At 39.6% G+C, this 72089-nt stretch overlaps 3 protein-coding genes across 3 annotated transcripts; all 3 read left to right on the forward strand.

Moving 5' to 3' along the window:
• The first annotated feature begins 3911 nt into the window (after nt 1-3911).
• Nucleotides 3912-12270, forward strand: LOC142662482 (nicotinamide N-methyltransferase-like). The gene is made up of 3 exons (XM_075840690.1): nt 3912-4065; nt 8945-9152; nt 11847-12270. Exons 1-3 carry the CDS (start codon nt 3912-3914, stop codon nt 12268-12270), a joined length of 786 nt encoding a protein of 261 aa, XP_075696805.1.
• A 17595-nt stretch (nt 12271-29865) lies between these two features.
• LOC142662483 (nicotinamide N-methyltransferase-like) lies at nt 29866-43160 on the forward strand. Its single transcript, XM_075840691.1, has 3 exons — nt 29866-30019; nt 40715-40919; nt 42737-43160. Exons 1-3 carry the CDS (start codon nt 29866-29868, stop codon nt 43158-43160), a joined length of 783 nt encoding a protein of 260 aa, XP_075696806.1.
• Nucleotides 43161-50193: 7033 nt separating this feature from the next.
• LOC142661772 (nicotinamide N-methyltransferase-like) lies at nt 50194-55324 on the forward strand. Its single transcript, XM_075839348.1, has 3 exons — nt 50194-50344; nt 53219-53426; nt 54901-55324. The coding sequence occupies exons 1-3, from the start codon at nt 50194-50196 to the stop codon at nt 55322-55324; spliced, it is 783 nt and encodes a 260-aa protein (XP_075695463.1).
• The last annotated feature ends 16765 nt before the right edge of the window (nt 55325-72089 follow it).

The raw sequence follows: 72089 nt of genomic DNA on the forward strand, positions 1-72089 counted from the left end.
TAAAAAAGTAAAAGTGAAAAACGGAAATAAAAGTACACATGAATGGTATCGCCACGACCATAATGACCCAAACAATAAAGTTAACCTGATATATATATATATATACTGGCTCAATTGACTACAACGAGTGTAAGTCAGACCAGAGCAGGTAAAAGAAATCGGGTAAAATCAGAGTTTTTACTGCTTAAACGGCACAAAATAGGCAGTCCAACGTTTAGTCGGTAGCAACACTCTCTCTCAGTCAATATGCAATCGACAATCCACGATCCAGTGTGGGTGTAGATGGTTCTTCTTATTCCTGTAGTTCCACAGAACTGTTTGCGGTCTCCCGACGTGAACACTCCTGGCAGAAAAAGAGCCTTTGTCTCTAGTATAAAACAAAGAAATATAGTGCAATACTCTTCAAAACTGTTTGCTCCACGCTGGTTTTATTCCATACAGTACATACAAAATTAAATAATGTAAAAGCACATCAGAAAATCGCTAAAATGATAGAGGCATAAGCGGCATGCCAAACACTCTCGCCAGACCCAGGGTTTCATCGTTCCGGCTTCCTCTGGGGAATAATAAAGTTAACCTTTAATTTAAACCGTAAGGTGAACACTGTAAAAAGTTGCTATTTTTTTTCTATTGCCCCCCCAAAAAAGTAATAATAGAAGTTAATCAATAAGTCCCATGTTCTCCTGAAAAGTACCAATGAAAACTACGTCTCGTCCTGCAAGAAAAAAAGCCCACATTTCACTAAATTGACGGAAAAATAAAAAAGTTACGGATCTTGGAATGCCACAATGCAAAAACAAAAAAATTCATTTCAAAAGTGTTTTTATTGTGCAAAAGTAGTAAAACATAAAAAAATCGATACATATCTGGTATCGTACTGACCCATAGAATAAAGGTCACATGTTATTTACGCTGCACGGTAAATGGCGTAAATTTAAAATGATGGTGGAATTGCTGTTTTTTTTCTATTCCATCCCCAAAAAAACTTAATAAAAGGTAATCCAAAAATTATATGTACCCCAAAATGGTGCCATTAAAAAATACAAATAATCCCGCAAAAAAAATAATCATACAGATATGTCGATACAAAAATAAAAAAGTTACAGATCATTAAATGCGACAATGGAAAAAGAAAAAAAATCTCTTGGTCATTAAGGCCTAAAATAGGCAGGTCAGTAAGGGGTTAAATAATACCTATCTTCTTCCGAGATCATCTTTGCTATATAAGGCTGCTAATGCTTAAAAAAATAAATAATAATAATTGTTCACCCAATGTACACTCTACTTCACATTTTTGTAAGTACATGAGTTTCCTGAGTGACTCCCGCAGCAGACCCAGATCCGGTGGTTGTGTGTAGATACATTATTTTAATAGAGTTCTTTCTGCCGTCATCAGCACTATATGAACTATGACCTGAGATAATACTGATGCTGGAGTTACTGAGGAAATCTCATGAAAGAGATAAAGACTTGGGTTCTCTTTTATTCTACTTGCTGTAATTTAATAAAAAAGAGATCATATGGTAAATCGAAAGAATTGTATACTTTGTGTATAAGACGATACACGACCTCTCTCCAGCATTCTGAGACTACCATCTTCCTCATGCTAGAATATCCTGTAATAAATTTAGAAAGTATTTACTCCACTGACAGCTCTGGATCCAGAACCTCCCTCCATTGTTTCTTCTGATGGGAGGATATTTGATGTATTTCCAGACCGCCGTAATAAATGATGTATTATCGAAATAGACAGTTGTGGAGCGATAGATAAAGATTATTAAAGCTGATGAATAAAAAGCCTTTTTCTCTTTCAAAACCAAGTTATTTAGATATGTAACTACCTGCATGTGAATAAAGTACTCTATATATGGGACATCATACATGTTCTGTTTCTGTGAAAAAGAAATAACCTTGTCCCTATAGCAGTGATATACATAACTGTAATATAACTTTAAATCCTTCTAAATCCCATACTGTCAGTACATTTAAAAGGTATTTTCTGTGATAGAAGCAGATATTGTGTTAATAGTCCCCATCAATAGCTCCATGTGACAGGAACAAACAAGTACCGATCAACGATGTTTCATTGATCGGCGCTCGCTGCATCGGCCGATTATCGGCCGCTGTAAAAGGGCCTTAAGACGCAGAAAGGTAAAATGAATAGGCAAAATTTATTAGTAACGCTTATCATGACATTTCTCATACTTAGGTATCATGCATATGGCTCTGTTTTCTACGACAGCGTAATAGGGCTTCTATAGAGGTGCATGGGTCCTCTACTGTAGCCCTGTTTCATATGGAGGTATACAGAGTTCTTATATGGAGGTATTATACGGAGGTGTAAGGAAGCATTGCTTCTAGGGGAGAATGTCTGCGTTCATTTCACACAGGAGCTATACGGCTATATACTAGGGAATGTTACAGCCTCTGTGTACTGCCGTACAAACCCTTAATCCTGCTCTTAAAAAATTCAATAGAATATTATTTTTTCACGTTCTGTATTTTCCTGGGGGCATTGGTTTGTAAAAAAAAGTGTCTGGGGGATCGGCAGCTTTGTCTGGCTGGAACAAAGCTTAATCCTCTATGACTATATTAGTAAATGGTTTTGAGGCCGTTTTAAAATTTATTACAGAACACATTTTTTTCTTTATGTAAATAATAGGGATTATTATTTTATATACCAATGTTATGTTTATTACAGTTTTATATTACATTAGGAATGTATAGATCTTACTAATTTGAGTTTTAAGCGCTGACTATGTAATTATACTAAATATCTATTTTATTCCTTGGAGTGGTGGCCACGTCAGTGCAGCTAAAAAATTATTCTTAAAGATGTGGTTCTCTTTGGACTATCCCTACTTCTTACATGGGTCCCTTCACCCATGATGATAAAAAAAACCTGATCCAATGAAGAGTTATGACATTTACTTTCATAGTGTGGTGCCACCAGGTTTTTAAAGTGTATAGCAATGTGTAGGCCTACCTAATGAGCTGCGTACTGGTGAACAGGCATGATCAGTCACTCTCCCCACTCTCCCCTCAACCAGGTCTCAACCTATAGAAATAGCTTTCTGCCCAGCTTGTGAGGGCAGGAGCAGAGAGTCTACAGTAGTATGACATTATAGCTTAGGAGAATTCTTCTTCTTTTCCGCTTGTTAGGACTGTAAAGCTCTACATCCTGACAGCAGGTATAAACCCTGTACAAGTCTTTATTTTATTACCTTATTATGTTTTCATTGGTTTCTAAGGGAGTGCATACTGTGGATGTCACACACTATATATCTACTCTACTCTGCATCCCATGTTACCTATCAGCAGGGAAAGTAAGAAGGGGCTATATTGTCAGGGGTAAGAGGGGGAGAGAGACTCCCCTCCCCCAGCAACACAGATTAATAGCAACACCAAGAGGGACACAGAGAAAAAAAATATGAGAAAGGCATTTATTTTATGCTAGAAAAATTTAAATACCTTTAAAACAGCTATTAACAGCATTTCTTTAATTTTGGTATGAAAATGATTAGTTGGAGAACCCCTTTTAAGAAATCCTTAATAAGGTATTGGAAAATGAGTTTTATAAACTGGATAACTCCCTTTAAACCACTATTTCTTGGTTGAGTATAAAAAATTTTCTGCTAAGCCATTACACACTGACAAATCGGCAAGTTTCTGTTTTCTCTTTGTCTTATTTTTACTTTAACAAAATAGATAATGTTTATTTAAATAAATTATTTCATTCTTGATGTGAATTTATTAAAACACAAGTTCCCATGACCGGCTCATGAATATAATAAGTCATCATGTGATAATTTATTCTTAGTAACACACTTTGTAAATATAATCCTGGTAATTATATGAAGACCTTGTGCCCCGGTCTAGAGGTGGTCACCCCGTCTGTGATACAAGAGTAGATGATGGATTCCAGTCCCCATAAGCTCTATCATGTACATGGCTTTGATTCCAGACAATTTCTGGAGGATTACTTTTCAGGTGATTCTGATATGGGCTTTGGAGATGACGTCTTGAAATTTCCTATTGAGAATCTTAGAGAAGTTTTCACAGTGGGTATGTATCCTGATTTTATTACTCCTAAGTTACATTGACGTGTATATTATTTTATATTTAACTGGTTTAAAAAAATTACATACTCCTATCACAAAATACAGGCAGGATGACCAGTATAATACAAAATACAACATCTTTATTAGATATAAATTAAAATACAGATGGAGAATCTCTTTGGTCTATATTCTGTCTTGCCTTTGTGCCTGTCTAGTCTAATTGTTTCCCCTAAGGGTATGTTCACACGGCGGGGGTCCGTAACGGCTGAAATTACGGGGATGTTTCAGCCTGAAAACATCCCCGTAATTTCAGCCGTACCGGCATGTGCAGGCGCTTGAACGCCGCGTCAATTACGGCCGTAATTAGCGCTGCTATTCATTGGAGTCAATGAATAGCGGCTCCAATTACGGCCAAAGAAGTGACAGGTCACTTCTTTGACGCGGGCGTCTATTTACGCGCCGTCATTTGACAGCGGCGTGTAAATATACGCCTCGTGTGAACAGACAAACGTCTGCCCATTGCTTTCAATGGGCAGATGTTTGTCAGCGCTATTGAGGCGCTATTTTCGGGCGTAATTCGGGGCAAAAACGCCCGAATTACGTCCGTAAATAGGCCGTGTGAACATACCCTAACTCGACACTTGTCAGTATAGGACTGCAGTGTTTATTGGTCAGGAACCTGCACTTTGCTGTATTAACCCATTCATTTCTTTCTATAGGAGGTTTTTATTATTTACGTGTGGGGGTCCTTGTATCATGGGTTTGTCGTTCCATTTTATATTCTGTATTTTATTTTGTATCTAATAAAGATGTTGTATTTTGCATTATACTGGTCATCCTGCTGATAGGAGTATTTGATTTGATTTGTTTAACCCCTTCCCGACATTTGACGTATCCATACGCCAAAGTCGGGTAGGGGAAGTATGGAGTGGGCTCATGCAGTGAGCTCGCTCCATACGATGCTAGTGTCAGCTGTATGCTACAGTCAACACTTCAGAGTAACTAGCGGCATGACGCTCGAGCGTGATCCCGCTAGTTTAACTCGTTAAATGCTGTTTAATACCGACTGCAGCATTTAAATCGTCAGAAAGAGGGGTGCGACCCCCTCTAACAGCTCATCGCGCCCACCCGCAACACAATCGCGTGGGAGGGGGGGGCGATGGTTGTTATGGCTGCCTGGGGGTCTAATGAAGGCCCCCAGGTCTGCCATCTTTGCACACCTATTAAGCCTTGCCTCCGGCAGGGCTTGATATGTGCCTGTCAGAATCACGATATACTGCAATACATTAGTATTGCAGTATATCGTGCAAGCGGTCTAATGATCGCTGGTTGAAGTCCCCTAGGGAGACTAATAAAAAAAGTAAAATTTAGTTAAATAAAGTTTTTTTTTCGTGTAAAAAAAAAAGACGAAAATGTAAAGTTCAAAAAACCCCCCTTTTCCCATTTTCCCCCTAGAGCATAGTAAAAAAAAATAATAAATAAATATAATTGGTATTGCCGCGTCTGTAAAAGTCTCAACTATTATAATATATCATTATTTAACCCGTACGGTGAACGCCGTAAAAAAAAAAAATTGTAAACGCCAGAATGTCTATTTTTGGTCACCTAATCGCCCACAAAAATGAAATAAAAAGTGATCAAACCGTCACATGCACACCAAAATAGTCTTATTAAAACCACAGCTTATCACGCAAAAAATAAACCCTCATACCACGTAATCGACGGAAAAATAAAAAACTTATGGCTCTCGGAATTTGGCGACGCAAAATAAATTTTCTTTTTTACACTTAGGTTTTTACATGTAAAATATAGAAGAAACTATATATATTTGGTATCGCTGTAATCGTATTAACCCACAGAATAACGTTAACATGTTGTTTTAATTGCACAGTGAATACCGTAAAAACGGTACGCAAAAAACCATGGAGGAATCGCTGTCTTTTTCATTTTCTACCCCACAAATAATTTTTTCCCGTTTCCTAGTACATTATACGGCAAAATAAATGGTGTTACGAAAAACTACAACTCGTCCCGGAAAAATCCAGCCCTCATAGTACTATATAGACAGAAAAATAAAGACATTATGGCTTTTGAATGTGGGGAGGAACAAACTAAAATTAAAATCTGAAAAAGGGCTGCAGCAGGAAGGGGTTAAGGTGGGATCAATTATTGGTGATTTGTGAGTCCCCTGTTGGAGTAATGGTCTAAAAATATGTAACAACTGAATATAAATTGGTGAGTCAGTACAAATACAGCTATTCCAAATTTTTATATTTTTTTATGATTTAGATCTTTTTCACAATAAAAGCAAGTTTTATGAATAAAGGATAAATATAAATTGTCAAACTTTTTTTTTTTGTGGTGTGGTAGGTCATAGGAGGCGACCACTTGGCCCCAGTCATCTGGAAAATGTCAGGAAGCGAGCAAAACCCTGGTCATTGAATGTGATGAAAAAAATAAGAATCTCAGGGTTTAGTAGCATCATTGCTTTCAACTCTGTATTCTCCAAAACTCTGAAAAACTTTTTGGGGATGATGGCGGACAATGAAATGACAAATACGTACTTAACCAATGAAGGACCAGACTATTTTCGTCTTTGAGGACCAAGCTACATATTTAGTTTTTTCATTGCCTCATTTCAAGAGACATAACTTTTTATTTTTCGGCGACTTTACGGTATGATGTTTAATTTATTTTTTTGCGGGAGGACTTTTTAGTTTTTTTGTGCCATTTTTGGGGTGCATCTATTTTATTGAATAACTTTTGTACCATTTCCTGGGGGGGAAAATTGGTTAAAAAGGCAAATTCAACATACATTACAGCAGGGGCCCGGATGTCAATCACTGCAGACCTCCTGCTGTTGATCACATGGGCACAGATCCTGTGTCTGCGCGGTGGCCATGACGTACATGTATGTCATGTTGTCTTTAGTTAAGGCTCTCTATGACATACAAGTGTGTAAAGGTGGCTTAAGGGGTTAAATCTGCTGTTATTTGACGATTTTCACTACTGTAATTTTCTGTCCTCTTCCAACTATGTTTTTTGATCAACTAGAACCTAATCTCTAAATTCTATAGTTCTAGGTTCAGTAAAAAACAAAAAACACTAACAATCATTTTTTGCTTGAGGCACTAATGGCAGAAATAATAATATTTTTTTGGTCATACTTATATCTAGAGGTTGTTGTCATATTGGGATGGAGATATCACTTTGTTTGTCACATCGGTCTGAACATGAATGACAGCTCGGCAGGGTTGTTGATTAGGAGATTCTACACAAGGTCAGGTCCAGTTATGTCACAAGAACTCAAATACTAAAAGAGGAAAAAAGTCATCATAAAATAAATCAAAGAAAAAATTTGGATAGAAACTAACACAGAGGGCGCATCTATGTAATATAGCCAGTAAAAAGTCTAGAAATAAAAAAAATATAGGTGTCCTAAGTGAAGCTGTAGATATAAATCTTCTTTGACACTCAAGGAGCCAAAAAAAGCTCATAAATCCTTAGAAAGTTGACTTTATTTTCACAAAAATGTTTTTTAATGCATCAAGTCTACTATTAGGATTTCTGAGCCTGCTTAAACCCTTAACTGTTTCTCGACCGCTGGCTGTGTATTTACGGCCAGTGGTCAGGGTCCTTAAAACCCATGCCATAGACTATTTACAGCACTATTTAGATTGCTGCCGAGCGATCGGGCAGCTGAATGTCGGGTCTCCGGCAGTCAGTGTCTGCTGGGGACCCTGAGGAGAAGATAGAAGCAGCTTTCGCTGCTTCTGTCTTCTCCGATCACTTTTACACAGCGCTCAATGAGCACTGTGTATATGAATAGAGGCAGCGGGATGCCATTAGTGGCAGACTGCTGCTAGTTCTGACTAGATCCAGCACAGCCCTATTAGTGACAGCTGTGCAGCCCCAGTTACAGTGGGAAAACATGGTGTAAAAGCAAGAAAAAAAATCTGCATTCTGCATGTTTGATTATTTTTTTTTTTATGTCGTTTACTGAGAGGGTTAAACAACACTATATTGTGATAGTTCAGACTTTTACGGACGCGGCGATACCAGTTATGTTAACTTTTAATTTTTTTTAACATTTCTGTAGGGAAAAAATTTGAAAAATATTTTTTGGGAACATTATAAATATCTTTATTTAACTGTTTTTTTACTTTTTTTACTAGTCCCCCGGAGGCAAGGCTTCAAAGGAGTACAAAGATGGCCTTTATTAGGCCTTTATTAGGCCCCCAGGCTGTCATAACAACCACTGCAAATGTCCAATCGTGCCGCGGTGGGGCGTAATGGCGTGTTTGAGGGGGCGCCCCCCTAATTCTAACAATTTAAATGCCGCAGTGACGATTGACCGTGGCATTTAGGTGTTAAACGTGCGGAATCAAAGTGATATGCAATCTGGCCAGGTGGGTCTAGCACCATTTTTTAGTACTGACTACACAGTATTAGTTTATCTTCTTTTCTGATATTTTGGTATTGGAAACCTAATATGTATATGGTTTGCTAGAAGTGATATAGACATATGTCCTTGTTTTTCCTCAAAATCTATGAGGGTTAAAGGCCTCATGAACACGACCGTAGATTTTGTTTTTAATTACGGACCGTAATTACGGACCCATTTATTTTTATGGCTGATGGACAACTTCCCTTATATTAACGGGAAGGTGTCCGGGCCATAATAATGTTCCGTAAAAAAGAGGACATGTCCTATTTTTTTATTTTACGGACCATGCTCCCATACTTTATAAAGGGAGCACGGTCAGCTGATGACTGTCTATAGCCGGCCGTACCAATAATTATGGACCATGATTACAGGCATAGTCGTGTGCATGGGGCCTCACAGATTAGATGTTTTAGTATTCTAATTTTTTTTTCCACAGGTCATATTCATGGAGAGATCTTAATTGACCTCAGTCTTGGTTCCTTCATTCATCATCTATATTCAGCCTGTGAGTTTTTCAAAAACATCATGGTGCTGAAGGTCAGTAACAGATGCATCATGGAGCTGAAGAGATGGGTGGACGAACGTACGGGAGCATTTTATTGGGGCCATACATCAAAACATCTTCAAGAGAAAGAAGAAAACAGGTGATATATTTGTTTAAATTTCAAGAGAAAAACCACTGCCATTGTTGTTGTTGCTCCTGATACAACAAATATAAGGGAAGATGGACAGACCCCCAAAAAGTTTTGTTCTGTTAAACCCTTGATGACATTCAATGCATACTTACATCGTAACCTACAAGGGGAAGTATAGAGCAGGCATGGACTGGGCACGCTTCATGATAAGCGGATGTCAGCTGTATGTTACAGCCGATACTTCACTACAACGAACAGTAACCGCTTAACCCCTTAGATGACGCGATCAATAACAACTGCGACATCTAAGCAGCACCCTCTGTCGTCCCATCGCCCCGCCGTGACACGATTGCCAATGGTGCCAAAGGATGTCATGGCAGCCTTGTGGCCTGATGAAGACCCTCAGATCTTCTATCTTTGTGCTCCTATAAAGGCCTGCCAAAGTTATGATAGCTGGTTCTAAGTCCCCTAGCGGAACTAATAAACAAAGCATAAAACTGTTAAATAAAGTGTTTTTTTTGTACAAAAAAAAATATTGAAAGTTAAAAAAAAAAATGTTTACTATTTTCCCCTAAAAAAAATTAAAAGTCTGAACTATTACAATTTAATTAACCCGCACGGTGAACAGAATCACAGTTTTTTTGGTCACCTCATCTCACACAAGAAAACAAAGTCAAAAGTGATATGTACCCCAATATGGTACCAATAAAAACTACAACTCATACCCCAAAAAAAATAAGCCCTCACAACGCTAAATTGATGAAAAAATATAAATGTTATGGCTTTCAGAATATTTAGACACACAACAAATGTTATTTTTTTTAACAATTAACCCCTTAATGACCGGGCCATTTTGCACGTTAATGACCAAGGATTATTTCTTGTTTTTTCACGCTCGCATTCCAAGAGTCGTAACTTTTTTTTTATTCCGTCGACATAGCCGTATGAGGGCTTGTTTTTTGCGGGACAAGTTGTATTTTGTAATTGTACCATTTTTAGATGCTTATAATATATTGATTACGTTTTATTAACTTTATTTTAGGAGAGAATTGAAAATAAGCAGCTATTCTAGCATTAATTTTCACGTTATAAATTTACGCCGTTTACTATGCAGCGTAAATAACATGTTAACTTTATTCTATGGGTCGGCACGATTACGGGGATACCAAATATGTAAAGGTTTTATATGTTTTTTCTACGTTTGCACAATAAAAAGCCTTTTAGAAAAAAATTAATTGTTTTTGCATCGCCGCATTCCAAGAGCCGTAACGTTTTTATTTTTCCGTCGACGTGGCCGTATGTGGGCTTGATTTTTGCAGGACAATGTGTAGTTTTCATTAGTACTATTTTGGGGTAGATAGGACTTATAGATTAACTTTTATTTTATTTTTTTATGGGGGGAATGGGAGAAAAGAGAGAATTTTGCCGTTGTTTTTTTCGTTTTCTTTGGACGCCATTCATCCGTCAGTTTAATTAATTGTTTCATTTTAATGGTCAAGTTGTTACGATCGCGGGGATACCATATATGTGTATGTGTGATTTGTTTTGACACTTTTACTAAATAAAACCACTTTTTGGGCCAAAAAAGTAGTTTTATTTGACTTTGACTGTAATTTTTTATTTTTTTTTTTCACAAACTTTATTTAACTGATTGTCATTTTTTTTTTAAGTCCCATCAGGACACTTCACTATGCGATCTGGGGTTCTTTGTTAGACCCCCGGCTGTCATGGAAACAGCCGGGGGTCTTTGTTAGACCTGGGGTTCTTTGTTAGACCCCCGGCTGTCATGGAAACCCGACGGCGACCCCCGATTTGTCTGCGGGGGCGCCGATCGGGTAACAGAGGGAGCTCCCTCCCTCTGTCAAACACATTAGATGCCGCTGTCACTATTGACAGCGGCATTTAATGGGTTAAACTGCCGGAATCGGAGCGTGCTTAGATTCCGGCAGTTGCAGCAGCAGCCAGGCTGTGTATAACAGCCGTGCTCCTGCCGCTGATCGCATGGGTACGCTGCCAGTACCCGCGCGATCACAGGACGGATATATCCGTCCTCCTGCGCGAACTAGCAGCTGCTGAGGACGGATATATCCGTCCTTCGGCGTTAAGGAGTTAAACAAGTTTCCTTGTAAAAGTAGTAAAACAAAAAAACCAAAAACGATATCAATTTGGTATCACTGTAATCGTATTGACCCACAGAATAAAGTTAATGTGTTCTTGTTATTACACGGTGAATGTTGTAAAAACAAAACCCTGAAACAATGACGGAATTGCTGCTTTTTTCCAATTTCACCCCACAAAGAATTTTTTTTACAGTTTCCCAGTACATTATATAATACAATGAGTAAAGGCATGAAAAACATAACCCTCATGCGGCTGTATCGATGGAGAAATAAGAAAGTTAATGCTTTTGGAATGTGGGGAGGAAAAAACAAAAACAAAAATTCAAAAAATGTCTAAGATGGCAAAGTCAGATATAAAAATTCTGTTCCCCACTCAGTTTAATATTCTTATCCATAGGGGGCGGTATTATTCAAGTTAATGCTGGAAAGGCACAGTATAATCCTGAAACTTGGTGCATTAGCATTGGATAATTTCAAGCTTTACCTCTAATATTGCAAGTCAAATGTCCAGTGCTAAGTCCTGAACCACCATGTTGATGTTGACTGTGGGACAATCATTTTTATTGTCTTTTCTATTTTCCAGTGACCAGTTTGAGGACAAAGAAGGAAAACTGAGATCAGCCATTCAACATATTGTGAAATACGACCCGGAGAAAGAGAATATGACAGAGCCCCTGGTCTTACCACCAGCCGATTGTGTCATCACTACTTGGCTTCTCGATGCTATCAGCAAAGATCAAGATGATTACATCAGATATCTGAGGAAGTTCTCTAGGTTGCTAAAACCTGGAGGACGCCTCATAATATTTGGTGTTATAGATTCAACATATTTTAAAGTTGGGAAAGAAAAGTTCCATGTTTTCACGTATGATGAGGATTTTCTCAGGAAAGCTGTAGTTGGAGAAGGTTTTATCATTGATGTCTGTAAGGTTAGGAAGAGAACGGCTCTAAGTAACATTAATGACTATAAGTCTATTATATTCATTGTAGCTCGCAAAGAGAAGTAGGTTGAAACGTACGTTTCATGTCATTAGTTCCTTTGCTAAACTTCATAAAATATAATAATCAAAAATAATCTTCCTTAGGCCTCATGCACATGGCCCATAAAATACGAAAAATATGACATGCTCCATAATTCCCGGCACAGTTCTACGTCGCGGACACCTATCCGCGGCCAATAGAACTGAATGGGTCCATAATTGCGGACCGTATCACGGTCCGCAATTACGGAGAGGTTTTACGGTCGTGTGCATGGAGCCTTAGTGTAGTATAGATTAGCATACAAATAATTGTTCAGTGCTTTGTTGGTCCCTGCCTCAGACTGGTTTTTGATAATAGTGACAAGAGCAACCCTGATCATCTGGAACATCAAAGGAGCCTGAAGTCTTGGGATCAGTTGCTTTCTTATTGTTGTTCTGTTTCTGCTTTACACTAATAATTTAATAAAACAAAGCCTATAGCATTAACCGGTGTTTTTTTTAAATTATTAAACACATATTATATTTCATTGTTTTCATTGTTTTAAAGATTAAAAACATATATTTCCATATATGAAAAACAATAATGTAAAAAATCCCATCAGCAAAGACAAAAGTATCTGAGAGAAATGTTGACAATTAAATTACATAATTCACAAAGCCCTATATGTATGTAGATGTTCCATTAAATAATGCCTGTTGTTACCGAATCACTAGTTAATTCCCAGAGTGAAAGTTGATGGAATTGCTAGGTGAACGATTCCCCAAAGGCTGCTGGAGACTGTCTGGAACAAGCATGCAAGTAAATCCGCTACCTAAAATCCATCACAACTCTGATCAGCAGAGTGTAAGGCTACCCCATGGTCTTCACCAGAGCCCGCCGCAAGGCAGGTTGGATTTGGCTGTATAGAACCTAGGTTGCTTTAACTAAATTTGGAGTTGGACAAGAGCAAAATGCAGGCAATACCAGAACAGATAACAAGACAGCCAGAGGGTAAACAGAAAGTCCAAATGACAGAGTTAGAGGATATCAGGAACTGCAGAGGTCAAAACTAACCAGGAGCAGAATGTCCAAATCAGCAAGCAATGCGTAAATCCAGAGACAAGCCGAGGTCCTGATCCAAAAGTTCAAATAGTCAAAGTTACATGGTATTATCAGGAACTTGATCAAACACATGCAAACAAAGAGAATCACAAGCAAAGAAGACAGAACCAAACTAGATTTAACCGCTTCCTGAAATTTTCCGTATGAATGCGTCATGGAAAGCTAGTGCTTCCCGCATTTTGCCGTATCCATACGACAAAAGCATGGCACCGGCTCAGTGCCGTCATCGCCAGATGTCAGCGGTGTATTACTGCTGACATCCGGCTGTAATGGTGGGGACCCAAATTAGCTCCAATCCCCGCCATTAAACCCTTAAAGGAACAGTGTCATCAGAAATTATTTTTTTATATGTTAAAGATGTTAGTGCTTTATTAAAAACTTTTATATTTATTTGTGTGTTTGTGTTTTACTTTTTCTTATTTTTACACTTTTTCTTCCCTATGGGGGCTGCCATTTTTTGTTCCATTTCTGTGTGTGTCGATTAACGACACATACAGACATGGAATACGGCAGCCACAGTCCCATAGGGACTGCGAACGGCTCCCGTCCCATTGACTGCAGTGTACGGCGTCTGTGTGGGAACTGCGCATGCGCCGCTCCCACACAGTCCTATTCGAAATTGGCGCCGTCCGGCGCCATTTTCCTGTGGACCGGAAGTCGCGGCCGGACAGTAATATTACTACTTCCGGTCGCGGCTTCCGGATTTCTGCACTTGCACCAGCGGCAGCAAACGGAGCGGACGGGCCGGAGGGAGCCGCGGCGGCAGGAGCAGGTAAGAGATTTCAATGTATGTTCGTGTTTGTGTGTGTTTACTACTGTATGTAAACCTACTACACTGTGGGTTAGCTCAAAAAATGGCGACACACAGTGTAGGAGGTTACACCGTTCAAACCCCTCGTTTATCCCGGCACTAGCCAGGATAAAGGAGGGGGGGATGCTGAGAGCTCACTAGAGCGAGGGCTTTTAACCCAATGTTGCAATGCTGCAATTTTGGGAACAGCTCCATCTAGTGACCAAAAATGGGTAGTATTATAAATTAGAAATAATTTATAATATTTCCTGGACTCGTGCAAAAAAATAAAAAAAATTTGAACAATGTTTAACCACCCACACACTAAATGTTTAATTTTTTAAAAAAAAACATGTTTTTCTGGCAACACATTCCCTTTAAATACAGCCATCAAACGCCATCACAGCATTAAAGTTGTTTGCAGCTCATCGGCACCCCAGCAATGAAATTGGAGGGGCTCCGGTGGCTGCAATGGCAACCGGATGCCTAATACTGGCCTCCCGGTCTGCCTAGCACAGAATCTTTCCAGACCCTGCCTGGAGGCGGGGTCTAAAAGGCTTCCGTAGCCGACGGCAAGATGGCGCAGGCTCAGAAGCCGAGCCGGTGTCATCAGCAGTCGATGTCAGCTGTATGTTACAGCTGAAATCCACCTGTAATGGCAGGAACCGGAGCTTGCTCCGATCCCTGCCATTAACCCCTTAGATGCAGCGATCAATAGCGATTGCTGCATCTTAGAGGTTGCTAGCCGATCGACAGCCCTGCCATGCAATCAGGGCTGCCGACTGCTGCTATGGCAACAGGAGCCCTAACAATGGCCTCCTGCTCTGCTATTACGAAAGCTGATTAGCTGGGAGGCGAAGCCTAATCGGCTTGCTGTCAGTGAATGACTAACAGATCTAATACATTGCACTAAATAGGTAGTGCAATATATTAGAAAAAAAAAACTGACAGTTGGACCTTCAAGTCCCCTAGCGGGACTTGGCAAGAAGTGGAAAAAACGTATAAAAAAGTGTAAAAAAAAAAAGTTTTAAAACATATATTAAAAGTTTAAAGTAATAAAATAAAACACAGCCGCCCTTTTTCCTTATCAAGTCCTTTATTGAAAAAAATAAGCAAACCATACATATTTGATATCCCCGCGTCCATAACTGCCTGAGCTACAAAAATATGTTATATTATTTAGTCCATGTGGTGACGGCGTAAAAAAACCCGTAAAACTGTTACAGAATTTCTGTATTTTGGTCACTTTGCCCTACAATATTGGAATAAAAAGTGATCAAAAAGTCGCATGTATCCAAAATTGGTACCTACATAAACTATATCTCGTCTTGCAAAAAAAAAACCTTGTACAGCTGCGTCGACGAAAAATGTTAAACTTTATGATTCTCACAACTTGGCGACAGAAAAAATACATACTTTTTACAAAAGTAATTTTATTGTGCAAAAAGTTGTAAAACATAAAAAAGTGCTATAAATTAGGTATTACTGGAATCGCACTGACCCGCAGAATAATGTTAACATGTAGTTTATAACTCGTGGTGAACGCTGTATAAAAACTAAAAAAGTATGCCAGAATTGCAGTTTTTTGGTCAACTTGCCTCCCAAAAGATAGGATAAAAATGTATCAAAAAGGTCGCATTTACACCAAAATGGTATCATTAAAAACTATAGCTCATCCCACAAAAACAGCCCTCATGCCATTACGTCTATGAAAAAATAAAATGAGTTAAGGCTTCCATAAGTCAGGAAATAAAAAATATGCAGGTGTGCCGACCTGAGGGGAACATTTCTTCTGTTTCAGGAGGCAAATTATCAAGGCCCTAAAATTAGGGAACCAGGAAGGGGAGGGCCCAAACATATCTGCTGGAAGCGAGGGTGCCCGTATTATACCAGGACAACACTTTCCCAGTTTAATTCCCCGAACTGCAAAGGTGCCGAGTGTGGACCAAAAGGGGGATAAGGATGGACTTTTATCAGTGTGACACCGGCCTGTGCAGAAAGGATTGCTTCACAGCGTAACACACGCCTATGGATTATTTTATTGTTTTTTACCCCATTATTATAACACGTGACTATGCCTCTTATATACCCAGCCCAGCTTACATATACCCCCACATTATAAACGGAAGCACAAGCGATACTCAAACAAAACTACTACCAAGCAAATCCACGCTCCAAAAGCCAAATGGCAATTCCTCCACTCTGAACCCTACAGTTTGCCCAAACAGCATTTTACTTCCACATATATGGCATCTCCATACCCGGAGAACCCTTTAAACACTTTTTGGGATGTGTGTCTCCAATGGCACAAGCTGGGCATGACATATTTGCCACTGAAATAGCATATCTAGGGAAAAATTAAAATTTTTATTGTGCACCATCCGCAGCGCAATAATTTATGGAAAAGTCCTGTAGGGTGAAAATGCACCCCTTAATAAATTCCTTGAGGGGTGCAGTTTTCAAAATGGGTTACTTTTCAGGGGTTTCTTTTATTATTTAACATCAGAGGCTCTGCAACTGTGTACCAATACTTTGAAAATCGCCAAAGTAGGCCTCAATTTTACATGGTACTCTTTCACTCCTGAGCCCTGTCAAATGTCCAGGCAAAAGATTAGTGCCCCATGTAGGGTCATTCTAAAACTGGGAAACACAGCATAATAATTAGAGGGCTGTCTTGTTATGGTGGCACAAGCTGGGCGCCACATATTGGCATATCTTTGTAAAAAATCAAATTTTCACTCTGCAACATTGAGTGCACACTAATTTCTGCAAAACACCTGCGGGGTTAACAATCTCACTACACCCATAAGTGAATACATTCAGGGGTGTAGTTTCCAAAATGTGGTTACTTCTGGGGGGTTTCCACTGTTTTGGTCCCATAGGGGCTTTGCAAATGCAACATAGCGACCAGAAACCAATCCAGCAAAATCTGTACTCCAAAAGCCAAATGGCGCTCCTTCCCTTCTGAGCCCTACTGTGTGCCCAAACAGCAGTATATGACCACATATGGGGTATTGCCTTACTCTGGAGAAATTGCTTTACAAATGGAGGGGTTATTTTTTTCCTTTATTGTTGAGAAAATTAAAAATTTTGAGCTAAAGCTACGTCTTATTGAAGAAAATGGATTGGTTTTATTTTCACTGCCAAATTCTAATAAATTCTATGAAACACCTGTGAGTTAAAAATGCTGACTACACCCGTAGATGAATTCCTCAAGGGGTGTAGTTTCCTAAATGGAGTCACTTTTTTGGTGTTTTAATTTTTTGTCCCCTCAGGGGCTTTGCAAAAGTGACATGGCCACCGCAAACCATTCCTGCTAAATGTGATGTCCAAAAGCCAAATAGCGCTCTTTCCGTTCTAAGCCCTGCCGTTTGTCCAAACAGCCATTTATGACCACATGTGGGGTATTGTTTGACTTGGGAGAAATTGCTTTACAAATTTTGTGGTGCTTTTTCCCCTTTAGTCCTTGTGGAAATGAAAAAAAATTAGCTAAACCTAAATTTCTTTTAAAAAAAATGTAGATTTTCTGCAAAAAACTTGTGCGGTCAAAATGCTCACTATACCTCTACATAATTTCCTCAAGGGGTGTAGTTTCCAAAATGGGTTCACTTGTGGGGAGTTTCCACTGTTTTGTCCCTTCAGGGGCTTTGCAAATGTGACATGGCCTCCGCAAATCATTCCTCCTAAATTTGAGCACCAAAAGCCAAATGGCGCCCCATCCCTTCTAAGCCCTGCCGTGTGTCCAAACAGACGTTTATTACCACATGTGGGGTATTGTTTTACACGGGAGAAATTGTTTTACAAATGTTCTGGTGCTTTTCCCCTTTAGTTCTTGTGGAAATTTAAAAAAAAAAAATAGCTTAGCCTACATTTTAAAATGTAGATTTTAATTGTTACGGCCTAATTCCAATAATTTCTGCAATAAGCCTGCAGGGTCAAAATCCTCACTATACCCCTAGATAATTTCCTTCAGGTGTGTAGTTTCCCAAATGGGGTCACTTCTGGGGGATTTCCACTGAACTAGCACCGCAAGAGCCCTTCAAACCTGACATGGTGCCTAAAATATATTCTAATAAAAAGAAGGCCCCAAAATCCATTATGTGCTCCTTTGCTTCTGAGGACGGTGCTTCAATACATTAGGTACACAAGTGGGATATTTCCTAAATCTGAAGAACCTGGGCAATAAATATTGAGTTGCATTTCTCTGGTAAATCTTTCTGCGTTACAAAAAAAATAGATAAAAATGTAATTTTTTGCAAAAAGAATTTGGGGTAAATTGCACCTCTACTTTGCTTTAATTCCTGTGAAACGTCTGAAGGGTTAAGAAACTTTCTAAATGCTGTTTTGAATACTTTGAGGGGTGACGTTTTTAAAATTGGATGACTTATTGGGTGTTTCTAATATATAAGGCCCTCAAAGTCACTTCACAACTGAACTGGCCCCTGTAAGAATAGCCTTTTGACATTTTCTTGGAATTGTGAGAAATTGCTGCTAAGGTTTTAAGCCTTGTAACGTCCAAGAAAAATAAAAGGATGTTCAAAAAACAATGCAAACATAAAGTAGACTTATGGGGGATGTTAATTAGCAATGATTTTGTGTGGTATAACTGCCTGTCTTACAAGCAGATACATTTCAATTGAGAAAATGTAATTTTTTGTAATTTTTTGCTAAATTTTGGTGTTTTTCACAATTAAATACTAAATGTATCAAGCAAATTTTGCCAGTAACAAAGTCCAATGTGTCATGAGAAAACATTCTCAGAATAGCTTGGATAGGTAAAAGCATTCCAAAGTTATTACCACATAAATTGAAACACGTCAGATTTGAAAAATGAGGATCTGTCAGGAAGGTCAAAAGTGGCCAAAGAGGGAAGGAGTTAAATACTCCACCCTTCAATTTAATAGGAAGAAAGACAGAGAAAAGGTTCTGGCTCTAAAAACAGATCCGTCCAGAAGCTAGACTAGTAGTCATGGCAATCTTAAAGGGACAGAGGTTTCCTAACAGCTATATTCTTCCGAGATCATCTTCGCTATATAATACCCCTAATGCTTAAAAAAAATATGATATTGATCACCTAATGCCCCTTCAAATTTCTCTAGGTACATGAGCTTTCTTTGACTCCTGCAGCAGGCCCAGATCCGGTGGTTGTGTCTAGATCCATTATTTGAATACAGTTCTTTCTGCCATCATCAACACTATGACTATGACTATCTAGAAAAAAAAAAAACTGGGATGAACACCTATGAAATCGTCATGGTGCTAATAGGGTTGGGATGAGATCCCAGTGTATAGTCTTGATATACACCAGCACTCACAAAAAGATAGATAGATATATTGAAAGATGAATAGATTTATTTTTACAAAGCTGTATATCATATATTACTTCATATATAATAAGGGTTTTTATATGAATGCATGAATGAAGTCACATTAATATAGAAAGTGTGCTGACATATGCACACTAATGAAGACGCTTCACAACGACTGTTCCTGCAATAGGGAGTAATGTATTTGTTGTGAAGCGTCTTCATTAGTGTGCTTATGTCTGCACACTTTTTATATAAGATGTTAGTAAAAGTTATACTTTATTCAAACTCTAGTCCTACCCCAGTGATTTATATAATATATACATGTATCTTTGTGTGAGTGCTGGGGTATATCAAGACTATGACTATGACTATGACCTGAGATAATACTGGTGCTGGAATCACTGGGGAAACCTTATGAAAGAAATAAAGCCTTGGGTCCTCTATTATTCTACTAGCTGTCATTTAATATAAGAGAGATGAGATCTCCTTCCCAGAACCTGTGATACAGATTAGCACATACTAGACTGCATTTCGGACAATCTCTCCTGGGATATATTTTTCTAATGTTAAAAGTATTGTATTCTCTGTACGTAAGACGATACACGACCTCTCTCCACGATCCTGAGACTACCATCTTCCTCATGCTAGAATATCCTGTAATAAATTTATAAGATTTTCCTCCACTGACAGCTCTGGATCCAGAACCTCCCTCCATTGTTTCTTCTGATGGTAGGATATTTGATGTATTTCCAGACCGTTGTAATAAATGATGTATTATAGAAATAGACAGTTGTGGAGCGATAGATAAAGCTTATTAAAGCTGACGGATAACAAGCCTTTTTCTAATTTAAAGCCAAGTTATTGAGATATAAAACTACCTCCATATGAATAAAGTACTCTATATATGGGACATCATACATGTTTTGTATCTGTGAAAAATAAATAATCTTTTCCCTATAGCAGTCATATAACTGTAATATAGATTCAAATTATTCTACATACCATCCTTTTAATATATTTAAAAGGTATTTTCTGTGATAGAAGTGGATATTGTGTTAATAGCAACATCTTATCAAAATAGACTGGGAGATCATGAAGAGAATATAACAAAGCTGCTGGTCTTACCACCAGCCGATTGTGTCATTAGTGCTTGACTCCAGGATGTTATCAGCAAAGATCAAGATGATTACATCAAATATCTGAGAAAGTTCTCTAGGGGAATGTTCAAGAGGTTTTCCCAACAGAGACATTTATGACATATCCACAGGATATTCAAAAAAGTAGTAGGAAAACAGCACACGTCTTCAAATCATCAAAGTGGTTTTATTGTCGAGACATCCACAAACGACAGGCAACGTTTCGACCCATAGTGAGTGAGGGGTCTTTGTCACCCCTCACTCACTATGGGTCGAAACATTGCCTGTCGTTTGTGGATGTCTCGACAATAAAACCACTTTGATGATTTGAAGACGTGTGCTGTTGTCCTACTACTTTTTTGAATTTACATCGTGCCGGAGTGGGTTTGCCTGGCTTGACAGCGTGCACCGCATCATACTCGGGACTAGTGCTGCTTCAAAAATCCCTTTTTTTCTTGATATCCACAGGATATGTCATAAATGTCAGATAGATATGGGTCATACCTATCTCTAGAACTGGGCCCCCTAAACCCTGTTCTACTGCTCTGTATTGTGGCTAAGTCGTGTGACTCCTGACATGAATTATGGAAACAGCGTAGCTCGCTGAGCTATGCTTTTTCCATAAGTCCCATAGAGCTGAATAGTAGTTATGGAAGCAGCGTAGCTCGGTCCGGGTACCAGAGGTGGGAACTGTCACGATCCGTGGGTATGTGGACCCACTGGGCCGCACCGCCGTAGCGGAGTAGCAGCTGGCCAAACAATAGTGTACCAAGTTTTCTACAAAGTCCAAGCACAAGGGCACCTGTAATAGTCCAGACAGTATCAGCGGCTTAGGCACAGATGGAACTTTGACGACAGGTGATGTAAAATGTAAAATGTACCAGGCGTGGCTGATGACACCGGACGTGGTGTATGACAGCAGGCATAGCAGATGGCACAACAAGACTCCAACACTAGAAAGGTCACAGGAACAAACACAGCACGGGATACCGCTAGCAGGGTACAGGAACACTGGGAACAGGATAAGACAAGGGAACCATTTGCAAGACTAAGATGGGAATGCACAAGAAAGCTCAGGCAAGGAGTAAAAGGGCAGGGCCCTTTTTATAGTCCAGGGTAATCTGGGGATAATTCGTTAAATCTATACATGTGCGCGCTGGCCCTTTTAAGGCCAGTAACGAGCTCACGCGTGCACCCTAGTGGTCACTGCAGGGCACGATGGCCACATGTGCTGGTGTCTCCGGGAGACATCGATAGGATGAGAGGGGTCTTTGGTGGCAGATGTCAGCAGGTATGAGAAGGCGGCAATCTGTGACTGCGGACGTTACAGGACCCACATCTATCTGACATTTATGACATATCCTGTGGTCATATGATCCTAGAGTCTGCTCAGGTGGCGCTATCTACAGTGGGGGGGGGGTGCGATGCTATTTACAGTGGGGGTGGCCGGGGATTTCGATGCTGGAGGGAGCTTAGGTGGTACTATCTACAGAGGGTTTTGCGCTGTCTACAGGGGGTTGTGGGTGGCACTATCTACAGTGGGGGTGTATTCTGGGGGTCTCAAAGCCCCAGCCAACATGAGAGTGCAGTGCTGCTCACACTGAAGCAGCACTGCACTTATTAAACCCGTTCCAGGCTGTCAACATTTATACACGTGCTAACTGCACGGGGCATCGAGAGTTAGAACGTATATAGCCGTATGGCAGTCGTGAAGGGGTTAAACACTTACTTCCAGATTGCTCCAAAGATTACAGCTGATCATTGGGGGTCTCAGCGGGGGGATGGGACACTTTGTGATCTGTTTATTTTTTTAAGAAGTTGGGATTATTCCAAGAGAAGAATCCCTTTTGATAAATATACAGCTTGCACATAACTATAAATTAAATAGAATATTATTTTAAGCTGAATTTTAAGTTAAACAATTGGTTATTTGTTGTTACAGCCCCTTTGCTTTTGGAATCTTTCCTTGTACTGATAATAGTGTCAGGGAACTAGTGTGATCATCTGGGACATCATGGGGTATTATGAGACTTCTGGATATTTGCATTATAATAACATTGTGATAAAGATAAACATATAACATATAACTGTGGCTTTCCTTGAGGAGATCATTGTTACTTGCCTGCTCCTTAGCATAGATATTAAGAATCTTGATTATTTAACCTTAGATTCCTCTTGAGTCTAAGACACAGAAAGGTAAAATGAATAGACAAAAAAATATTAGTAACACTTATCGTGACATTTCTCATACTTAGCGATGGCAGTACTATATTATGGCTCTGTTTTGTACGGCACCATTATAGGGCTACCATAGAGGTGCATGGAGCCTTTACTGTAGCCCCGTTTCATATGAGGGTATACAGAGTTTTTATATGGAGGTATTATACAAAGGTTTAAGGATGCATTGCTTCTAGGGGAGAATGTCTGCGTTCGTACGGCAGCACACAAAAGCTATACAGTAATATAATAGGGAACTTTACAGCACCTGTGTACCGCCGTCCAAGCTCTGTGCAGGGGACTCTGTTGGGTGCCTGAGCACTTAATCCTGTTCTTACAAAATTCAATAAAATATTGTTTTTTCTCTTTTTATATTTTCCTGGTTTTGTAAAAGTAGTGGCTGGGGCTTAGGTAGCTTTATCTGGCTGGTAAAATAGCAGAACCTACCTACCTTTATTAATAAATGGTTTTGTGGTAGTTTTAGGGTATGCTCACACGGCCTATTTTCAGACATTTTTTGGGCCGTAAATGGCCCGAAAAATGGTTGAAAATATGGGGGGTGAATGGCTCCAAACATCTGCCCATTGATTTCAATGGGAAAAAATGTTGTTCCGTTCCCACAGGGCGTTTTTTACAAGGTCGTTTTTAAAAACGGTGCGTAAAAATACGCCCCGTAAAAAAGAAGTGCATGTCACTTCTTCAGCCTTTTTTGGAGCCGTTTTTCCTAGTCTTAATAAAAAAAACAGCTCCAAAAACGGCCGTAAAAATCACATCAAAAACGCTCGATGCATAAAAAACGGCTGTAAATCAGAGGCTATTTTCCCTTGAAAACAGCTCCGTATTTTACAGAAGTTTTTAGTCTAGCATGTGAACATACCCTTACAATTTATTACAGGAAAAAAACAATTCTTTATGTAGATAAAAGTGATTATTCCTTTTTATACCATGTTATGTTTATTATGGTTTTATATTACATTAGGAATGTATACAGTAGATCTTACTAATTCGAGGTTTTAGCGCTGACATGTAATTATACTAAATATCTATATTATTCCTTTGAGTGGTGGCCACGTCAGTGCAGCTCAAAAATAATTCTTAAAGATGTTGTTCTCTTTGGACTATTCCTACTTCTTACATGCTTCCCTTAACCCATGATGCTAAAAAAATAAACCCTGATCCAATAAAAGTTATGGCATTTACTTTCATAGTGTAATGTCGCCTGGTATTTAAAGTGTATAGCAATGTGGAGGCCGGCCTAATAAGCCGAGTGCTGGTGGACAAGCATGCTCAGTCACTCTCCCCACATCCAGGTCTCAGCTTATAGAAGTATATTTCTGCCCAGCTTGTCAGGGAAGGAGCAGAGATTCTACAGTAGTATGACATTATAGCTTCGGAGACTCCTTCTCAGCTTGTTAGGGAGGGATTAGAGCCTCTGATTTAGCATGGCAGTATAGAAGAGGAGAGTCCTTCTTCTCAGCTTGTTAGGACTGTAAAGCTCTGCATCCTGAGAGTAGATACACGTGCACATGTCCTCTCAGTCTTTATTCTTTTAATTTCTTATGTTTTCATTTGTTTCTAACGTAGTGCATGCTGTGGATGTCACACACTATATGTTTTTATTACTCTGCATCCCATGCTACCTATCAGCAGGGAAAGTAAGAAGGGACTATATTGTCAGGGGGAAGAGGGGGAGGTAGACTGATTCTGCTCAGAGCCCTTCCCCCTGCAAAACAGATTAACAGCAACACCAAGTGGGACACAGAAAGAGAAACAAAATAGGAGAAAGACATTTATTTTATGCTAGAAACAATGTAAATAACTTTAAAACAGCTATTAACCTCTTCATGACTGAGACAGTTTTGGCCTTGAGGACGAAGCTAATTTTTTCAAATCTGACACGTGTCACTTTATGTGGTAATAACTTTGGAATGCTTTTACCTATCCAATCGATTCTAAGATTGTTTACTCGTGACACATTGTACTTTATGTTATTGGAAAAATTTGGTCGATAAATTTTGTATTTTTTTGTGAAAAACATCAACATTTGGAGAAAATTTGCCAAAATTAGCATTTTTCTAAATTCTAATATATCTGCTTGTAAAACAGAGAGTAATACCACACAATATTAGTTAACATTTCCCATATGTCTACTTTTTGCTTGCATAGTTTTTTGAACATCCTTTTATTTCTCTAGGACGTTACAAGGCTTAGAACTTAAGCAACAATTTCTAACACTTTCAAGAACATTTGAAAAGGCTATATTTTAACGATCAGTTCAGTGGCCCTAGTGTGCTATTGGACTGAAACACAGGTCCCAGAAGCAAAGAATCACCTAGTGGATTTTGGGGTCTCCTTTTGTTAGAATATATTTTAGGCAACTTGTCCGGTTTGAAGAGGTCTTGTGGTGCCAAAACAGTGGAAAGCCCCCAAAAATGACCCTGTTTTAAAAACTACACCCCTCAAGGAATTCATCTAATGGTATATGTAGCATTTTCGCCCCTCAGATTTTTTGCTGAATTTTGTGGAATTAGGACGTGAAAATTAAAATCTACTTTTTTTCTGAAAAAACATAGACATTTTTAATTTTTACAAGGAATAAAGGAGTAAAAGAGCCCAAAATTTGTAAAACAAATTCTCCCGATTATGGCAATACCACATATGTGGTAATAAACTGCTGTTTGGACACATGGCAGGGCTTAGATGGGAAGGAGCGCAAGTGCAAAGACCCTGACATACAGTGGAAATACCCCAAAAGTGACCCCATTTGGAAAACTACACCCCTTGAAGAATCTATCTAGGGATATAGTTGTACATGTACCCCACAGGTATTTTGCAGAATTTATTAGAATTAGGCCGTAAAAAGGAAAATCTCAATTTTTTTCCACAAAAATGTTTCATTTTTTCATTTTCACAAAGGATAAAGGAGGAAAACCACCCTAAAATTTAAACCACATGTGGTCATAAATGTTTTTTTTTTCATTAGAAATTAATTAACCATTTCAGAACTGATCCATTTTTTGCTTTTTAATTTTTGTTTTTCCCTCCCCACATTCCAAGAGCCATAACCTTTTATTTTTTTGTCAATTGTGTGGTGTGTGGCTTATTTTATTGTGGGAGGAGTTGTAATTTATATTGACATTATTTAAAGTACCATATAATGTACTGGGAAACTGAAAATAAAATTCTTTGCAGGTTGAAATTAGAAAAAAGTCCTCCATTGTTTTTTGTGTTTTGTTTTTACGGCTTTCACCGTGTGGTAAAAGCGACAACTTTATTTTTTTCTGAAACTCAATACGATTACAGTGATACCAAATATCTATAGTTTATACCAATTATATAGTTGTTTTTATAATATTTTACCACTTTTACAAAGTAAAAACTATTTGTTAAATTAAAAAATAGTTTTGTTTCACCACATTCCGAGAGCCATAATTTTTTTATTTTTTGGTCGATTGAGTGGTGTGAGGGCTTTATTTTTGCGGTACAAGCTGTAGTTTTTATTGGTGCCATTTTTTGGTACATACAAGTTTTTGATAGCTTTTTATTACTTTTTTAGGGCTAAGGTGATCAAAAAACTGTGAATTTGGTGTTTTAAATTCTTTATTTTTTACGGCGCTCACCGTGTGAGTTAAATAATGGTATATTGTAATAGTTCTGCAATGCCAATTTTGTTTATTTTTTATTTTTGACATTACTTTAGAGGAAAAATGGGAAAATATTTTTTTTTTTGGGCTTTAAATATTAATTTTTTGCACTAATAATAACTTTATTAACTTTTTTTTTTTACACATTTTATTAGTCCTATTAGGGGACTTCAACCAGCAATCATTAGATCACTGGTACAATAAAATGCAATACTAATGTATTGCAGTATATAGTCATTTTTACAGGCTTCTGTAACCGCATGATAACTTGTTCTGTCCGTTAGTCCCGGGTGTATAATATAGTGGTGCGCGAAGGGGTTAACGCGCAGTGGATGGTGCAATGTGAAAATTAAAATTTTCCACTGATATGCCATTCTAGTGCACAATATAATGTGCCCAGTTTGTGCCACTGAAGACAAATACCTCATAAAATGTTAATCGGGTTCTCCCGAGTATGGCAATGCCATATCTGTGGACATAAACTGCTGTTTGGGCACACTGTAGGGCTCAGAAGAGATTGAGCGCAACTTGACTATTGGAGTGCAGATTTTGCTTAGTCGTTGTTTTGTTTGGGGATTTACTGGTATTTCAGTTTATGATGTGGTGGCATATGTAATCTGTGAGGAGTACATTAGGGTATATTTAAGCTGTGCGGAGTACATCAGGATATATGTAAGCTGTGCGGAGTACATCAGGGTATATGCAATCTGTGCGGAGTACATCAGAGTATATGTAAACTGTGCGGAGTACATCAGGGTATATGTAATCTGTGCGGAGTACATCAGGGCATAATAAGAGGGTATAATAATAGGGTAAATAAATAATAATTCATAGATATGTGGCCAGTGTCACACTGATAATGGCGACCGATCTTAACCGCTTTTGGAGCACTGCACATTTTGCGTCGCCGTATTCTGAGAGTCAGAATTTTTTTATTTTTACCCCAATGGAGCTATGTGAGGGCTTATTTATTGCGGGACAATCTGTAGTTTTCATAGGTACCGTATTGGGGTACATGCAACTTTTTGATCACTTTTTATTCCATTTTATAGCAAGCAAAGTGACCAAAAACCATTAAATCTGATAATGTTTTTTATTCTTTTTTTTTTTTTACGGCGCTCACTCTGGGCTATAAATGACACTTTTAATTTATCACAGTCTCTTCCATGTGCTCTGCTGCTGCTAGTTAAAGTACTCGCTCGCTCTCTCCTCTTCCTCCTCCTCCTCCTCACAGTGCGAAGTGCATGTGAGGAGGAGGGTATTTTATTGCTCCCTGTAGGAACGGAATCCCCATCCCCGGCCACAGCTTCGGCAACGCTGTGGCCGGAGATTTGGGATTTCACTAAAGGAGAACTCCCTGACTTCACTGTCCATATATGGACACAGTGACATCAGGAACTTCTGAAGCGGAATCCCCGGCGCTGTGGCTGCTGTTTCTGCTCCAGTAGACGTCCCTGTCTTCATTGTCCATATATGAAGACATTGTAGGGGAACTGTCCCCTACAATGGCATCTATGAGGGGGAGGTGCTATGTAAAAGGGTGCTGTGTGGCATTACCTACAAGGGGCTGTGTGGCATTACCTAGAGGGGACTGTGTGGCATTACCTACAGGGAGCTGTGTGGCATTACCGACAGGAGGCTGTGTGGCATTACCTACAGGGGGGCTGTGTGGCATTATCTACAAGGGGCTGTGTGGCATTACCTACAGGGGGCTGTGTGGCACTACCTACAGGGGGCTATGTTGCACTACCTACAGGGGCTGTAAGGCACTACCTACATGGGCTGTGTGGCACTACCTACAGGGGGGCTGTGTGGCACTACCTACAGGGGGGCTGTGTGGTACTAACTACAAGGGGGCTGTGTGGCACTACCTACAAGGGGGGCTGTGTGGCACTACCTACAGGGGGGATGTGGCAGTATCTACAGAGGGTAGTGTGTGGCATTATCAACAGAGGGAAGTGTGTGTCAAAAAATGTAAAAATTAAATTCATCCGTTTTTAAAACGGACAGGGAAGAAAATGGATCCAAATTCGGCTGTTAAAAACGGAAACACGGCCCAGAAAGGAAACTCTCGGACCCTGTCATGTGAATAGAGCCTTACGGTACTGTGGACAGGGGGAAGAGGAAACAGGGAGCCGCTACAAGACCTGCGCTACGTCTATGGAAGCGCCTCTCACACATGCTATACACCGGACAGCAGCAGAGCTCATCACAGTCTCTGCTGCTGCCGGTTACAATAAAAAGAACTGTGTAGTTTATAGAGGCAGAGAGGTCTTCCTTACATCACGATAGGGGCGTGCACATCTGAGGTCAGGATGGGGCCACCACCCACCCGTACTCACAGGCAGCCGAGTCCGTACACGATACATTCAAATGGTGTTCGGATTTCTGCTAGCAACAGGAGAAATACAAGAAATAAAATGTAGTAAAAAAGTGTCACAGTGGCCAATTAAAACACATATAACACAAAAAGGAGCCCAAATGTATTAATAAATTATATTAAAAAATATATTTACATTACACATGCTGCTAGAAAATGAAAAGTTGATTGAACGTTTAGTTACGCCTTAATATAATTTCTTTACTTTTGGTATGAAAATGATTAATGGGATAACTCCTTCAACTCCAATAATCCCTAAGGCTGGGTTCACACGACCTATTTTCAGACGTAAACGAGGCGTATTATGCCTCGTTTTACGTCTGAAATTAGGGCTACAATACGTCGGCAAACATCTGCCCATTCATTTGAATGGGTTTGCCGACGTACTGTGCAGACGACCTGTCATTTACGCGTCGTCGTTTGACAGCTGTCAAACGACGACGCGTAAAAATACAGCCTCGTCAAAAGAAGTGCAGGGCACTTCTTTGGACGTTTTTGGAGCTGTTTTCTCATAGACTCCAATGAAAACAGCTCCAAAAACGGACGTAAAAAACGCCGCGAAAACGGCCCAAAAAATGCCGGGAAAAACGCGAGTTGCTCAAAAAACGTCTGAAAATCAGGGGCTGTTTTCCCTTGAAAACAGCTCTGTATTTTCAGACGTTTTTGGCTCAGCGTGTGAACATACCCTAATAGGGTATATAAAGATGGGTTTTATATACTGGACCCCTTTTAACCACTATTTCATGGTTAAGCATACACTTTTTTTTTGTGAACCATTACAGACTGATAAATCGGCAAGTTTCTTTTTTTTTCTTTGTCGCATTGTTACTTTAACAATAAAATAGATTTGTTTATTTAAGGATCATTATTTCTCTATGTGAATTTATTATAACACAAGTTCCCATGACTGGATCATGAATATAATAAGTCATCATGTGATAAGTTATTCTTAGTAACACACTTTGTAAATTGAATCCTGGTAATTATATAATGATCTTGTGCCCCGGTCTAGAGGTGGTCACCCCGTCTGTGATAGAAGAGTAGATGATGGATTCCAGTCCCCATAAGCTCTATCATGTACACGGCTTTGATTCCAGACAATTTCTGGAGCATTACTGTTCAGATAAACCCGACATGGGCTTTGGAGATGACATCTTGAAATTTCCCATTGAAAATCTTAGAGAAGTATTATCAGTGGGTATGTATCCTGATTTTATTACTCGTAAGATACATTGACGTGTATAGTATTTTATGTTTAACTGGTTTTAAAAAAAAAATACTCCTATCACAAAATACAGGCAGGATGACCAGTATAATGCAAAATACAACATCTCTATTAGATATAAAATAAAATACTGTGGGGGAACCTCTTTGGTCTGTATTCTGTCCTGCCTTGGGGCCTGTCTAGTCTAATTGTTTTTCCCAACTCGACACTTGTCAGTATAGGACTGCAGCGTTTATTGTTCAGGCACCTGCACTTTGCTGTATTAACCCATTTATTTCTTTCTGTAGGAGGTTTTTAGTATTTACGTGTGGGGAACCTTGTATCATGGGTTTGTAGTTCCATTTTATATTCTGTATTTTATTTTATATCTAATAAAGATGTTGTATTTTGCATTATACTGGTCATCCTGCCTGTATTTTGTGATAGGAGCATTTGATTAGTTATTGAGATTGGATCAATTATTGGGGATTTGTAAGTCCCCTGTTGGAGGAATGGTTTAAAAATTTGTAACAACTGAATATAAATTTGTTTTTCAAATTAAATTTTTTGGGGGGTTGTGGGAGGTCATATAGGGCAACCACACTGCCTTAGTCGACTGGAAAATGACAGGTAACAGAGAAAGTCAATTTTTTGCCTTCATGACCAAACTATAGCTTTTTATTTTTTCATTGCTGCATTCAAGGAGCCATAGCTTTTTTATTTTTTTGTTGACATAGGCATATAAAGGCTTGTATTCTTGCGGGACAAATTGTAGTTGTTTTTGTCAAACTTTTAGGGTACATATAATTAGTTAGTTTATCTTTGTTAATTTTTTTATGGGGAAATCGAGAATAATCTGAAATTCTGTCATGATCAAGATGTCAGAGAAATTTAGTTAAAAAATATACTTATATCACTGCCTGTATGAGCGATTAAAAACTGAATTATTTTTAGGCAATTCAAGACTAAATAAACCTCAATAGCCAGAATACTAAACAGGTGTAAGCAATTTGACTAGAAGGGGGTGTATGTATAAGGTCTCTGTTGTGGAATTGCAATTTGAGTGATTCCCCAAAGGCTGCTGGAGAGTGCCCGGAGAGAGTGTGCACAAAAATCTGCAACCTCGAATCCATCACAACTCTGATCGACAGTGTGTAAGGCGACCCTGAGGTGTCCGCCAGAGCCGACCGCAAGGTGGGATGGACTTTTCCGCTTAGGACCTAGGTTGTCTTAGCAGAGTTCAGCGTTGGATAGGAGGTGCAATGCAGACTAACCTGAGCAGGAAACCAGACAGCCAGGGTTTAAACAGAAAGTCCAAATCAGAAGGCAAGCGGATATCAGGAATAGCAAAGGTCAAAACCGTCCAGGACCAGATAACCCAAAATCAGCAAGCAAAGGTATAACGAGAGACAAGCCGAGGTCAGTTTCCAAAAAGTCCAGAAGTCAGGAGTGCAGGGAATGTAGGAAGCTTGATCAGACACCAGAAGACAGGAAAATTCACAAGCACTGACAGGTGGAGGAGGCTGGGTATAAATACTGATTCTAAACCAGAAGTCAGAAAGACAGACAAAACAGATAGGCTCAAGGTAAAACAGGCACGAAGCCAGAACCATAGTCATGGTATCCGTAAGGGAACAGACATTTTCTTGACAGTACCCCGCCCTTCTACGAGGGGCCACTGGACCCTTAAACCTCGGACTAGGTTTCAAAGGAAACTTTAAATGAACAGCTTTAACGACTGGCATGTACTGAATGGGCAGGACCCCAAGTTTGTTCTTCTGGCCCATTCCCCTTCCAGTGCACCAAGTGCTCTAAAATACCCCTGACCCTACTAGAATCCACAATTCTCTGAACCTAAAACTCCACATCTTCCTTAACCTGAACTGGAGGAGGAGGTTTCCTGAGTGGATTGTGTAAAAACTATTTTTAGGAGAGATTTGTGAAATACATCATGAATCCTAAAAGATGGAGGACGAGCCAGACGAAAAGACACAGGGTTAATTATTTTAACAATTTCATATGCACCAATAAACCTAGGAGCAAACTTGTAAGAAGGCACTTTCAGTCGTAAATTTTTAGTAGAAAGCCACACCTTTTGACCCACACTGAACACAGGACCTACAGTACGTTTAGCATTTTTCTTTTGAATAACTTGGGAGTTCTTCAGGTTCGATTGAACCTAAGCCCAAACTGTGCACAGTTTATTTGATTCAGCTTCCACTTCAGGGTTATCACTAAAAGAGGTTGAAAATGAACCAAAATGAGGATGAAAACCATAATTACAGAAAAACGGCGAGGTATCAAGAGAAACATGGTGGCGATTATTTATCGCAAATTCTGCTAAAGGAAGATATGAGACCCATTCAGCCTGGTTATCAGCAATATAACACCTAAGATATTGCTCCAAGGTTTGGGTAAAACAATCGGTTTGACCATTACTCTCAGGGTGAAATGCAGAAGAGAACGATAACCGTACACCAAGTTTCCAGCAAAAGGCTCTCCAGAAGCTAGCCACAAATTGTAGACCTCTATCAGAGACAATATATACCATGCAGACTAACCAATTGATCAATAAACAATTTAGACAAAGTTTTAGAATTAGGAAGTTGAGGCAATGCGATGAAACGACACATTTTACTGAAACGGTCCACCACAACCCAAATGACAGTTTTCCTTTCTGAGATAGGTAAATCAGTAACAAAATCCATGGACAGGTGAAACCAAAGTTTCTGCGGAACAGGCAACGGCAGCAGTTCACCGATAGGATGAGTTTGAGGAGTCTTAGCGTGAGTGCAGACATCGCAAGCAGAGACATAGAAACTCACATCACGAGACAACGGTGGCCACCAATAGGGCCGCGACACCAACCTTTTGGTACCAGTTATCCCTGGATGGCCCCACAAAACAGAATCATGTAACTCATTGAGCAAACAAAATCTGAACTGGGGAGATACAAAGGACTTCCCAGTAGAAATGGTTTGCGGAGCGAGCTGCTGACATTCTTTTATCTGAGTTGAAAGATCCAATGATATTGCAGAAACCACAATTCCCTTAGATAAAATAGGTTCAGGATGAATTTCGGGGACATGTGAGGAACAGAAGATTCGAGACAATGCATCAGTCCTGATATTTTTAGACCCGGGTCTGTAGGTTACAATGAAGTCAAATTTGGTAAAGAACAAGGCCCACCTAGCATGTCTGGGATTGTGTCTTTTGGCTGATTCTAATAAAGTCAGGTTTTTATGGTCAGTCAGTACAGTAATTTGATGGTTGGCACCCTCTAGAAAGTGGCGCCACTCTTCAAATGCCCACTTAATAGCAAGAAGCTTGCGATTACCTATATCATTGTTTCTTTCAGTGGAAGAAAATTTGTGAGAAAAAATGCACAAGGATGCAAATTAGTCAATACAGAAGACCCTTGATACAACACAGCCCCAACACCTATTTCTGAGGCATCAACCTCAGCAATAAAGGGACTAGAAAGGTGAGGTTGAACAAGTACAAGCGCTTTCATAAAACATTGTTTTAAGGTTTCAAAGGCAGAAACCATGGTAGGTTTCCACTCATCTCCTTTGCGGATACAAACCAAATTGTAGGCCTCGCAAAAATCTAGTTTAGAGAACCACTTGGCTCCTGAGATCTGATTAAACAGGTCCGTCCAAACTTCAGATAGTTAGAAAATGGATCTCTAACACTCCTCTGGCTGTAGAAGCATGGATCCATAATGTAAAAACAATCATAAGATATGAAAAAATAAACAATAATAGTACCTCCTGGAGTAACGCTAAAAATTATTTCTGGGGCCAATGGGAGTAATTCTATTCCTGTGTCATTTATAGTGGTTTTCGAGTATTCTGATTCTTGGGGTGGGTAAGGGTGGGGGGCTTTATTGAGGGGGGGGGGTTTGGTGGCAAGGGTTGAGGGAAAAGCTTTAAAAATAATTTTGTATTATAAAGCATGTATTATAATATTCTGTTTTAAAAGTGATTCTATTCATGTAAGAATTTCACATTGTGTTGAATAAAAATATTTCAAATTAAAAAAACAAACAAAAAAAAACAGATGAGTGGAAGAGGATATTGATTGTTAACAGTAATCTTATTCAATTCACGATAGCCGATAAAGGGTCTTAAATTGCCATAGTTTTTTTCAACAAAGAAAAAACCTGCTTGCACCGGAGAAGTAGACGTACGAATATGACCCTTATGGGGTCTGTCTTACATATAATCTTTCATGGCCTGTCTTTCTGGAAAAGAAAGATTATACACCCGCCACATGGGCAGCTTAGTATTAGGGAGAAGTAAACTCAGGCAATGATGGTGTGTTGCAAGAGATATTAGTAGTAGACAAAGACATGCAAGAATTATAAAATTTAGAATTCCACTTAATCAAATCTGCTTTCACCCGATCAATAACAGGATTATGTGTCTGTTACCATGGGATACACAATATTATTTCAGAGGGCACATTTTCTAAAATAAAGAAAGAGATTTGTTCAGTATGCAAAGTACCCACTTCCAATGTAACAGGCAGAGTAGAGAACTTGACTGACCCCTGAGCAAGAGGAGTATTATCAATAGTAGAAACTTTGACTGGGGTACTCAACTGAACAAGAGTGATAGCTAATTTTTTCGTAACCTGATAATCTAAGAAATCTGCTGCAGAACCACAATCTACAAAATCTTGTCCAGAAACACAAACACTATCAAAACACAAATCAACAGGCAAAAGGACCTTTTTAGAAAATGTGGGAAAAATCTAACTGCCCAGATGGCATTCCCGGGGACAATCTAGGCTCTGCAGTTTTTCCGGAGCTGGACGTTCTGGACGTTAGGAACAGTTCTTGAGTGTATGACCAGCATCCCCGCAATAGAAACACAGCCCCTTGCATTTAGAAAAAGTCTACGTTCCTAAGAAGACTAGTGCAGCCCAACTGCATGGGCTCTTATGCATCACAAGAAGGGCTCTCAGCGCAGGGAAGGGGAACAGCCATAACAGTTTTTCATTTTTGCGCTCACATAGTCATCAGTCCAGACATACTACAAGGGTTATAGTATCCTCTAGAGTAATGGGTGCAGGATAAATTAATTAAGAGATTTTTTTATGTTTTCTGAAAGGCCTCGGTGGAATTGGCAACGGAGCTTAGCATCATTCCACTGAGAAAAAATAGACCATCGTCTGAACTCCAAACAACATGTATGTGCCTTCCGGCATCAACCCCACAAAAATATTATATTTTAATTCAGATATGCAGATAAAACAAAAACAATGATTGGGTAATAACACAATATAAATCCCTCTAGTATGTGGGGACCTCTGTTCTATATAAGGTAATGGCGAGAGTACCATGACATGCCATGTGAGTACACACCAGTGTCGCCAGCACAACGGAAATAGGTAAACTGGTATCAACCCATACTGAGCCCTATACCTAGGTGCCAATCAACAGGAGATTAAAGGAAACAAGTGTATGAGATGTGTTCAATTAAACCAACAGGTTTAGTAGTTTGCATGCGAATAATCCATTGGGCTTCTTTTTGTAAAATCCTCTAGTCCAGGTTACCACCCCTTACCGATGGTCGTATCTGCTCAATACCCTGGAATGTGAGAATAGCTGCATCGCCCTAATGACAATCCCATACGTGATGTGCCACCGGAGTATCCTCCCTCCTTCAAATGTCACCTATATGGTCCCTTATCCTCCTTCTAAACGCTCTGATAGTCTTCCCTACATATTGAAGCCTCATGTTATGATGTAGACGATTCCCCTGGTTTTTTTTCAGTTTATGAAGGATCTATTCTCATACACCTTTCCTGTGATATTGCTAGAGGATTTTTTTGCTGCAAAGAATTTATTTGCAAGCAATACATGACCAATATTTGTACGTCCCCTTCAATCCGTTTGTCAACCATCATGTCTGTACTTGTGTTTCCAGATGGCTGTGCACTACTCTATTTCTGATGTTCCTCTCCCTTCAGTATGTCACAGAGGGCACATCTCGACCATGACCCCCAACATCAGGGTCAGACTTCACAATCCCCCAATATGCCTCTGGAATTATTTTTATTTCCTCATTAGCCGAATCATAGGTCCTTATGATCCGAATTTATGCATCAATATTTTGTTTCTTTGGATTGAACAGTTCAGTTGTATTACAACTAAGGGCATTCTTGTATGCTAACTTAAGGACCCCTCGCGGGTATCCTCTATTTTTCAAATCATCCACCGAGATCACAAAATCCGCGATAGTAGAGCAGTTCCTCCGTGCCCTCAAGTACTGCGCTTTCGGTATCCCTCTTCTCAAAGGCGACGGGTGCCAACTCTTCCAGCAGTGAAGACTATTTGTTGTCGTATTCTTTTTATAGATATCTAGGAACGTCATTCTGTTTTCATTAATCTTAGATGTGAAAAAGAGTCCCATCTCATTCACATTTAGGATAGCCATGAGAGAGAATCAGGACATCATCGATAAAAAACAACCATAAGAGAAACAATGACGTCCATCTCTCTTTTATCGATGACGTACTGATTCTCTGGACAGGATCGAGGGAGGAATTTATCGAATTCGTGGCTATCCTAAATGTGAATGAGATGGGACTCTTTTTCACATCTGAGATTCATGAAAACAGAATGACGTTTGTAGATATCAACGTTTCCAAGACTAAATAAGGATGTATTCAAACTAACATCTATAGAATGAATACGGCAACAAACAGTCTTCTACGGTGGGAGACTTGGCAGCCGATAACTTTGAGACGAGGGATACCGAAAGGGCAGTACTTGAGGACACCGTGGAACTGCTCTACTATCGCAGATTTTGTGATCGTGCCGGATGATTTGAAAAAGAGATTCCACCATAGAGGATACCCGCAAGGGGTCCTTAAGTCAGCATACAAGAATGCCCTTAGTTGTAATAGAACTGAACTGCTCAATCCAAAGAAACTAAATATTAATGAACAAATTCGGATCATAGGTACCTATGATTCGGCTAATGAGTTAATAAAAATAATTCTAGAGGCGTATTGGGTCGATTTTGAAGGCTGATCCTGATTTTATGGTTCTTGTTAGAACTGTGCCCTCTGTGACACAGGGGCGGACATACCATTGCTGCAACCTGTGCAACTGAACAGGAGCCCAGTAGGTTCGGGGGGCCCACTATCACCTTTTTACTGATGGATTGTAAGAGAGTCATAAGAGGGTGATTTATGATAAAATATTGGAGAGCAAGGGGCCCATATACTGTACTTGTACAGGGGCCCTGAGCTGTCTGTGTCCACCCCTGCTGTGACACACAGGAGGGGGAGGAACATCAGAGATAGAGTGGTGCACAGCCCTCTGCAACCACACGTACAAATGTGGGTCATGTAGGGCTTGTGAATCCATTCTATGCAGCAAAAACTTTGCTAGCAATATCACAGGAAAGGTGTATGAGAATAGATGCTTCATAAACTGCAAAACCAGGGGAATCATCTACCTAAGATGTGGCTGCAGACTTCAATATGTGGAGAAGACGATCAGAGAGTTTAGAAGGAGGATAAGGGACCATATAGGTAACATTTGAAGGAGGGAGGATATTCCGGTGGCACGTCATGTATAGGATTGTCATCAGGGCGATGCAGCCATTATCAAATTCCAGGGTATTGAGCAGATACGACCATCGGTAAGGGGTGGTAACCTGGACAAGAGGAATTTACAAAAAGCAGCCCAATAGATTTTTCGCATGCAAACTACTAATCCTGCGGGCTTAAATGAACACATTTTATAAACTTGTTTCCTTTAATCCCCTGTTGATTGGCACCTAGGTATAGGGCTCAGTATGGGTCAATACCAGTTTACTTATTTCCGTTGTGCTGGTGACACTGGTGTTTACTCACGTGGCATGTCATGGTACTCTCGCCATTACCTTATATAGAACAGAGGTCCCCACATACTAGAGGGATTTATATTGTGTTATTACCCAATCATTGTTTTTGTTTTATCTGCATGTCTCAATTAAAAATAAACATTTTTTGTGTGGTTGATGCCGGAAGGCACGTACATGGCTTGTTTGGCCATTCTCACTAGTCACATATACATTGGTGCCTCTTACTCATGATTTGCTCCTCTTTTCTTTGGGAGACGGTGTGGTTATACTATAACTGCTAAGAACGCTGTTTGATTCCTATTTCTATGCCTGCACTAAATGTTGTTAGCTTGATGTATCGTTCATCTGGGGGTCACTGTGCTCTCTCAGTGTGTCTTCAGGCCGCTTATAGAGCCCTAGGTTTCGAGGGACGCTCGTCGTTGCTACTTGTGGATTGGCTGTGGGTCAGGGGGCTCGATCCTGCGCGTGATGTCAGAAGTGACGTTGGCGGGCATGGATTGGCCTGCCGGACGTTGCGTCACCAACTAGTGGGAGGGACATTACTTATATATGTCTGCCGTTTGCGTGTGCGGACTAGTGTCGTGCACACGCCGGGAGACTGTAGACCACGCAATAGGTGCTCACGAGCTATTAGATGTTTAATAATCAATAAATATGACCCCTGATTATGCACTTCAAAAACGAGGGGTAAGGAACTCATAAGGACAAAACTTTAGTGGCAATAGTGACCAGAGGTTTATTTAATAATAAGAGAGGGTGGCATGTTTGTGCTGTATATATACACGGATCAGTGATACCTTATACGTTCCCCCCTTTTGGTCAAATTGCTTATGCCTGTTTAGTATTCTAACTATTGAGTTTCTTTTAGAGAGTTGAATTACCGAAATAAAATTCATTTTCTAATCGTTCATACAGACAGTGATATTAGTGTTTACTATACGGTATAAATATTATGTTAATGTTAATCTATGAGTCAGTACAAAATCAGCTATATCAAATTTTTATATTTTTTTGTAATTTTGAACTTTTTCACAATAAAAGCAAGTTTGATGAAAAAAAATATATAAATATAAATTGTGCAATTGTATTTGTGTTTTGTGGTGTGGTATATCTTCACTTTTAACAAATTAAATACACAGTGTCAAGAGACTTTAACTTGACTATTTTTAATGGCTTTTTAATGGCTTTTTTTGTGTGATATCACGCTATAATAAGTTATCATAGTCAATTAAGGACCAGCCTATTTTCAGCTTTCAGGACCAAGCTATATATTTCGTTTTTTCATTGCCGCATTTCAAGAGACATGACTTTTTATTTTTCGGCGACTTAAATGTATGATGGTTTTTTTTTTTTTGCGGGAGGACTTTTTGTTTCTTTTGGTGCCATATTTTGGTTGCATACCTTTTATTTAATAACTTTTATACCATTTTGTTTTGGGGGATGGGTTTAAAAGATAAATACAACATATATTACAGCAGGGGCCCAGCTGTTAATCTCCGTAGAGCTTCTTTTGTTAATTACATAGGCGCATCTCCTGTGTCTGCGCGCTGGCCATGACGTACATGTATGTCAAGATGTCTTTATTTAAGGCTCTCCATGACATACAAGTGTGTCATGGTGGCTTAAGGGGATAAATCTGCTGTTATTTGACAATTTTCACTACTGTGATTTTCTGTCCTCTTCCAACTATGTTTTTTTATAAACTGGAACCTAATCTCTAAAATCTACAGTTCTAGGTTCAATAAAAAATATCCATAAATAGAAACAAAAAACATCAACAATCATTGTACGCTTGAGGCACTAATGGCAGAAATAATAATACTTTTTTTGTCATACTTATATCTAGAGGATGTTGTCATATTGGGTTGGAGATATCACTTTCTTTGTCACATCAGACTGAACATGAATGACAGCTCGGCAGACTTGTTGATTTTGAGATTCTACACAAGGTCAGGTCCAGTCATGTCACAAGAACACAAATTATAAAGGGGGAAAAACGTCATCATAGAATAAATCAAGGAAAAAATGTGGAAAAAAGCTAACAGAGGGTGCTCCTATGTAGTATAGCCAGTAAAATGTCTAGAAATCAGAAAATATAGGTGTCATAAGTGAATCTGTAGATATAAATCTTCTTTGACACTGAAGCGGGCTAAAAAGATCATAAATGGTTTAAAAAGTTGACGTTATTTTCACACAAAAAAAAATGCAATGCAAAAATGTCTACTCCTAGGATATCTGAGCCTGCTTAATACATTTTGCTAAAGATTCAAACCTATAGCTTCCCTTCGGATAACTTTTATGGTCTCTGCATTACCAGCGTGTTGTCTAGGAATATGCAATCCAGCCAGGTGGTTCTAGCACCATTTTTTTTTCGTACTGACAATACTACACAGTATTAGTTTATCTTCTTTTCTGATTTTTGCGTATTGGACACCTAATATTTATATAGTTTGCTAGAAGTGATATAGACATATGTCCTTGTCAATCCACAAAATCTATGAGGGTTTAAGGCCCCATGCACACAACCATAGATTTTGTCTGTAATTCTGGTCCGCAATTACTGACTCATTAATTTTTATGGCTGGCGATCACCTTCCCGTATATTTACGGGAAGGTGTCCAGGCCGTAGGAACCTTCCGTAAAAATCAGACATGTCCTATTTTTTTATTTTACGGTACGTGCTCCCATACTTTATAATGGAATAACAAATTGCGAATGCGTATGACTGTGCGCATATGCCACGGCCGGCCGTGATTACGGACACGGTCGTGTGCATGGGGCTTCACAGATTAGATGTTTCAGTATTCTGAATTTTTTTCTGCAGGTCATATTAATGGAGACATCTTGATTGACCTCAGTGTTGGTTCCTTTATTCATCATCTATATTCAGCCAGTGAGTTTTTCAAAAACATCATAGTGCTGAAGGCCAATAACAGATGCATCATGGAGCTGAAGAGATGGGTGGATGAACGTACGGGAGCATTTTATTGGGGCCACACATCAACTCTTCTTAAAGAAAGAGAAAACAGGTGATGTATTTGTTTAAATATCAAGAGAAGCCACTGTCATTGTTGTTGTTGTTGTTCCTGATACAACAAATATAAGGGAAGATGGACAGATCCCAAAAAAGTATTACTTTGTTAACCCCTTGCCAACATTGTATGCATACTTACATCATAACCGGCATGGGGTAGTATAGGGCAGGCTCAGGGGCAAAGCCAGCTTCATACTAAGCGGATGTTGGCTGTATGTTACAGCCGACACTTCAATGCAATGAACTAAAACTCGCTCGCATGACCCCTTAGATGCCACGATCAATAGCAACCCTGACATCTAAGCGGTTGGAGAGAGGGGGTGGCAACCTCTGATGTCCCATCGCCCCCCGTGACACGATCGCGGGGTGCATACTGTTGTCATGGCGGCCTTGGAGCCTGATGAAGACCCCCAGGCCTGCTATCATTCTGCTCCTATAAAGGCCTGTCAGAGGCAAGGATTAATAGTAGCCTGTTAAAATCATGATCGCTGGTTCAAGTCCTCTAGCGGGGACTATTAAAAAACAAGTAAAAAACTGATAAATAAAGTATTTTTTTTTGTTCAAAATAAATATTGAATATTAAAAAAAAAACGTTTCATATTTTCCCCTAAAAAAAATATAAAAATAATTGGTATCGTCACATCCGTAAAGGTCTGAACTATTACAATTTATTTAACCCGCACGGTGAACAGAATTGCTGTTTTTTTGGTCACTTTATCGAACATAAAATTTGTGTAAAGTAAAAAGTCATATGTACCCCAATATGGTACCATTACTACCCAAAAAAATAAGCCCTCACAACGCTCAATCGATGAAAAAATATAAATGGAATCACTTTCACAATATGGCGACAAACAAAATTTTTTATTTTTAACAATTATTTTTTTCTTTGTAAAAGTAGTAAAACAAAAAAAATAAATATCAATTTGGTATCGCTGTAATCGTATTGACCCACAGAATAAAGATAATATGTAATTTTTATTGCACGGTGAATGTTGTAAAAAACAAAACCCAGAAACAATGAAGGAATTCCTGCTTTCTTCCAATTTCACAGAAACAAATAATTTTTTTACAGTTTCCCAGAACATTACATGGTACAATAAGTAGTGGCATGAAAAAATTAAGCCCTCATACGGCTGTATCGATGGAGAAATAAAAAAGTTATGGATTTTGGAATGTGGGGAGAAAAAAGCAAAAATGGAAATCCGACAAATGTCTGCGGACGGGAAGGGGTTAATACTCAAGTCAGATATAAAAATTCTGTTCTCCACTCAGTTCAATATTCTTATTCATAGGGGGCTGAATGATGCAAGTTAATGTTGGAAAGGCGCAGTATAAGCCTGACACCTGGTTCATCAGCATTGGATAATTTCAAGCTTTACCTTTAGGGTATGTGCACACACACTATTTACGTCCGTAATTGACGGACGTATTTCGGCCGCAAGTACCGGACCGAACTCAGTGCAGGGAGCCGGGCTCCTAGCATCATAGTTATGTACGATGCTAGGAGTCCCTGCCTCGCTGCAGGACAACTGTCCCGTACTGTAATCATGTTTACAGTACGGGACAGTTGTCCTGCAGCGAGGCAGGGACTCCTAGCATCGTACATAAGTATGATGCTAGGAGCCCGGCTCCTTGCACTGTGTTCGGTCCGGGACTTGCAGCCGAAATACGTCCGTCAATTACGGACGTAATTAGTGTGTGTGCACATACCCTTAGTATTGCAAGTCAATAATCCAGTGCTAAGTCCTGAGCCACTATGTGGATGTTTAAAGTGGGAGAATTATTCTCCTTGTCTTTTTTATTTTCCAGTGATCATTTTGAGGACAAAGAAGAAAAACTGAGATCAGCCATTCAACATGTTGTGAAATGCGACCTGGAGAAAGAGAATATGACAGAGCCGCTGGTCTTACCACCAGCCGATTGTGTCATCAGTGTTTGGCTTCTGGATGCTATCAGCAAAGATCAAGATGATTACATCAGATATCTGAGGAAGTTCTCTAGGTTGCTGAATCCTGCAGGACACCTACTATTAATTGGGGTTTTAGATGCAACATATTATACAGTTGGGAAATACAAGTTTTATTCTTTCACATATGATGAGGATTTTGCCAGGAAAGCTCTAGTTGGAGAAGGTTTTATCATTGATTACTGTAATGTCCAGGAGAGAACGGCTGTGAGTGACATTACTGACTATAAGGCTATGATATTCATTGCAGCTCACAAGGAGAAGTAGGTTAAAACTTACTTAGTCTTTTTGTCATTAGTTCAATTGCTAAGCTTGATAAAATATAAAAATCAAAATGAAGCTCCCTTAGTGCAGTATAGAATAGCCTAAATATAATTGTTCAGTGCTTTTTTGGTCCCTGCCTCAGACTGGTCCTTGATAATAGTGACAAGACCGACCCCGGTCATCTGGGACATCATAGGAGCCTGAAGTCTTGGGATCAGTTGCTTTCTTATTACTTTTCTGTTCCTGCTTTATACTAATAATGTAATAAAACAAACCATATAGCATTAACCAGTGTACTTTGCTTAGGGAGGGAGGGGGGGGGGACGGACTTATCGGCTCCATAGGCTTTACAAACCTTGATTTGTGAGTGGAAACTTACAATCTTTTCTTTTTTTTTTTTATTAAACACATTTAATTTAATTGTTTTAATTTTTTTTAAACATTAAAAACATACATTTCCATATATGAAAAACAATCATGTAAAAAATCCCCCTGTAATTCTCTCATTTTTCAGGCCTCGTCTCCTCCCGTCAACAAAGACAAAGATAGCTGAGAGAAATTCTGTCAATCAAATCACATAATTCACAAGGCCCTATATGTATGTAGACGTTCCATTAAATGATGCCTATCTTATGCTTAAAAAAAATTATGATACTGATCCCCTAATGCCCTGTCAAATTGTTCTAGGTACATGAGTTTCCTATGTGACTCCCGCAGCAGGCCCAGATCCGGTGGTTTTGTGTAGATCCATCATTTTAATACAGTTCTTTCTGCTGTCATCAGCACTATATGAACTATGACCTGAGATAATACTGATACTGGAGTCACTTAGGAAACCTCATGAAAGAAATAAAGCCTTGGGTTCTCTTTTATTCTGCTTGGTGTAATTTGGTATAAAAGAGATGATATCTTCTTCCCAAAACTGTGATACACATCAGAACATACTAGACCACATTTCGAACAATCTCCTTTATACCCTGGGATATATTTTTCTAAAGGTAAATCAAAAGAATTGTATGCTCTGTGTATAAGACTATACATGACCTTTCTACACGAATCTGAGATTACCATCTTCCTCATCCTAAAATATTCTGTAAATAAATTTTGAAGATATTTCCTCCACTGACAGCTCTGGATCCAGATCCTCCCTCCATTGTTTCTTCTGATGGCAGGATATTTGATGTATTTCCAGACTGCTGTAATAAATGGTGTATTATAGATATAGACAGTTTGTGGAACGATACATATCTACTCAGCTCCTCCTGCTGTATAACATGCTGCCCGCAGATTGGTCTGCATTTTCAACATGAGAGTGTCCCTTTAATATGAATAGTGTTATAGCGCATTTAACTATTTGAGTCCTTTGCTTTGGGTGGGGGCACTTACTTGCTGCTTAGGTTTTACAAAGCCAGATTAAGGCTGGATTCACACGAGCGTGTTCGGTCCATGATATACGTACCGTATGTCGGCAGTATTTCCCAGACCAAACACAATGCAGGGAGCCGGGCTCCTATCATCATAGTTATCTATGATGCTAGGAGTCCCTGCCTCGCTGTGGGAAAACTGTCGCATACTGTAATCATGTTTTCAGCACGGGACAGTTTTCCGCAGCGAGGCAGGGATTCCTAGCGTCATAGTTAACTATGAGTGCTGCTAACACTTAATATTGGGGTTGTCAATATACTCTTTTAGAGAATTCGGAGTTATTATAGGAGGTTCCCTGTTCGGGATCTGCAACTCTTGGCCAGAGTGTCCTGACCCGCATTACACAAACAATTTATTGATGATAATGAGTAGTGTGCAATGCTTAATTTCCCCTGTGATGGCACTACAGGTAAATTAAACACTTACGTATGTAGCCATCTTTATGGTGACAGATAACTTGCTGCAGCGTGACATCACACAACATAAGCCAATGAAAAGTCATTGAAAAAGTTAAGATAAGTTGTAGATTACAGCCGATCGCTGGGGTCTTTGCGGGGGGGGGGGCACTTTGTGATCTGTTTGTTCTTTTAAGAAGTTGGGATTAAACTAATAGAATAAATACATTTAATAAATATAGCTTGCACATAACTGTAATTTGAATAGAATAAGATTTTACATGAATTTCATGATAATTTATATGTTTTTGGAATCTTTCCTTGTACTGATAGTGCTGGGAAATAGTGTGATCATCTGGAACATCATGGGGTATTATGAGGCTTCTGGCTATTCATATTATAATAACATTGTGATAAAGATAAACATATGACATATAACTGTGGGCTTTCCTTGAGGAGATTCTTGTTACTTGCATGCTCCTTATCATAGATATTAAGAATCTTGAACTTTGATTTAGATTCCTCTTGAGTCTGAGACACAGAAAGGTAAAATTAATAGACAAAAAATATTGGTACCACTTATCATGACATTTGTTATAATTAGGGATGCACATGGGTGTACTATATAATGGTTCTATTTTGTACGGCACCATTATAGGGCTACCATAGAGATGCATGGGGCCTCTACTGTTGCCCTTTTTCATATGTACAGTAGGTATTATACAGAGGCATAAGGAAGCATTGCTTCTAGAGGAGAATATTTCCGTTCATACGGCAGCACACAGAAGCTATACGGGCCTGTGGCGTCGCTAGCACCGGGCATTCGGGGCCCAAGCTCTGGATTTTTGGCCCAGTGCCCCGGATCCCCAGGGACTGCCACATGCAATTGTATGGGACGCAGATACAATTAATTTCTATGGTGGAACAGGGAGTTATCAGCTGATCTCTCTGCTCTGCAACCCCAGGCTGGTTCTGTAGCAGTTTAGGGCCGTGGGGAGATACGAGTAGCGCAGGGGAGCATTGGAGAGAAACCCTGTGATTCTCCTGCAGAGGACATGTGACCTCCGCCCGGGTGGCTGCATTGTATGACGTCACTTATGATGTATAATGCAGCTGTCACACTCTGTGCAGAAGGATCTCAGGTCCCCCAACCAGGCAGCAATAAAATATGGGGCCCTTCAGTTTGCTGCACTGCACAGCCCCATATAGTTTCCAAGCAGGAAAGACGGAGGAAAAAGAAAGGGCTGGAGAGGAGCAGTAACACACAGATCTCCTCCCCTACTGCCCGCAACTTCTACCAGGCAAAAAAATCAGCTCAGGGCAGGTAAGGGGGAACTGTAATATAACGTGTGTGGGAGGGGATTCTGTGTAAAACATTTTTTGTGTGGGAGGGGGGATTTTACAGTAAATATTATATGTGGGGGAAGGGGATTCTGTGTAAAACATTTTTGTGGGGGAGGGGTGACTAGGCTGTGAATGTTCTGTGGGGGAGGGGGAACTTGACTGTAAGTACAGTTGCACATGACCGAATCTGGGCCATGAAAAACTGTCGTGCAGACCTGACGGATTTAGCTTTGACGGCAAGATTCGGCCTCTATGTATACAGAAATCATAGAAGCTGTATCTGAAATATAAGATTTTTTTAAATAAAAAAGCAATTAAAACAGATTTCCCTCACCCCACACATTACATTTACACCTCTTGCACAAGACTGAGTTCGGGCCGTGAAAAACAGATATCCCCCCCACAGAGACGTCAGAGTCAGACACTAAAACCCTCAAAAATCTGCCCTCCCCTTGCAATATAATCTCCCCTATACAGCCCTTAGTAGTTATTTTACTACAAGGGGAGGGGTGTCTGAATACTTAAAGGGATTTTCCCACTAGGGACATTTATGACGTATCCACAGGATATATCCAAAGCACAAAATTCTTGCTTGAGAAAGGTCCAGGACTGAAATGTTGCACGGGTGATTAAAAAGCTGACATATGTTGGAAGTGCTGTCTCCTCGTCTATTCTGTGTATCCACAGGATATGTCATATATGTCAGATAGATGCGGGTCCCATTTTGACATATCACTATGACATGTCAAAAGTTTTTAAAAAGTTTAGTTACACTTCAAAGAGAGGTGTTACATTTTTTTTTATTATTATTATTATTTTTTTTTCTTTAATAAAACAGTGTATGAGTGTGTTTGGTGCAACTTTCTAATTACTCTCTATTAATAATGTTATGTCAACAGCCCAGGGCCCATGGTACACTAAATCCGCCACTGTGTGGATGTCATACATTATATGTCTTTATTATTCTGCATCCCATGTTACCCATCTGCAGGGAAAGTAAGAAGGGGCAATATTGTCAAGGGTTAGAGCGGGAGAGAGACTGATTCTGCTCAGAGCCCCTCTCCCAGCAACACAGATTAAGGCCTCATTTACACGAGCGTGTGCGTTTTGCGCGCGCAAAAAACGCTGCGTTTTGCGCGCGCAAAAGGCACTTGGCAGCTCCGTGTGTCATCCGTGTATGATGCGCGGCTGCGTGATTTTCGCGCAGCCGCCATCATAGAGATGAGGCTAGTCGACGCCCGTCACTGTCCAAGGTGCTGAAAGAGCTAACTGATCGGCAGTAACTCTTTCAGCACCCTCGACAGTGAATGCCGATCACAATATACACCAACCTGTGAATAAAAAAAGATGTTCAAACTTACCATGAACTGCCTGCTTCCTCCAGTCCGGTCTCCCGGCCGTTGCCTTGGTGACGCGTCCCTCTCTCGTCATCCGGCCCCACCTCCCAGGATGACGCCGCAGTCCATGAGACCGCTGCAGCCTGTGATTGGCTGCAGCCTGTGCTTGGCCTGTGATTGGCTGCAGCTGTCACTTGGACTTAACTGTCATCCCGGGAGGTCGGACCGGAGTTATCGGTAAGTCAGAACGTCTTTTTTTTTTTACAGGTTCATGGATTTTCGGAGCGGAAGTCACTGTCCATGGTGCTGAACCAGTTTAACGCTTTCAGCACCGTGGACAGAGACTGTCTCCTGACGTCGCGTACCCGAACATTTTTTACCGGTCTCGGTCAAAACGAGTTTTGCCGAACCCGGTGAAGTTCGGTGCGCTCATCTCTAATTTGACACTCCGTTTGGATGTTTGTAACCAGAAAAGCACGTGGTGCTTTTCTGTTTACATTCAGGAGTTTGACAGCTCTTGCGTGATTTTCGCGCATGCAACGCAGGACCGTCAGTGTGGCATGCGTTGTTTTCACGCACCCATTGAAGTCAATGGGTGCGTGTTGCGTGAAAAACGCAAGAATATAGAACATGTCGTGAGTTTTACGCAACGCACTCACGCTGCGCAAAATTCACGCATCGTCTAAACAGCCCCATAGACTATTATAGGTGCGTACGACACGCGTGAAAAGCACGCGCGTCGCACGCGCGTATAATACGCTCGTGTAAATGAGGCCTTACAGCAACACCAAGAGGGACACAGAAAAAAAATATGAGAAAAGCATTTGTGTTTTTTATGCTAGAAACAATATAAATAACTTTAAAACAGCTAATTATAGGATTTCTGTACTTGTGGTATGAAAATGATTAATGGGATAACTGCTTTAACTTAGAAATTCCTAATAGAGTATATGAATGTTTTGTCTTTGACTTTAACCCCTTAATGACCGGGCCTGAAAGGACCTTAAAGGGAACCTGTCACCAGCATTTCACCTATTAAACCAGCAATACATGGTGGTAGTGGGTGAAAAATAATTTCTATGTAACCTATATTTGTCTTCTTAGTCGGCTCTGTAGCTTTATTATTCAGTTTTTTAGTGTTCCCACGCTGTATGCTAATGAGCATAAAAGAGTCAATTCTTCATTTGAAAAGAGTCAAATCTTCATTCCTCAAGTCTTTCTGAGTTTACCCTGCCTCCTTACTATTGATTGACAGCTCCTCGCCTTCCCCCAGCACACAAAATCCCTCGCTTGTGCAATGATGTCCTATTCTGGTGTGTGCGCACAAAGGGACACCGGATTATTACGATAAAAGGTGTGAAATGTTTGCAGACCGTTATATACAGTCGGAGGAGGAGTTTAGGAGCGGGAATAACGGCAATGAACTTTTTATAGCAGCAGCCAGTGAGGGATAAGTAAAGTTTAATAGGTGAAATGCTGGTGACAGGTTCCCTTTAATGACCAGCTCAATTTTTCTATTTTTGCCTCTCTGCCTTTCAGCAGCCATAATGTTTATATTTTTTCATTGACGTGGCTGTGTGAGGCTTTGTTTTATGCGAGAGGAATAGTATTTTTTTTCCACGCAGTTTGGGGGTAAAAAAATCACGCCGCAAAACATAGAAAAAGCGATTCTAGGTATTGTTTCTCTTGTTTCTTTTTTAACCCATTCATGTTTCACGCTAAATAACCTGTTAAATTAATTTGTCAGGTTATTACGGTCGTGTAGACACCTAATATGTGTAGGTTTTTATGTAATGTGGGGGCAATAAAATATATTTTATGCAAAATAATGACTTTTTTTATTTATTTATTTATTTGTTCCTTTTTTTTTTAGTCCCATTAAGGGATAACTTTATTTTTAACTTATAATGTATTAGCATACTCCTGTATGCAAATAAATTACACTGTGTCACTATGACACAGGCTGCTGTTAGGGCAGCACACGGAACAGACAGCCCTGGGGTCCTTTGTAGGTCCCCAGGGCTGACTGCAGAGGGATTCCCCGATGTTTAATCACATCACCGGAATGCCGGTGATGCCACCAAAGAGAGGAATTCCCTTTGATCATGCCACGGTCATGGACCGTGGCGATCAAAGGGTTAAACAGCTGGGGTCTGAATGTTTTCCGACCTAAGCTGTGTTCAGGAGGCTGCTCTGAGATCAGGAGCCGATAGTTACAGCTCCTGCTTAGAGGATGAGCGCTCACGCCAAAAGACGTAGCTGTAAACTGAACACCTGCACCGCCTGCCGTCAAAAGACAGTGGGCGGTAGGGAAGGAGTTAACAGTAAAATAGGTTTGTTTTTTTAAAGATCAGTAATTCTCTATGTGAATTTATTATAACACATGTTCGCATGACCGGCTCATGAATATAATAAGTCATCATGTGATAAGTTATTCTTAGTAACACACTTTGTAAATTGAATCCTGGTAATTATATAAAGACCTTGTGCCCCGGTCTAGAGGTAGTCACCCCGTCTGTGATACAGGAGTAGATGATGGATTCCACTACCCATAAGCTCTATCATGTACACGGCTTTGATTCCAGACAATATCTGGAGCATTACTTTTCAGATAAAAATGACATGGGCTTCGGAGATGACACCTTAAAATTTCTTATTGAGAATCTTAAAGAAGTTTTCTCAGTGGGTATGTATCCTGATTTTATTACTCCTAAGATACATTGACGTGTATATTATTTTATATTTAACTGGTTTAAAAAAATTAAATACTCCTATCACAAAATACAGGCAGGATGACCAGTATAATACAAAGTACAACATTTTTCTTAGATATAAAATAAAATACAGAGGGTCCCCCTCTTTTAGTCTATATTCTGTCCTCCCTTTGTGCCTGTCTAGTCTAATTGTTTTCCCTAACTTGACACTTGTTTGTATAGGACTGCTGTGTTTATTGGTCAGGCACTTGCACTTTTATTGTTTTAACCCATTCATTTCTTTCTATAGGAGGTTTTTAGTATTTTATTTGTGAGGATCCTTGTATCATGGGTTTGTCGTTCCATTTTATATTCTGTATTTTATTTTGTATCAGATTGTCCTCTGTTAGAGAATTGTTAAAAAAAATTGTAAGAGCTGAATTGGTCAAATCAGGTTTTTTTTGGGGTGTGGGAGGTCATAGATGGCAACCACACTGCCTTAGTCGACTGGAAAATAACAGGTAACAGAGAAAGTCTATTTTTCGCGTTCATGATCAAACTATCGTTTTTTATTTTTTTTATTGCCACCTTCCAAGAGACATAGCTTTCTTATTTTTTGGTGATATAGTCATATAAAGGCTTGCGTCTTTCCGGGTCGAATTGTATTTTTATTGGCACAATTTTAGGGTACACAAAGTTAGTTAGCTTTTCTTTGTTCATTTTTTTAGGGGGAAATTGAGAAAAATCTGAAATTCTGTCATTATATATTTTTTTTAATGGTGTTAACCATATGGTATAAATATTATGGTAATGTTAATCTATGAGTCAGTACAAATACAGCTATACCAAACTTAAATTTTTTTTATGATTTACAACTTTTTCACAATAAAACCAAGTTTTATAAAAAAATATATATATAAATTGTGCAAACTTATTTTTTTTGTGATGTGGGAGGTCAGAGGATGCGACCACATGGCCCCAGTCATCTGGAAAATTCAAAGGAGCAGAGCAAAACCCTGGTCATTGAATATGGTGAAAAAAATAAGAGTCTCAGGGTTTAGTAGCATCATTGCTTTTAACTCTGTAGTCTCCAAAACTCTGAAAAACTTTTTAGGGAGGATGAAGGACAACGAAATTACAAATACAGATGTAGCCATCTTTATCTTGACTTTTACCGCGATACACAGTGTCAAGAGACTTTAACTTGGCTTTTCAATGCTTTTGTTGTGTGATATCACAACGAAATAAGTTAAGATAAAGATGGCTACATCCATACTTAACCAACTAGGGACCAGTCTATTTTCGGCTTTCAGGACCAAGCTATATATTTAGTTTTCTCATTGCCGCATTTCAAGAGTCCTAACTTTTTTTTTTTTTGCGACTTAGCTGTATGATGGTTTGTTTTTTGCGGGAGGACTTTTCTTTTCTTTTGGTGCCATTTTTGTGGTGCATACCCATTATTGAATAACTTTTATACCATTTTGGTTAAAAAGGCAAATATGACATACATTACAGCAGGGGCATTGCTGTCAATCACCGCAGAGCTCCTGCTGTTGATCACATTAGCGCATCTCCTGTGTCTGCACGATGGACATGATGTACATGTATGTCATGGTGTCTTTAGTTAAGGCTCTATGACGTACAAGTGTGTCATGGTGGCTTACAGGGTTAAAATTGCTGTTATTTGACAACTTACACTACTGTCATTTTCTGTCCTCTTCCAACTATGTTTTATGATAAACTAAAACCTAATCTCTAAATTCTATAATTCTAAGTTCAGTAAAAAATATCCATAACTAGAAACAAAAAACACTAACAATCATTTTATGCTTGAGGCACTAATAGCAGAAATAATAATATTTTTTCGTCATCCTCTTTCTTAGAGGTTGTTGTCATATTGGGATGGAGATGTCACTTTCTTTGTCACATTAGACTGAACATGAATGACAGATCGGCAGACTTGTAGATTGGGAGATTTTACACAGGGTCAGGTCCAGTCATGTCACAGGAACTCAAATACTAAAAGGGTAAAAAAGTAATCATAGGGTAGATCAAGAAAAAATGTGGAAAGAAGCTAACAGAGGGTGCACCTATGTAGTATAGCCAGTAAAAAGTCTATAAATCAGAAAATATAGGTGTCCTAAGTGAAGCTGTAGATATAAATCTTCTTTGACACCCAAGGTGCCAAAGTGAAGCTCATAAATCCTTAAAAAGTTAACTTTATTTTCAGAATTTTTTTGTCAGTGAAATAATGTCTACTCTTAGGATTTCTGAGCCTGCTTAATACATTTTGTTGAAGATCCGAACCTATAGCTTCCCTTCAGACATCTTTTATGGTTTCTGCATTACCAGCCATGTTGTCTTAGATTATGCAATCCAGAAAGGTGGTTCTAGCACCATTTGTTTTTTTGTACTGACAATACTACACAGTATTAGATTATCTTCTTTACTGATTTTTGGGTATTGGAAACGTAATATGTATATAGTTTGCTAGAAGTGATATAGACATATGTCCTTGTTTATCCCCAAAAATCTATGAGGGTTTAAGGCCCCATGCACTCGACTGTAGATTTTGTTTGTAATTACGGTCCGTAACTACAGACCCATTAATTTCTATGGCCGGCGGACACAATCCCATATATTTGTGGGAAGGTGTCCGGGAAACCATCCTTTAAAAAAGGGACATGTACTACTTTTTTATTTTATGGACCGTGCTCCCATACTTTATAATGGGAGCATGGTCCGCAAATGCAGATAACTGTCTGTGGCTGGGCGTACCCTTAATTCCAGACCGCAATTACGGGCACGGTCGTGTGCATGTGGCCTCACAGATTAGATGTTTCAGTATTCATAATTTTTTTCTGCAGGGCAAATTAATGGAGACGACTTGCTGGACATCAGTATTGGTTCCTTGGTTCATCATCTGTATTCAGCCTCTGAGTTTTTCCAAAACATCATAGTGCTGAAGGTCAATAACAGATGCATCATGGAGCTGAAGAGATGGGTGGACGAACGTACGGGAGCATTTTATTGGGGCCACGCATCAATACTTCTTAAAGAGAGAGAAGAAAACAGGTGATATATTTGTTTAAATATCAAGCGAAAACCACTCAATGTTGTTTGTTGCTCCCGATACAACAAATATAAGGGAAGAAGGACATATCCCAAAAAGTTTTACTCTATTAACCCCTTGCCGACTTTTGATGCATTCTTACGTCATAACCGGCAAGGGTAAGTATAGAGCAGGCTCAGGGACTAAGCCCGCTTAATACTAAGCGGTTGTCAGCTCTATGTTACAGCCGACACTTCACTACAACAAGTTAAAACCCGCTTGTTTAACCCCTTAGATTCCGTGGTCAATAGCAACTGCGACATCCAAGCGGTTAGAGAGAGGGGATGACACCCTCTGATGTCCCATCGCCCAGTGTCATGTGATGGCGGCCTTGGGGCCTGATGAAGTCCCTCAGATCTGCTATCTTTGTTCTCCTATAAAGGCCTGTCAGAGGCAAGGATTAATAGTAGCCTGTTAAAATCATGATCACTGGTTCAATTCCCCTAGGGCGACTATTACAAATGTAAAAAACTGTTAAATAAAGTTTTTTTTGTACAAAAAAATATTGACATTTAAAAAAACAACCTTTTCTCTATTTTCCCCTAAAAAATAAACATAATTGTTATTGTCACGCCCGTAAAAGTCTGAAATATTACAATTTCTTTAACCCACAAGGTAAACAGAATTGCGTTTTTTTTGGTCACCTAATCTCACAAAAAAATTAAGTAAAAAGCGATCAAAAGTCATATATGCCCCAATATGGTACCAATAAAAATGACAGCTCATACCGCAAAAAAATAAGCCCTCACAACGCTCAATCGATGAAAAAATATAAATGTTATGGCTTTCGCAATATGACGACAAACAACAAATGTTATTTTTAACAATTATTTTTTCCTTGTCAAAGTAGTAAATAAAATAAAAACTATATAAATTTGATATCGCTCTTATCGTATTGATCCACAGAATAGAGTTAATATGTCCTTTTTATTGCATGGTGAATGTTGTAAAAACAAAACCCAGAAACAATGAAGGAATTGCTGCTTTTTTCCAATTTCACCCCATAAAGATTTCATTTTCCAATTTCCCAGTATGCTATATTGTACAATAAGTAGTGGCATGAAAAACTTAAGCCCTCATACGGCTGTATCGATGAAAAAATAAAAAAGTTATGGCTTTTGCAAGGTGGGGAGGAAAAAGCAAAAATTAAAATGCGTAAAATGTCTGCTGCGGGAAGGGATTAATATTCAAGTCAGCTATTAAAATTTTGGTCCGCACTCAGTTTAATATTCTTATCCATAGGGGGGGGGGGGGGCGGTATTATACAAGTTAATGCTTGAAAGGCGCAGTAAAAGTCTGAGACTTGGTGCATCAGCATTGGATAATTTCAAGCGTTACCTCTAGTATTGCAAGTCAATAGTCCAGTGCTAAGTCCTGAGCCACCATGTTGATGTTGACTGTGGGATAATTATTCTCCTTGTCTTTTTTATTTTCCAGTGATCAGTTTGAGGACAAAGAAGGAAAAGTGAGATCAACCATTCAACATGTTGTGAAATACGACCTGGAGAAAGAGAATATGACAGACCCGCTGGTCCTACCACCAGCCGATTGTGTCATCAGTGCTTGGCTTCTGGAAGCTGTCAGCAAAGATCAAGATGATTACATCAGATATCTGAGGAAGTTCTCTAGGTTGCTGAAACCTGGGGGACACCTCATATTAATTGGGACTTTAGAGGCAACATATTTTACAGCCGGTAAAGACAAGTTCCATGTTTTTACATATGATGAGGATTTTGTCAGGAAAGTTCTAGTTGGAGAAGGTTTTATCATTGATGTTTGTAAGGTCCAGGAGAGAATGGCTATGAAGGGCATTGCTGACTATAAGGCCATGATATTCATTGTAGCTCACAAGGAAAAGTAAGTTGAAACCTACAAAGACTTCATGTCATTACTTAATTTGCTAAACTTGAAATGAAGCTTTCTTAGTGCAGTATAGAATAGCCTAAAGATAAATGTTCAGTGCTTTTTTGGTACCTGCCTCAGACTGGTCCTTGATAATAAAGACAAGACCGACCCTGGTCATCTGGGACATCATAGGAAACTGAAGTCTTGGCATCAGTTGCTTTGTCATTGCTTTTCGGTTTCTGCTTTACGCTAATAGTGAAATAAACCAAACCATATAGCACTAAGCTGTTGATTTTACTTAGGGGTGGGCACTTATCTAGAGATAGGTGCAAGTACCAGAGGTAGGACCCGCATCTATGTGACATTTATGACATATCCTGTGGTTATGTCATAAATGTCTTTGATGGGAAAAAAAAACCTTTAAGCTTAAAAATGAACTAACAAATCTAAAATAAGTTTCCTTAGTGCAGTACAGAATAGTATAGAAAGAATTGTTCAGTGCTTTTTTGCCATCTTGCCTCGTACTATTCCTGAATAATGTTGCCGAGCCTGATCATTTAGGGCATCATGAGAGCCTAAAGTCATGGACATCAGTTGCTTTCTCATTGTTGTTCTATTTAATTATTTTTTTAAACTCGTTTTAATGAACTCAAAGCTTGCAATAAAGAATATACAATGTTACATTATATCAGACATCAATGAATTTAGAATGATTACACATTAGTCAGATCATCGTATGTACAACACAGAGTACATTTCAGGCAATAGGTCCGACCCACACGTCAACAAAGTATTTATATGACATAAGTCGAGTTAAGTCCATATACAGACATGCATAAGAAAGGTGCAAAAAAAATAAAGCACAATACGCAAATACAATATTCAAACATTTCTATCACTCCCCACCCTCCCCCGTCAGTCTATGTAATAAAGAGTGCATAGTGTTTCCCGGGTCTAAGGTCATAGAGGAGGAGAGCCAACCTTCCCAAATTTTCCCAAACTTGTGGCAACATTTCCTATTACTGTAAACCACTCTCTCAAATGGGATGACATTATTAACCAGAGACTTCCATTGTGTAAGCGTGGGAGGCCGATCCGCCTTCCATCTCAAGGCTATAGCTTTCCTAGCCACAAACAAAGTTTCCCTAATAAATATACGAGTGTGAAATGGCCAACTCTCCTCCCGCAGCAATCCCAACAGACATATTTCCGGGGACTTTGGTATAGGCGCCGATACAATACTATTCAAGACCTCAAGTACCCCATCCCAGAAGGAACTAATACACGGGCATCCCCAAATAAGATGTATAAAGTTTGCCCCTGAAGAGTTACATCTATGACATTCTGTATGTGACAGCCTACCCATACGGTATAAACGAGTTGGTGTAAGATAACACTGGTGTATTATGTACAGTTGGGACAGTCTATTATTGACAGAAGGAGATACAAGTAAATGAGACTCCAGGGCCTCTGACCAATCTTCCTCGGATAAACTGTTTTCCATGCTGCCTGCACAGGGTGTGCACTCGACTCAGTTTTTGCATTCAGAAGATGAGTGTATATTTCTGAAATAATGCCCTTGGGTCCCTGTGTCTTCAGAACTCCTATCAACGGGAACTTCGAAAGAGACGGCGACTGCGTTCTAAATTGTGAGGTTAACGCGTGTCGTAGTTGTAAATATCTGAAGAATTGGGTACGATGTAAATTATAGCTTTCCATCATCTGAGTGAATGATAATAACACACTTTCCTTACATACATCCCCAAAACAGAAAACCCCGATGGACTTCCAAAACTCGGACCCTTCCAACATGTGTAGGTGCGGGAACATGGGATTTCCCCACAACGGTGTCCCCTCCTCCAGATCCCCAAAACCGCACATCAGCTAAGCTGCCTTCCAAACCTGATGTGCAAGTCTACGAAGTAGTAGTAATTTTCCTCTGAACAAAGTGGGGTTCTCCAGCACAGGCGACAGGACAGATTGTCCTAGCACCTGACCCAAAGCATAGTCGGGAAAAGATTCCGTGCTCTGATCAAGCCATTCTTTCAAATAGCGCAGTTGACCACTCAAAAAGTAAATGAGGCAGTGCCAGTCCACCCCTGACTTTTGGACGTTGGAGTTTGGACAGAGCAAGTTTCCTGCGAGATTTCCCCCAAACAAAACTAGCCACCAATGTATGCAACCTGTCAAAGAAAGATCTCGGGATAGGACCACCTGCATGTTCCAGTAAATATAATCCCTTTGGTAAGAGGATCATCTTTACCAAGTTTACCCTTCCCGCCACTGACAAACTATACTAAAAGTAGAGTGAAAAAACACGGCGCCACATGTGTGTATCAATTATGAATTTGATGGGCAAAAGATCGTAACTGCTCACCTGTAAAGTTAAAAGTAATCCGCGAGTTCAAAGCTGCTGCCGATCCCAACGCAAAACTCCAAAGAGATGCCAAAATTGATTGATAAAGAATAAAAAACGGGATACTGAGGCGCTGCTTGATAAAGAGTTAATACATTTAATTGAGGTAGTATAAATAGACAATTGCTACGCGTTTCAACGCCGGACTGGCGTCTTCCTCAGGCAAGTTAAGATGACAGCAAGGAGGCACATATTTATACACATACGGAATGCAGGGCTAATTAAGCCTAATTCAGACCAGAGTCCTGAAAAAACCGCCAAAACCAGCGGGTCAGAGTTCAATCCAAACGTAAAGTGTTAAAACAATTCATTGTTGTCATATGTTAACAACATTAATGGAATTAAAATGATCAGACAGTACATAACCGCATAATTGCATAATTATATAGTAATTAAATCATTTAAACGAAATGGCATAAAATATTTGCGCAAAAAGGCAATGGATTATGAAATTGCACATTGAACATAAACTTAAAATAACACAAGAATTGAAGTAAGATAAATAAAAATGCATTTGCAACTGCTGGATACATATAGAAACAATTGTACAAAAAGAATTAAGCAATATTAATATTCATAAGAAGAAGCTCATATGTAAAAGTGCTTTAAAAGGTGCATTTTTTAAAATTAGTAAAGGGTATCAGTCCAATGTAGATTCTGCGATGTCATTGAGGCCATTTGGATACAAGGTCCCCAGTTTGTAGATCCAAAAATTTTCCCTTTGTTTTAACCTAATGAACCTATTGGATATATCTACAGGAATATACTCAATAGGGGTGACAGTTATGAGATCAAAGTTACATTTGTGCTTTAAAGCAAAATGACGTGATACACTATGTTTGGTGTATCCACTTTTAACATTGAACCTGTGTTTGTTGATCCTGTCTCTGAGGGTTTGGGTAGTACGGCCCACATATTGTCGGTTACATGGACATTGGAGAAGATATATAACATAGCTGCTTCCGCAGTTTAAAAAGCTTTTTATCTGAAACTTTTCGTTAGTTGACATAGAAGTAAAATCCGTTTTTTTATTAGTAATACTCAGGCAGCACGGACATCTCGTTCTCCCGCAGCGATATGAACCATTCATAATCAGAGAAGTTTTGATAGGTATTTGGGAAATATTCCGAAGTTTACTAGGTGCAATTAGGTTCCTCAGGGTTTTCGCCCTTCTGTACGTAATTTTTGGTTTAACTGGGAGGATGTCTTTCATAAATTGGTCATTTTTAAGGATATGCCAATATTTATGTATTGTAGAGCTAATGTACTTACTGCCTTTATTGTATGTGGTGATAAAATTACAGCTAAAATCAATCGATTTTTTAGGGTCTTTAGCCACAGGGTTGATGCACTCAAATTGTGTCAGAGCCTTCGCCCTAGTCTCTGCACCATTAATCAGACTCATTGGGAAGTTTTTTTCTTTGAACCTCTTTTTAAGCAACTTACATTCGTCAGAGAAATCTTTATTGCTCGTGCAGTTTTTCCTTATTCTTTTATATTGTCCAAAAGGTACATTTATCAGCCATGGTGGGTAGTGAGCGCTCCTAAAATTTAAATAGCTTTTCACATCTACCCCTTTAAAATGTGTTTTCGTGATCACTGACTGACCAGACTTCTCTATCGCAAGGTCCAAAAAATCAATTTTAACAAATGAATAAGTGTATGTGAAAGAAATTCCAAAGTTGTTATTATTGAGATGGTCAATAATTGCAGGAATCACTGTTTGGTTTCCTTTGATGATAAAGAATAGGTCATCTATGTACCTTTTATAGAAAATTATATTGTCCTTATAATTGTGATCTTCGTAAATATATAGATTTTCATATGCTCCCATGTACAGATTGGCGTACGATGGGGCAAAGCGTGAGCCCATCGCACAGCCTCTAATCTGTCTGTAGAACTTACCCTCAAATGTAAATGCATTGTGTGTAAGAATGAAATCAATACAGTTTATTAGAAAGTCTATCTGATTGCTTGGAAGACGTGAATCCAGAGTTAAGTATGATGAAATGGCTTGTAGGCCAAGGTCATGCGGAATGTTTGTATATAGTGAGGATACGTCAGCTGTTAAAAACCAAAGGTCCGTAAAATCATAAAGGGATTGTAGGTTGTGCAATTCTCTGATTAAATGTGTAGAATCTTTAAGATAAGATGGTAATTTTAAAACATATGTTTGTAGGTGCATGTCAATAAAATGGGACATATTGCTCGTTAATGACCCAATCCCTGAAATGATTGGTCTACCGGGAGGGTTAGACAAAGATTTGTGTACCTTTGGCAAATGGTATAAAAACGGAATAGTAGGAAATGGGACCGTTAAAAAAAGTTTCTCTTTTTTACTTAAAATTTGGTCTAAAAAAGCTGTCTCAATGAGTAGTTTATATTCCTGTTGGAACAAAGGTATCGGATTGCACTGTAATTTCTCATAGAAATTTGTGTCAGGCAATAATCTATATGCCTCATTTGTATAGTCTAAACGATCCTGGATGATGATACCCCCCCCCTTTGTCAGCCGAACGTATTACTATTAGGGTATGTTCACACGGCGGGGGTCCGTAACGGCTGAAATTACGGGGATGTTTCAGCCTGTAAACATCCCCGTAATTTCAGCCGTACCGGCATGTGCAGGCGCTTGAACGCCGCGTCAATTACGGCCGTAATTAGCGCTGCTATTCATTGGAGTCAATGAATAGCGGCTCCAAATACGGCCAAAGAAGTGACAGGTCACTTCTTCTACGCGGGCGTCTATTTACGCGCCGTCATTTGACAGCGGCGCGTAAATATACGCCTCGTGTGAACAGACAAACGTCTGCCCATTGCTTTCAATGGGCAGATGTTTGTCAGCACTATTGAGGCGCTATTTTCAGACGTAATTCGGGGCAAAAACGCCCGAATTACGTCCGTAAATAGGCCGTGTGAACATACCCTCAGATGTTTTTTTTGTAGATTCTTCAATGCAATACGCTCAGATTTGGTAAGATTGTCTGAGGATAAAGTCGGTTGTTCAATAGTCTTAAAATCATTACTAACAAGATTATAAAAGGTCTCAAGGGCCGGTCCCCGATGGTGTAAAGGGTAAAATGTAGATTTAGGGCGGACATCTACCGCTAAGGGCTTAGGGATATGCGGGGGTATGTCGGGACTCTGTATGGCAAGGGGAAGGGCTATTAATGGGGAAATTTCAAAATGCCGTAATAATGTAAGCTTGCGCATAAATCTATTTAAGTCCATAAATAAATCAAATCCATTAGGGGGGGTATTTGGACAAAAGGAAAGACCCTTGGATAATAAACTGGTCTCGTCCTTATTCAATACATATTTAGACAGATTAAACAATTTTATTGTGTCTGCCTGTGTTTCTTTGGGAGGAGGGGGAAGTTTGTGTCTGCCACCTCTACATCCTCTAAATCTTCTACCAGTTTTCTTTTTGATGTAATTTTCTGAAAAACTGGGAAAAAGGGAGTTGTCATCTGTATTTTTGGACTTTTTATAATAGGTAGTAGGATGTCCCTTGTTTGTGATATTGGTGTAATTGGAGGCCTGGTGAAATGTGTCGGGAGTCCTAAAAAAGATACTGCTGCCAGGGTATTATCCAAAATGGGCCCCAAACCATCAGTGGTGTTATTAAAAGGATATGGTAAAGTTATATGGTTACTGTCCTGAGTGAAGTCATCGTGTGTGGATAAATTCACCAGGGATGGTGGGAGGGGAGACATGTTGTCAATTTCAATAGAGTCATTAAATAGAGGGGATCTAGGGGATAAATTAGGTGGGGTGTCTGGAATAAGATTGTATAATTTCAAATGCGCCTCCAAATTGACTGCTTTGAAGGCATGTAGAGGAACCTGTCCTATGGGAGTGAAATGGGTAGTATTATGGTTGTGAGAAATTTTTGGATAATTTTGAATATTAGAATGTGAATGTTGGGCATGTATATGGCTGGCAGAAATCAATTCCTGATTAGAAACAGAGACTATAGGCCTTATAATTGGATCAGTGTTGTTGGACCTACTGGTACTCATGTTGATTATAGATGTATGTTTTGTCAAGTTTTTATTTTTAATCAATTCTTTGTTTTTATCCATATTGACCATGGGACTATTAGTATTGGAAGTAATTCTTGATCTGGAGCGTTTACAATGATAGGATGAATTCCTAAGAGGGGTCTCGAGGATCCTTTTGGGGGGTTCCAAATTAGTGGGTTTGCTAAGTGGAGGTTTGGAGGTCCAGTCCCCTAATACATTGTCAATGTAGTCAGTTCTATCTCTTTTGAGTTTCCTCATTTTTTTAGAGATAGTGTCTCTTTCAAATTGTTGCAAACGGTCAATAGTAGACAGTTCCAATTTTTTAAAAACTGGAATGTTAGAAAAATGACATAGCTCATCGCTCAATGCATGTATAGTGGTTGCCAAACCGGCACAAATTTCAAGCCTTTTTCTCAATAAACACTTAATTAGGCCAGCATTGCTTAGTTCCAATGCCTTAAGCCAATCCGTACAGAAATTAATATCATTCAAATATGGGGTTTTAAAAAAAACACCCTAAGACCCCTAGGGGCTATTTTCTCAGTCAAATAAATGTCCAGGAAGCGACAGTCAATGCTTAGAAAGGCTTCTTCCTTCAAAGTATCCTCCAACTGGAGAAATAAATCAGTCATAGTTTTCATTTGTTCAATATTGGTGTTGTTACTTACAGGTACAGTTTGAACATCGTAGGTATCTGTTGTTATCAGTTGCGTGATGAGAAAATCCCGGGAGGTTGCTCTCTCGTTACTGAAATCCAACATGATGATGATTGTAGTAGTAGGCAATGTGCAATTTCATAATCCATTGCCTTTTTGCGCAAATATTTTATGCCATTTCGTTTAAATGATTTAATTACTATATAATTATGCAATTATGCGGTTATGTACTGTCTGATCATTTTAATTCCATTAATGTTGTTAACATATGACAACAATGAATTGTTTTAACACTTTACGTTTGGATTGAACTCTGACCCGCTGGTTTTGGCGTTTTTTTCAGGACTCTGGTCTGAATTAGGCTTAATTAGCCCTGCATTCCGTATGTGTATAAATATGTGCCTCCTTGCTGTCATCTTAACTTGCCTGAGGAAGACGCCAGTCCGGCGTTGAAACGCGTAGCAATTGTCTATTTATACTACCTCAATTAAATGTATTAACTCTTTATCAAGCAGCGCCTCAGTATCCCGTTTTTTATTCTTTATCGCCACTGACAAAGGCAGAGTTTTCCATGCTCTAAATTTCTCAACAAAAAGATTCTCTAGGGGGTATATATTCTTATCATGAGACTCAGCAGGACGTTTCGTGATATATATGCCTAGATATTTAAAGCTATTAACCACAGGCAGATTATAATACACATCTGGCCATTCCACCTCCCACAAAGGCATCAGAGCCGACTTAGCCCAGTTGATCAGAAGGCCAGAATAGCGGCCAAAACAGTTCACAATATCAATAGCCCTTGGAAGAGTATCATGAACATCGGACATGTAGAGAACTAAGTCATCCGCATACAGGCCTATTCTGCTTTCTCTATTACCAATTAGCACTCCCCGAAATATATGATCCTGACGTATGTGGATGGCAAGAGGTTCTATAGCTAAAGCAAATAGAAGAGGGGATAGCATACATCCCTGTCTAGTGCCCCGACTTAGATCAAAAAAGGCTGTACCCATACCGTTAACCAATAGATTTGCCCTGGGGTGCTTATATAAAATGGATATCCATTTGGAAAATCCAGATCCAAATCCAAATTGAGTCAACACCGCTTGCAGATATCTCCACTCCATGGAGTCAAAGGCCTTGGCCGCATCAAGAGATGCCAGCGCCCACTGTCGACTTAAATTTCCCCCTACCTGTGAAACCGCCTGGACCCTGCGAATATGAACCGCCTAGACCTCCCGGGAATAAAGCCAGATTGATCCTCATGTATTAACGAGGTGATAATAGGATTAAGTCGATTTTACAACATTTTAGTCAGAATTTTATAATCTAAATTGAGTAAAGAGATAGGTCTATATGACCCACACTCCATGGGATTTTTGTCATGTTTCAGCAAAATTATAATAGTAGCCTCATATAAAGAAGTGGGCTTTTTGTTTAAGAAAAAATAATTTCCTATCCCCTTTTTCTTTAAGATGTAGCATGTATAATCTGCCTGTCTGTTGCCAGTGTAATCTATTCTCCTCAGAAGGCCCATCAATAAAAGCCCTTTCCAGGCCTTTGCAAGTCATTGTCAATCTATCTTCCTCCGTCTGCGATGTATTTTTAACTGGTTCCCGACCGCTGACTGTGTTTTTACGGCCAGCGGTCAGGGTCCTTAACCCGTTAGTGACCGGCCCATAGTCTTTTTACGTCGGTCACTAACGGGCCTTATTCCGATGCCATAGACTTCTTACGTTGCGGCATCGGAATAAGTAAACAGAGCAGGGAGCTGTCAAATCTTCCTGCTCTCAGCTACCAGAGGCAGCTGAGGGCTGGGAGCGTCCCTGCTCTGCCGGGTGAGATCGATATAACTATCGATCTCACCCGTTTAACCCCTCAGATGCGGTGCTCAATAGCGAGCACCACATCTGAGTGGTTTTGGAGAGAGGGAGGGAGCTCCCTCTCTCTCCCACTGACAACCGGCGATAAGATCGCCGAGTGTCTGTGTCTCCCATGGCAGCCAGGTCTGCCTGTAACGAATGCCTGCTAGATCATGCCGCAGGCATGACCTAGCAGATGCCTGTCCGTTTTAAACAGACAGGCAGTAATACACTGCAATACAAAAGTATTGCAGTGTATTATAATAGCGATCGGAGGATCGCATAGTGAAGTCCCCTAGTGGGACTAGTAAAAGAGTAAAAAAAAAAGTTTAATAAAGTTAATTAAAAAAAAATGAAAAACCCATTTTTTCCCATTACAAACTGCTTTACTATTAAAAAACCAAAATAAAGTTAAAAAGTTACACATATTTGGTATCGCCGCGTCCGTAGCGACCCCGACTATAAAGCTATTACATTACTTAACCCGCACGGTGAACGCCGTAAAAAAATTAATAAAAAACGACGAAAAATTGCTGTTTTCTGTGAATCCTGACTTTAAAAAAATTTGATCAAAAAGTGATCAAAAAGTCGCATCTACTCCAAAATGGTACCAATAAAAACTACAAGTCTTCCCGCAAAAAAAAAAGTCCTCATACAACTGCATCGGCGAAAAAATAAAAACATTACGGCTCTTCAAATATGGAGACACAAAAACAAATAATTTTGAAAAAAATGTATTTTTACTGTGTAAAAGTAGTAAAACATACAAAAACTATACAAATTTGGTATCGTTGCAATCGTAACAACCCGCTGAATAAACTTATTGTGTTATTTACACCGCACGGTAAACGGCGTAGATTTAGGACGCAAAAAAGAGTGGCAAAATTTCTGATTTTTTTCTATCCCCCCCCAAAATAAGTTAATAAAAGTTAATCAATAAATAATATGTACCTCAAAATGGTGCTATTAAAAAATACAACTTGTCCCGCAAAAAACAAGACCTTATACAGCTATGTCGACGCAAAAATAAAAAAGTTATAGCTCTTGGAATGCGGCGATGGAAAAACGTAAAAAATAGCTTGGTCATTAAGGTCTAAAATAGTCATTAAGGGGTTAAAACCCGAGCCATAGACTTTTTACTGCTCGGGTTTTCGCTGCTTCTCTCTTCTCTGATCACTTGTACACAGCGCTCAATGAACGCTGTGTATAGGAATAGAGGCAGCGGCTGCGCCGCTGTCTCTATTGCTCCCGGTGTTCATGTGACTGGTTACATGATCACCGGTTGCCGTTAGTGGCAGGCTGCTGCTGGGTCTTACTAGACCCAGCACAGCCCTATTAGTGACAATCGTCACTATAAGAGGGCTGATTTCCCCTTTAACTGGGGCTGCTGGTGTAAAAGAAAGAAAATAAATAAATAAAGTTCCCCAAAGGTCTTTTTTGACCTTTGAGGGACAGACCATAGTAATAAAAAAATAGTAAAGTAAAGTGCAAAAAAAAATTCATAATAAATACACATAAAATACCCACCCCCCAAAAAAACTTTCCCCCCCGCCAATCATTGTTGTAACGCTAGCCCAGACCCAAGTACCCTAATATAGACATGTAATATATTAAAATTTACGGTAGACAATGACGATCACAAATAAAAGGTCTATTTTAGGGTAAAACTAGGTTATTACAAACAAAAAACAGCTGAAATGTAAAAAAAAGCTTATTTTTTTACAATTATTTTCAAACTTTATGAATAAAAATTCTAAAATAGCAAAAAGGATGTGTATAAAAACGATAAAAAAAGAAACCTGCATTGTCTACGGAAAAAAATACATCGCAAAAATCACGTCGCTAGCCCAACAAATAAAAAAGTTATAGCCATTTAACTAACGCGTGCTAAAAATGTCTAAACAGTGTCTGGTCCTGAAGGCTCAAAATAGCCCGGTCCTAAACTGGTTAATGAAAGAAATAGTGGACCTCAGACACCCCCTCAAATATGCCTTAAATGTATCCCACTTGAGTAACGTGTCAGTCTCCTCATAACGAATGTCAAAATATTGGGTTAACTGATCTGGAATGCGGTCATTGGGTCCAATTAGGGATAACCAAAATGGATGAACTCTCCAGTTCAGTTTACTAGCCTGTCGATCACATAAATGAAATATCGCCTGCAGGGGCGCGTGATCCGAAGCACTAGGCAGAGCATAGTCAATGTCAGAAACCCTAGGTCGGGGTATCTGTGCATACAATTAAAGGTGTTAAATGTAAGCTACACAGAAATAAAATAGCAACAGCAACATAAGTTTCCTCCGCTATCACACATCAGACCTCTTCACATGTTAGCCAGGAGAGACCGGACAGCCCATAGGATGAAAATGCAGCGTCCTCCGGGTGACAGGGCTATGAGTATGCAGTCTAGAATGTCTAAACAAAAGCAAGCTGCCAGTCCGCTCAACCAGAGGGTGACTCGTTCTGCATACCTGGACCTGTGATACCATGGCAAAATCTGCAGGTTAAACGTGGCCATTGTCAATCACGTGGATCTCCTGGTCGCATAGTTAGCCATTCCTCAGCTTCCCTCGGGTCTCCAAAGAAAACCGCCTTTCCTCTATCAGTTATACGAAGACGAGCCGGATAAGCCATAGAATAGGATATGTTCAGATCCCGCATCTTCCTTTTAACAGAAATAAATGTGGCACGTTTTTTCTGTAGTTCAGACGAAAAAGCTAGGCTTACGAGCCACCTGCAATATCAGATCCCGATCCTTCCAATTGAGTAAGCGTGCCAATAAAGCCCTTGGCGGATAGTGACGCAAGGGGCTTCTCCAGTGAAATCCCCGACACAGAGCGATCTGATACCGGGGATTCCACTCCTAGAGAGAGCCGCTGACGTCTTTGTCCATATATGGATAGTGACACCAGGGGCTTCTCCAGTAGCGGAATCCCTGACCAGTGTGATCTGACACCGAGCATTCCGCTCCTAGAGTCCGCTCAGGTGCCACTATCTACAGTGGGGGGGTGCGATGCTATCTACAGTGGGGGGTTGCTATCTGCATGGGGTGGCACTATCTACAGCAGGGATGGAGAGACGGCGGGGGCTCCCTCTAGGAGGGGAATCCTCTGCCAGGGAGCTGGCCGGGGATTTCGATGCTGGAGGGAGCTTAGGTGGTACTATCTACAGAGGGTTTTGCGCTGCCTACAGGGGTTTGTGGGTGGCACTATCTACAGTAGGGGTGTATTCCGGGGCTCTCAAAGCCCCAGCCGAAATGAGAGTGCAGTGCTGTTCACACTGAAGTAGCACTGCACTTATTAAACCCGTTCCAGGCTGTCAACATTTATACACGAGCTAACTGCACGGGGCATCAAGAGTTAGAACGTATATAGCCGTATGGCAGTCGTGTAGGGGTTAAACACTTACTTCCAGATTGTTTCAAAGATTACAGCTGATCACTGGGGTCTCAGCGGGGGGGACGGGACACCTTGTGATCTGTTTATTTTTTAAGAAGTTGGGATAATTCGAAGAGAACAATCCCTTTTCATAAATATACAGCTTGCACATAACTATAAATTGAATAGAATATTATTTTAAGCTGAATTTTAAGTTAAACAATTGGTTATTTGTTGTTACAGCCCCTTTGCTTTTGGAATCTTTCCTTATACTGATAAAAGTGCCGGGAACTAGTGTGATCATCTGGGACATCATGGGGTATTATGAGACTTCTGGATATTTGCATTATAATAACTTTGGGATAAAGATAAACATATAACATATAACTGTGGGCTTTCCTTGAGGAGATCATTGTTACTTGCCTGCTCCTTAGCATAGATATTAAGAATCTTGATTATTAAACCTTAGATTCCTCTTGAGTATGAGACACAGAAAGGTAAAATGAATAGACGAAAAAATATTAGTAACACTTATTGTGACATTTCTCATACTTAGCGATGGCAGTACTATATTATGGCTCTGTTTTGTACGGCACCATTATAGGGCTACCATAGAGGTGCATGGAGCCTTTACTGTAGCCCCGTTTCATATGAGGGTATACAGAGGTTTTATATGGAGGTATTTATACAAAGGTTTAAGGATGCATTGCTTCTAGGGCAGAATGTCTGCGTTCGTACGGCAGCAAACAAAAGCTATACAGTAATATAATAGGGAACGTTACAGCCCCTGTGTACCGCCGTCCAAGCTCTGTGCAGGGGACTCTGTTGGGTGCCTGAGCACTTAATCCTGTTCTTACAAAATTCAATTAAATATTGTTTTTTCTCTCTTTATATTTTCCTGGGGGCATTGGTTTGTAAAAGTAGTGGCTGAGGATTAGGCAGCTTTATTTGGCTGGTACATAGCAGAACCTCCCTACCTATATTAATAAATGGTTTTGTGGCAGTTTTAGGGTATGTTTACACAGCCTATTTTCAGCCGTTTTTTAAGCCGTAAATGGCCCGAAAAATGGTTGAAAATACGGGGGGGGGGGGGGGGGGGGGGGGTGAATGGCTCCAAATATCTGCCCATTGATTTCAATGGGAAAAAACGTTGTTCCATTCCCACGGGGCGTTTTTTACATGGCCGTTTTTAAAAACGGTGCATAAAAATACTCCCAGTAAAAAAGAAGTGCATGTCACTTCTTCAGCCATTTTTGGAGCCGTTTTTCATTGTCTTAATAGAAAAACAGCTCCAAAAACAGCCGTAAAAATCACATAAAAAGCGCTCGATGCATAAAAGACGGCTGTAAATCAGAGGCTATTTTCCCTTGAAAACAGCTCCATATTTTACAGAAGTTGTTAGTCTAGCACGTGAACATACCCTTACAATTTATTACAGGAAAAAAACAATTCTTTATGTAGATAAAAGTGATTATTCCTTTTTATACCAATGTTTATTACAGTTTTATATTACATTAGGAATGTATAGATCTTACTAATTCGAGGTTTGAGCGCTGACATGTAATTATACTAAATATCTATTTTATTCCTGTGAGTGGTGGCCACGTCAGTGCAGCTCAAAAATAATTCTGAAAGATGTTGTTCTCTTTGGACTATTCCTACTTCTTACATGCTTCCCTTAACTCATGATGCTAAAAAAATAAACCCTGATCCAATAAAAGTTATGCCATTTACTTTCATAGTGTAATACTGCATGGTATTTAAAGTGTAAAGCAATGTGGAGGCCGACCTAATGAGCTGAGTGCTGGTGGACAAGCATGCTCAGTCACTCTACCCAAATCCAGATCTCAGCCTATAGAAATATATTTCTGCCCAGCTTGTCAGGGAAGGAGCAGAGATTCTACTGTAGTATGACATTATAGCTTAGCAGACTCCTTCTCAGCTTGTTAGGGAGGGATCAGAGCCTCTGATTTAGCATGTCAGTATAGTTTAGGAGACTCCTTCTTCTCAGCTTGTTAGGACTGTAAAGCTCTGCATCCTGACAGTAGATACATGTGCACATGTCCTCTCAGTCTTTATTCTTATGTTTTCATTGGTTTCTAACGTAGTGCATACTGCGGATGTCACACACTATATGTTTTTATTACTCTGCATCCCATGTTACCTATCAGCAGGGAAAGTAAGAAGGGACTATATTGTCAGGGGGAAGAGGGGGAGGTAGACTGATTCTGCTCCGAGCCCTTCCTCCAGCAAGACAGATTAACAGCAACACCAAGTGGGACACAGAAAGAGAAACAAAATAGGAGAAAGACATTTATTTTATGCTAGAAACAATGTAAATAACTTTAAAACAGCTATTAACCTCTACAGGACTGAGCCAGTTTTGGCCTTGAGGACGAAGCCAATTTTTTCAAATCTGACACGTGTCACTTTATGTGGTAATAACTTTGGAATGCTTTTATCTATCCAAGCGATTCTAAGATTGTTTACTCGTGACACATTGTACTTTATGTTAGTGGAAAAATTTGGTCGATAAATTTAGTATTTTTTTGTGAAAAACATCAACATTTGGAGAAAATTAGCATTTTTCTAAATTCTAATGTATCTGCTTGTAAAGCAGAGAGTAATACCACACAATATTAGTTAACATTTCCCATATGTCTACTTTTTGTTTGCATCATTTTTTGAACATCCTTTTATTTTTCTAGGACGTTACAAGGCTTAGAACTTAAGCAAAAATTTCTAACACTTTCAAGAACATTTCATAAAGCTATTTTTTAACGATCAGTTCAGTTCTGAAGTGACTTTGAGGGCCTTACATATTAGATAGACCCCACAATATAACCCCATTTTAAAAACTGTACCCCTCAAAGTAAAACAGCATTTATAAAGTTTCTGAACCCTTAAGGCGTTTCACAGGAATTAAAGCAAAGTAAAGAGCAGGCCTGCATTGACGCAGGACGGCACGGGAACGGGATCACCGTGAATATGTAAAGCTTGTTTTTTCCACTTAAAAGTGTGAGTGGCATTTTCTACAGAAGGGAGGGAGAGCTATATGTGGGGCACACTCTACAAGGGAGGATTTATGTCGGACACAATCTACAGGGGGACTATATGTAGGGCACTATATACAGGGGGCTCTATATGTAGAGTGCTATCTACAGGGGCTATATGTGGGGCGCAATCTACAGGGGAGGCTTTATGTTGAACACAATCTACAGGGGGACTATATGTAGGGCACTATATACAGGGTGTGCTATATGTAGAGCGCTATCTACAGGGGCCTATATGTAGAGCGCTATCAACAGGGGGGCTATAGGTGGGAGAACTATCTACAGTGGACTCTATTGGGGCACTATCAACAGGGGGCTCTATGGGGGCACAATCTACAGCGAGCACTGTGTGTGTGTGTGTGTGTGTGTGTGTGTGTGTGTGTGTGTGTGTATGTGTGTGTATGTGTGTGTGTGTGTATGTGTGTGTGCATGTGTGTGTTTATGTGTGCGTGTGTGTGTGGGGGACACAGTGTATGGTGCCATTATAATCAGGGACACAGTGTATGGTGCTATTATAATCAGGGACAGTGTATGGCGTTATTATAATTAGAGGTGCGTTGTATGGTACGATTATATTTAGGGGTGTAGTGTGTGGCATCATGAGAATGTTAACTTTGTTTATAGATTCAGAAATGTTTGAAAAGTGAGAAGCTGAAGACATCTGAGCGGAAAACTGCAGAACTGGGTCCTGGCTGGGAGAAGTCATCATAGAGGTCTGGACCGGATGGAGAAGAAAAGAGAAAAAGAAGAACTAAAATCTGAAATGAAGTCACCGGTGAGTCACTTAATGTAAATGTTTATTCTGCCTCCAATCAGTACTGTAGTCACTCTATGATCTTCAGCGAGATGATGGGTGGTATGATATTTTTTTGGGGAAAAAGCAACTCCCAGCATATCCTTACCAATGTTCAGGCCATGCTGGGAGCTGTAGTTTTATCCGTACAAACCTATACGTCAGGGGTTGCACTAAATTGAGCTGTATTTGTGCTGGTTTTGTATTTATTTGCTGATCTTGGTCCGGGTGTTGTATATATGTACTGAGCTTGGTTCTGGTACTGTATATATGTATTGAGCTTGGTTCTAGTGCTGTATATATGTATGAGCTTGGTTCTGGAGCTGTAATTATATAGAATATATTTATAATAACAAAATTGCAGGGCAGATGGAATGGTTTTCAGGGTTAGTTTTAACCCCTTAAACCGGCACCATGCGGTAATACATAACCTGACAAAATTTCCAAATATTCCCTCTTTATTAAATTACAATATGAATTATCACGCTGGATGCCGAATTACTAAGATATGTATTCTCCATTATTTTAATGACCTTTCCTCTACATAGTTCTGCTCAAGTCTATAAGAAATGTGTTATCTTTATGTGATCATTGTC

The sequence above is a fragment of the Rhinoderma darwinii genome, chromosome 10, assembly GCF_050947455.1.
Source record: "Rhinoderma darwinii isolate aRhiDar2 chromosome 10, aRhiDar2.hap1, whole genome shotgun sequence".
NCBI classification, from domain to species: Eukaryota; Metazoa; Chordata; class Amphibia; order Anura; family Rhinodermatidae; genus Rhinoderma; species Rhinoderma darwinii.

What these genes read in the sequence shown, in the direction of transcription:
- LOC142661772 (XM_075839348.1), top strand. Translation starts at nt 50,194, where the DNA reads ATGGATTCCACTACCCATAAGCTCTATCATGTACACGGCTTTGATTCC. An exon ending in TAAAGAAGTTTTCTCAGTGG is followed by an intron (nt 50,345 to 53,218) that starts GTATGTATCCTG and finishes TTTTTTCTGCAG; the next exon opens with GGCAAATTAATGGAGACGAC. An exon ending in AAAGAGAGAGAAGAAAACAG is followed by an intron (nt 53,427 to 54,900) that starts GTGATATATTTG and finishes TTTATTTTCCAG; the next exon opens with TGATCAGTTTGAGGACAAAG.
- LOC142662482 (XM_075840690.1), top strand. Translation starts at nt 3,912, where the DNA reads ATGATGGATTCCAGTCCCCATAAGCTCTATCATGTACATGGCTTTGAT. An exon ending in TAGAGAAGTTTTCACAGTGG is followed by an intron (nt 4,066 to 8,944) that starts GTATGTATCCTG and finishes TTTTTTCCACAG; the next exon opens with GTCATATTCATGGAGAGATC. An exon ending in CAAGAGAAAGAAGAAAACAG is followed by an intron (nt 9,153 to 11,846) that starts GTGATATATTTG and finishes TCTATTTTCCAG; the next exon opens with TGACCAGTTTGAGGACAAAG.
- LOC142662483 (XM_075840691.1), top strand. Translation starts at nt 29,866, where the DNA reads ATGATGGATTCCAGTCCCCATAAGCTCTATCATGTACACGGCTTTGAT. An exon ending in TAGAGAAGTATTATCAGTGG is followed by an intron (nt 30,020 to 40,714) that starts GTATGTATCCTG and finishes TTTTTTCTGCAG; the next exon opens with GTCATATTAATGGAGACATC. An exon ending in CTTAAAGAAAGAGAAAACAG is followed by an intron (nt 40,920 to 42,736) that starts GTGATGTATTTG and finishes TTTATTTTCCAG; the next exon opens with TGATCATTTTGAGGACAAAG.